At 50.0% G+C, this 68,619-nt stretch overlaps 17 protein-coding genes across 17 annotated transcripts; 8 read left to right on the forward strand and 9 right to left on the reverse strand.

Moving 5' to 3' along the window:
* Positions 1 to 4,388: 4,388 nt before the first annotated feature.
* Positions 4,389 to 5,396, reverse strand: LTR64_008712 (uncharacterized protein; the record flags this gene model as incomplete). Its single annotated transcript, XM_064903021.1, has 1 exon — positions 4,389 to 5,396. The coding sequence occupies one exon, from the start codon at positions 5,394 to 5,396 to the stop codon at positions 4,389 to 4,391; it is 1,008 nt and encodes a 335-aa protein (XP_064750530.1).
* A 72-nt stretch (positions 5,397 to 5,468) lies between these two features.
* On the reverse strand, positions 5,469 to 6,299 carry LTR64_008713 (uncharacterized protein; the record flags this gene model as incomplete). Its single annotated transcript, XM_064903022.1, has 1 exon — positions 5,469 to 6,299. The coding sequence occupies one exon, from the start codon at positions 6,297 to 6,299 to the stop codon at positions 5,469 to 5,471; it is 831 nt and encodes a 276-aa protein (XP_064750531.1).
* A 1,238-nt stretch (positions 6,300 to 7,537) lies between these two features.
* On the forward strand, positions 7,538 to 8,612 carry LTR64_008714 (uncharacterized protein; the record flags this gene model as incomplete). Its single annotated transcript, XM_064903023.1, has 3 exons — positions 7,538 to 8,027; positions 8,071 to 8,274; positions 8,320 to 8,612. The coding sequence occupies 3 exons, from the start codon at positions 7,538 to 7,540 to the stop codon at positions 8,610 to 8,612; spliced, it is 987 nt and encodes a 328-aa protein (XP_064750532.1).
* Positions 8,613 to 9,867: 1,255 nt separating this feature from the next.
* LTR64_008715 (uncharacterized protein) lies at positions 9,868 to 12,691 on the forward strand (the record flags this gene model as incomplete). The annotated part of the gene is made up of 8 exons (XM_064903024.1): positions 9,868 to 10,331; positions 10,392 to 10,492; positions 10,546 to 10,664; positions 10,715 to 11,513; positions 11,570 to 11,759; positions 11,960 to 12,032; positions 12,081 to 12,497; positions 12,548 to 12,691. 8 exons carry the CDS (start codon positions 9,868 to 9,870, stop codon positions 12,689 to 12,691), a joined length of 2,307 nt encoding a protein of 768 aa, XP_064750533.1.
* A 567-nt stretch (positions 12,692 to 13,258) lies between these two features.
* On the forward strand, positions 13,259 to 13,885 carry LTR64_008716 (uncharacterized protein; the record flags this gene model as incomplete). Its single annotated transcript, XM_064903025.1, has 1 exon — positions 13,259 to 13,885. One exon carries the CDS (start codon positions 13,259 to 13,261, stop codon positions 13,883 to 13,885), a length of 627 nt encoding a protein of 208 aa, XP_064750534.1.
* Positions 13,886 to 15,520: 1,635 nt separating this feature from the next.
* On the reverse strand, positions 15,521 to 16,111 carry LTR64_008717 (uncharacterized protein; the record flags this gene model as incomplete). Its single annotated transcript, XM_064903026.1, has 1 exon — positions 15,521 to 16,111. The coding sequence occupies one exon, from the start codon at positions 16,109 to 16,111 to the stop codon at positions 15,521 to 15,523; it is 591 nt and encodes a 196-aa protein (XP_064750535.1).
* A 1,424-nt stretch (positions 16,112 to 17,535) lies between these two features.
* LTR64_008718 (uncharacterized protein) lies at positions 17,536 to 17,901 on the forward strand (the record flags this gene model as incomplete). Its single annotated transcript, XM_064903027.1, has 1 exon — positions 17,536 to 17,901. The coding sequence occupies one exon, from the start codon at positions 17,536 to 17,538 to the stop codon at positions 17,899 to 17,901; it is 366 nt and encodes a 121-aa protein (XP_064750536.1).
* Positions 17,902 to 18,463: 562 nt separating this feature from the next.
* On the forward strand, positions 18,464 to 19,015 carry LTR64_008719 (uncharacterized protein; the record flags this gene model as incomplete). Its single annotated transcript, XM_064903028.1, has 1 exon — positions 18,464 to 19,015. One exon carries the CDS (start codon positions 18,464 to 18,466, stop codon positions 19,013 to 19,015), a length of 552 nt encoding a protein of 183 aa, XP_064750537.1.
* A 3,659-nt stretch (positions 19,016 to 22,674) lies between these two features.
* LTR64_008720 (uncharacterized protein) lies at positions 22,675 to 23,215 on the forward strand (the record flags this gene model as incomplete). The annotated part of the gene is made up of 2 exons (XM_064903029.1): positions 22,675 to 22,776; positions 22,823 to 23,215. The coding sequence occupies 2 exons, from the start codon at positions 22,675 to 22,677 to the stop codon at positions 23,213 to 23,215; spliced, it is 495 nt and encodes a 164-aa protein (XP_064750538.1).
* A 4,253-nt stretch (positions 23,216 to 27,468) lies between these two features.
* On the forward strand, positions 27,469 to 30,181 carry LTR64_008721 (uncharacterized protein; the record flags this gene model as incomplete). Its single annotated transcript, XM_064903030.1, has 2 exons — positions 27,469 to 29,086; positions 29,139 to 30,181. 2 exons carry the CDS (start codon positions 27,469 to 27,471, stop codon positions 30,179 to 30,181), a joined length of 2,661 nt encoding a protein of 886 aa, XP_064750539.1.
* A 3,521-nt stretch (positions 30,182 to 33,702) lies between these two features.
* Positions 33,703 to 35,786, reverse strand: LTR64_008722 (uncharacterized protein; the record flags this gene model as incomplete). The annotated part of the gene is made up of 2 exons (XM_064903031.1): positions 33,703 to 34,298; positions 34,361 to 35,786. 2 exons carry the CDS (start codon positions 35,784 to 35,786, stop codon positions 33,703 to 33,705), a joined length of 2,022 nt encoding a protein of 673 aa, XP_064750540.1.
* Positions 35,787 to 42,245: 6,459 nt separating this feature from the next.
* LTR64_008723 (uncharacterized protein) lies at positions 42,246 to 43,575 on the forward strand (the record flags this gene model as incomplete). Its single annotated transcript, XM_064903032.1, has 2 exons — positions 42,246 to 42,315; positions 42,374 to 43,575. 2 exons carry the CDS (start codon positions 42,246 to 42,248, stop codon positions 43,573 to 43,575), a joined length of 1,272 nt encoding a protein of 423 aa, XP_064750541.1.
* Positions 43,576 to 43,928: 353 nt separating this feature from the next.
* LTR64_008724 (uncharacterized protein) lies at positions 43,929 to 44,858 on the reverse strand (the record flags this gene model as incomplete). Its single annotated transcript, XM_064903033.1, has 1 exon — positions 43,929 to 44,858. One exon carries the CDS (start codon positions 44,856 to 44,858, stop codon positions 43,929 to 43,931), a length of 930 nt encoding a protein of 309 aa, XP_064750542.1.
* Positions 44,859 to 47,267: 2,409 nt separating this feature from the next.
* Positions 47,268 to 47,771, reverse strand: LTR64_008725 (uncharacterized protein; the record flags this gene model as incomplete). Its single annotated transcript, XM_064903034.1, has 1 exon — positions 47,268 to 47,771. One exon carries the CDS (start codon positions 47,769 to 47,771, stop codon positions 47,268 to 47,270), a length of 504 nt encoding a protein of 167 aa, XP_064750543.1.
* Positions 47,772 to 55,635: 7,864 nt separating this feature from the next.
* On the reverse strand, positions 55,636 to 58,029 carry LTR64_008726 (uncharacterized protein; the record flags this gene model as incomplete). Its single annotated transcript, XM_064903035.1, has 6 exons — positions 55,636 to 56,961; positions 57,093 to 57,228; positions 57,276 to 57,366; positions 57,417 to 57,567; positions 57,728 to 57,895; positions 57,946 to 58,029. 6 exons carry the CDS (start codon positions 58,027 to 58,029, stop codon positions 55,636 to 55,638), a joined length of 1,956 nt encoding a protein of 651 aa, XP_064750544.1.
* A 1,265-nt stretch (positions 58,030 to 59,294) lies between these two features.
* LTR64_008727 (uncharacterized protein) lies at positions 59,295 to 60,151 on the reverse strand (the record flags this gene model as incomplete). Its single annotated transcript, XM_064903036.1, has 2 exons — positions 59,295 to 60,089; positions 60,149 to 60,151. The coding sequence occupies 2 exons, from the start codon at positions 60,149 to 60,151 to the stop codon at positions 59,295 to 59,297; spliced, it is 798 nt and encodes a 265-aa protein (XP_064750545.1).
* Positions 60,152 to 66,262: 6,111 nt separating this feature from the next.
* LTR64_008728 (uncharacterized protein) lies at positions 66,263 to 68,274 on the reverse strand (the record flags this gene model as incomplete). The annotated part of the gene is made up of 2 exons (XM_064903037.1): positions 66,263 to 67,779; positions 67,827 to 68,274. 2 exons carry the CDS (start codon positions 68,272 to 68,274, stop codon positions 66,263 to 66,265), a joined length of 1,965 nt encoding a protein of 654 aa, XP_064750546.1.
* Positions 68,275 to 68,619: the final 345 nt, after the last annotated feature.

The following is a 68,619-nucleotide window of genomic DNA, read 5'->3' on the forward strand; positions in this document are numbered from 1 at the left end:
TCCTCTCGAAGCCACAGCTGCAGCCAAAGCAGGGAGCCAAAAGATTGAGAGTCTGATTCCTGTTCATGTTGAAGCTCAGACAACCATATTGCCAGAAGTGACGATGCTAGTCCTTGCGCACAAAGAGAAGGGTTAAGGACAAGACGTGGCAAGGTTGGTTGGTTATACAAGGACCTTGTTCCCTCTGTTTCCCAATCTCACTGCCACGATTGAGCATCTTCTCAAAGTGTGTCCGATAAGGTATCTCCGTAAAGGTCGGATTGCAGGCCTGCCCAATCGATCGATTCGAGCTGTATCTGCATAGCGTCGTCAGTCACATCGTACGAGGACATTGCTGGGTGAGTCGACTCTGGTTGCGATGCTTTCTCGTTCTGCGCAAGTGGTGTCGAAAATGTTGTATTGGTTGCAAACTGCTGGTCTGAAAACCCAACTACTCCCTCGATGAACGTCTTGTGTAGGGTCGGAAGGCTTGAATCAACATTTAAATCAGAACACCAACCCGGTTGTGTCCGAGGCGGATCTCTCAGTGGTGCGTCACGGCTTTTCTCAGCCATCCTCCTCCTTTTAGTCGTCACATTTTCAAAATCATCACCAATTCTGTTGTATCCTTCTTCACAGTCTGACAGTGTCCTGTTCTCTTGCTCCATGAGCGACACGATCCATGCCCGGTTGTTGTGGACGAAAATCTTATGTGCGAACCAGTCGAAACAAATATTCTTCAGCTCTGTCCAAGAAGGATCAAGGTGGTCTTTTACCAGGCTGCACGACGTGTAAGAGTCTTTAGCCTTTTGAAAAGTTTCAGTACCACACGACCGTAACCACCTGAATCGCTCCTTCTGGGCGAAGAAGAGTGTAGCGCCACGCAATGCATCCAAGCGGATGCCGAGTGCGAGTGTGGATCTGAGACTCGTTTCAGTCACATTCAGTGACAGAGCGTAGGCCCGGCGTCCACCAAATGGTCCATGTCTGGCGGCACGTCGATCAGTCACACACCGCTGCTGTTGGAATTGTCGAAAGTCTTGATACACCCATAAAGACGCGAGGAAGACTTTAATATAACGGATAACACGATCCTCCTTGTTTTCCTTGGGCTGTGGCAGGGACTGAGCTTGTATTATTACAGGATGCTCCTCCAAATGCGCTTGAAACCTTTTAAGCAGATTCTGGCGTGACCACTTGAACGGAAGGATTGGTGATGGGACTTGGGGTTTACTGTTTCCGGTTTCTTTTCGACTGGGTCGAGGAGGGTTTGTTCCCGCTGATGCCTGTTCTGTACTCGAACTGATGTCCAGCGAGGTATCAGTCGAGGCGCTTCCAACTTGGGGTTTGTCTATCCCCTGAGCAGTGTCGGGTCGTACACTTCTATCCGCTTCGATAGCCGGAAGCAGGTTCACAAGAGAGGTACGCTGGCCACAGCGAGTAGGACTAAGTGTCGTAGCCCGTCGACGTCGTGGAGCAGAGTATTCTGCTACGGGTGTCGTCGTTTTGATCACTGCTTTGGAAGTATTGACCTGATCTAAGAAGAGAGACAGATCGTTCACACGCTCGCGTATGGAAATTTGCAAATGTAGATGGGAATTGATGTCCGCAGTTTTTAGATTGACAAGTTGATTGACAAGTTTCTGGATTTCCAGATCCATTGCTGCTACGGTGTTGATAGTGAGAGTTGCTAGAGTGACAAGATGACGGGTGAGGATGACCGTTACCACTCTCAAGCATTTCGTCTCCTTCTTTGGGCTTGTGAAGGCTGGACCAATGAGAAGTCAGTTTAGCTGTTTCAAAAGCAGCTAAACTGACTTCTCATTGGCCGATCTAATACGGACTATGAGCGGGCGCCTCGAGCTCAACAACTTGATGTCACCTGTCAAAGAATCATGACATTGTGCATTCGATCAAGACCGAAGGAGATGAGGCCTCGAGGTGATTGAAAACTTCACACGGCTGAAATACGATTGATTTTGAGGAGAGACTCCTGAAGTTTTCGGAAGTGCAGAGCATGGCAAATGTATATCTTCTATTGGTCGCTGTCCCTATGCCTTGGTTTGCCTGTTGCCTTCTGGTTTCTTTCATTTTCCCCTTTCAAACATCCCTGGGCTGGTTTCATCTTCGAGCAGACTATGTTCACACGCCCAGTAGACCCGCTCCTGATCTTTCAAGCTTTCTGTCTGCTCTACTCAACTGTTGTGGCAGCGTTCTTCGTTGTCCGAAACACACACCAATTCTGGTGCCGAAAATATAATTGGAGGGACGATTGGCAGAGACCGTGCTACTCGGCTGCTAAAGTTATCGAGTGGAGCCTCACCATAGCCTCTGTTTCTCTCTATTGTCAGAGAGGAAGTGATCGAGTGTGGGCGACCACGGCCTGCATGGCCATTCAGATGAACTGCATTACTGAGGTAAGGTTATCTGCAAATGAACATGGTCGGTGCTTACACCTCGACGCAGGTACTCTCCTGGTGGCCATCTCTTCAACTCACTCGAGCCCTTCGAGTGAAGTTCGAGGTGCCGATATGGAAGATTACTCAACTCGTTATGTTCTCAATCGCTACCACTACTTTAGCACTAAGAAGTGTCTACACGTCTTGGAATGGGCAAGGGAATTCATTATTCACCTCAGGTTCGCTTTTTGTTGCCAACGTGTTACTCAAGATCATAGTCATCCTTTCTCATTTTTGTGGAGGTCTCACGTTGAAGAGGGACTATCCATACGCTGTTGGTCACTCACCCAAATGGCCAGGGCAAGGGAAGAAGAAGCAAGTCTATATATGGGCTGCCGTTCAAAATGTGTTCTATGTAGCACTTGGCGCCATCTGGACTAGTGATCCATTTCACGGCAGGCGTTCAGGCCTTATCGTTTCGGTGAGAACAACAAATGGCACAACGTTTCTTGCCTAACTTTGTTCAGTTAAGTCTGCTAGTCGTGGAAGCGACCAGCCCGTGTTTAGCAGGAATCTGGTGTGACTGTGCGCAGATTTGGACGGAACGTGGTGTCGGTGCTCTTCCAGAATCGAGGTTGCTAAAGAGTTCTCATCTTGACTATGTGCGGCCAGTGCTCGTGTCCAAGGCGCCAGGCTCAGGAGATAGGGAGGTTTCGTGGATCCAGAAACAACTGGACGAGTTGGACAACGCTTGACTGAGATACTACAGCTACTCAGTGGTGTCCGCAGTATTGTAAGCCGTGGAGAGCTCAGATTACCGTCCTAGATCTGATTCAAGGCTCATACGCAAGGTTCATGGTATTTGAGCGCTAATGGTATATGCTCAAAAGTAATAAGAGTTCGTTTCATAACGTCTGTTCACAACGGTACTCGTGTCAGTCATGCGTGGTGAACCTGGGTATGGATCACGATGTACTGAGGAGTCCCCCTGATGAACAACCCCGCAAACAGGTAGGATTACACCACGAAACAAGGAGGTTACAGTGTCGATGCCATTGTCGTTGGTGATACAGCAGATGCGCGTATCGGCACAAGCATTCGATCACGAACTATAAAGCGACGCCAGTCTCACCAAATCGCCAGACTATGCAAGCACAAACCACACATCAAATGACGAGTCCCAACGCACTGATGGATTTAACCATCAACCCGCCGCAATCAATCCTGGCACTCAATCCTGGCACTCAAAGGTTGTTGGGCGCCTATGACTGACAGCAAAAGGAGTACGGAGCAAGTCGTCGTCCGATTTTTCAGGAAGAAAACATGCTACAATCTCCAAAACAAGAAGAGACCTGTTACGATTGACCTTAGAGAAATGAGGCCCATCACTAGACGTGAAGATGTGAAGGAGGAGCGAGTGCTGGACGTGGATACACAATGGTCTATGGACCTCTTTGCTACAGTTGAATTCGACCGTGTCTGCCTTGGAAAGAATACTTTTGGTTACGAACAGTTGTTCAGAGTTGTCATCAAGGATGGTAATTGTCCTCTCTGCAGTGAGGTGGAGAATAATGATGGAATTTGTACTCATGTACAGCAATTTCAGAACCTTGAGGGGACGGCGAGCGAGACTGCATTGGTCCACGTTCACTCTGTTGCGGCGAATGGCATGCCCTATGGGTTGCGCGTAACAAGGACTACTGAAAGCGATGGCCTGGGTTACTTACATGATGATTAGCCACTGAGTCTCGAGAACACCTTCGCGTGTGATGCAGTGTACTTGATGACATTGTCTTCGCCACGCTCTGGGCGTCGGAACTGGACATTCGACATTGAAATAGACCGCATTTCCTACTCAAACTGCACGCATAGTGACCACACTCAGTCATGTGCCTATTTACCTGGCATCATGTAGTGACATTGGTGCTTGTAGTGGTCATCAAATCACGAACTTTGTTACTGTATTTAGTGGTGTTGTTATATGGGCCCATTTTCTGGGCAACTGTGTTTCTAGCCAATATGCACCGCGAGATCGTAGTCAATCAGCATGCCCGAGCATCCACCATTCTGGTCCGGACTGGTCAAGATGATATTGCCGTGTGACACATCCCGGTGCAGAATCTTCCGATGGTTGAACAGATTCCAATGTGCCCTGATGGCGTCTCGAAATGCTTCCAACACCTCGCAGACGTTCGCAAAGTCCTGTAGGGGGCGTCCAGCGGGGCTAATGGCAAGGCACGTCAATATCCGATTTTGCTGCGGCGAATTGGGTGGTGGCATGGTCGATACCTGGCGCTGTTCAAGTTCGCCAGGCTGGATTTCTTGACACAGGCTGGATGGCTGACTGTTGGAGCGTGATCTCTTGGGAGGACTTCCACCTCGTTGGGTGGCCTTGCGCTTGGTGCCACTGACGCTGAGAGACTCCAACTGCTGAGTGGACTGACTGGTGAAGGACAACTGTGATGCATCGACGGTTCTCTCGTGCACCGCATGTCCGAGATCGCGAAGTTTTCTGATCCTCAGGCCGGCGTGCAACTCGTTGATCGTCGTAACTGTGGATGCCCCTGCCGACGTAGGAATGCCCCTGACGCCTTGAGCTTTTGCCAGGTGATCGACCTCAGATCGCTGCTTGTCAGGTCCCCACGAGAACTTGACTACATGTTTCCCATCAGTAGTGCGATAACATGTTGTCCCTCGACAGGCTATGGCTGATTGCTTGAAGAAGGGAGACAGTTCCAGTTGGAAGCTGCACTCCTTGCCCGTCACAGGATCTGACAGCGTGACCGAAGGATAGAACCCATCGCGCTGCATGAACATATCAAGACCCAGCTCTTCTGCGGTCATCAAAGTGTACCCCGCCAGCACGCGGACGAATTGTTGTGGTTCCTGGCGGATGTTGAATGTTTGAGAGCTGTACGCCCCAGATCGGTCGAAGACCCACAGTTGCATTTGCACGCCAAAGACGATAAAACCGTGGACGAACCGTCGTGTCGGTTGTGCAGAAAACACGTCTCGCATGTAAGTGGCCAACTGGGTAAATTTCTTTTTCCATACTTTCGTATCTGACGTGGTGAGTTCACCCACCACTATTCAATCTGCAAGATGGTGTACTTCGCCAGAAGCAGCAGCTCGGGACTTGAGGAGGACGCCAAGCTGGCGTTCGCCTGTAGCGCCGGTGATGTTGCTCTTGCTCTCCGCCCGGTAGAACACATTAGGTGCATCTCCCAGATGCTGTTCCTGGAAAGACTTCAACCATGTCCAGGAGTCGACCTCTTCCGGCTTCGATGTCTCCGGAAAGCCTTCTAGGGGATCGTCTCGAGGAAGCTGCTTCAAAATCTTTTCTACTTGCTCTGACCATGCCTTGTTTTGAAAGTATTTGGAAATGAATTCTGGCACACCGACGTGAGTCCGCCTGCTCAGTTCGATCTCGATGTCTCTGCGCAGTTCTTCTCGTTTCTGATTCGAATCTCGAAAGGAGGCCGATGATCGTCTGAGAGGTGTCCCTGAAAACGACGGAGGAATGCTGCTTAATGGAGGCGTAACTCGAGAGAGGTCAGCGATAAGTTGGAGGACCACTCGCCAGATCTCAAGGTCGCTGGCTTTGTTGGCCACAAGTTTCGTAAGAGGGGTAAAAGGAGAGAGGTCGAAAGTCAAGGATTGCAATTTCGCGTTGATCGTGGCGAGCTCGACATTAACAGGTCGCTGTAAGAAGCGGAGACGCCTCGCTGCTGGATGTATTTGAAGGGTCGCTAAGAGAGTTGAAACCGTATACCTGCGGTCTGATGGCTCCTGTGATGCATCAGTAGCAGGTGACTCGCGAACCTTAAAGCATCCTGTAGAGGGGCGAGACTGGCTGAGAGTGGCCCTTGTGCTGATATGATATCCGATACCCACACTCTCAGCTCGTGCTCTGAGGGACATATGCTTTCGGAGGTCGTTGTATACACAGATCAGTTAAGCCCCCAATTTCTTCCGCGCAAGCAGAACTATGGTTAGTGCGCTCTGCTTGATGTCTGGAGTATGACGAATTGCGTTGAAAAGGCGACAAATTGCTCACAAGCCAGTGTTTTGCTGATGTCCACAGAGGTACTTTCAAATCCTCACATAGATATAGTAAAGAGTCCTCGATCGATGTTTCTTCGGAAAGTGCTGAGTGCTTCCAGCCAAACATTCTGCACGTCAGTCCTACCGCATCTGATAAATCATCGCAACTGTGTGGTGTTGCTTCTGTCGATAACTCTGCTATAATTGGTGATATTGAGCAACAGCTCCTTCTCGCAGTTACTATTTTCGCCCAGATGACATTTATTCTTCTAAGTCCCGCTACAGACGAACAGATGAACAAATAGCGCTCGCGCCCAAGGAAATGCTCGTGTTCGAGAAGGTTGCTCGGGTCTAGCTCACGGATTTGAACAACCAGTCCATCGCGTCTCGTATATATCAAATGCCCGTCTCCATCACAGATTGTTGGAAGCTGTTTGTGTGAGCTCAAGTCATGCTAAATCGAGGGACTAACTTGTGAAATGAAAGCCTTCTCGGTAGTATCGCAAACGACGACCGACTGGAGCGACATCACGGAGAGCCAAGGTTGCAAAAGGCCAAATCAGGCTTCACGGCTGGTTGCGCCCGACATAAGCTCATACGCAAGGGAAGCATTAGAGCTCGCCATATATACCCCTAAATGATTCCGATCTGTGGTTGTATAGCGTCCAGCGTGTCGTAGTTAGCATCACGAATCCAATCGACATTAGCAGGATTTCTATCCAAACTGACACATTCAGAGACAATCTACTTTACGCCATGCTAGATAGCCTAGCTCGCAGACTGTTAGGTAAGGGACCTCGTAGAACATGTACACACCATGTGTTAGCCTGTCCTGCCTATGTCCAGCAGACTACCCTTGTATCTAAAGTCGCCGGTGGATTATAATGATGAGGGGTCTTGTGCCATCAATATCTAGGGACAACCAATTGACCAGTGATGTGTGGAGTAAGCACCGATAGCGCTGCGACGGAGCAGATGTCAGCACTGTAATCTGGACAGCCGCCAGTCTAGTGACGAGGTCTGTCAACTTCTTCGGCACCTTTGACAGAATACATCAGAGATTTCCATCCCGAATTCGCTTCTGCAGTTCTGGCTAATTGTGCTTCCCTCTCAATATGTCTGTTGACTTCACCTTCGAAGATACTTGGTCACTTTTTGGAGTGAACCAGAATCTTATTGCTCACTTAGAGAGATTGCAAGCTACTGGATTGTTTTACCAAATTCGCAAAGAGATCGAACGAAACAAAACTAGACTTGCATCGCTAACAGCAGTCAATTTCAAAAAAGGCGCCTCCAAGTTTCGCGAGCACATCGAAGAAATTATCACGAACAGCGACATATGCGAGAGGCGGGACCTGGTGTTGCCTTTGATCCAAAACAAGGTTACACGAGAGAATGTACAGCAATTCATTGTTGCCAACCTCTCTTTGTCTAAAGCCCACTGTCGCAATCTAGCAAAGGCAAACATGACCACAATCTTCCCACAGCTTTTTATAGCAGTAGTTGGTGCCGTTGTCATTCCCTCAGAGACTACAGCGGCCATTCTCGCGACAATTAAGGAGATTTGCACCAAAACTGAAAGTGTCTTCAGTACAACTGTGCTTGGTCGGTTTCTGCTCTTTTTATATGCTAGTGCTAACAATAACAGAAGCAGTGACTGAAGGATATGCAAATATCGCTGTGGATTTCGATAAATTAACAGACAAGCACGGAACTAAACGAATGCGTCTTGAGAACGACTCTAATTTTATGCATGCTGTACACGCCAGAAGCTTCAGCCCTTTGAAATTAGCAAATGAAGCGATTGATGACGAAATCGAATCTGACGAGCCTCTGAATATGATTGCACGCCGTAAGTCAGGCGAAAAGTTTTTGTACACAGGTTGACTCTGAACAGAGATCGTGATTCAATTTAGTGCCGCTGAAGCAAACCGCCTGGAAGGAGTCTTTGGACCTTCACCACTGCTGGAGGCTGTTAAGAGAAGCCGCCAGTGGCGCTGGGAGAGAGCGAAGGACGAAATATCATCGAACCTCCGGCAGCAGCAGACCGATTGCATGATTGCGTTGATACCGGACTCAAATGATCAGGACTTCTCTTTCGTAATCAGAGTTGGGTATTCGGTCGGATGGCAGATCGTGAAATATCTCAACTATGGTGAGTCGTCTGAGCAGACACCGACGGCTGTGTAACAGGTCTGCTTCGTTGCAATACAGTCGTCACACGTCAAAGACAACCTCAGCATTGTACACCAAAACTGTATCTCCCTTGTTTACCTCCCATCCACGCTCTCCTGTTGTCTTCGACGTTTTTTCTGCATGAGTTTGCCCAGCCCGCGTAACAGAAACCATCATGCCACTTGCTCGCACACTCTTTTGCGTTGTTACAGTAAAAGTGTGCGGACCATTGATGTATTCTTTCTTCCCGCGGACTGCATCGGCACCCACTTCGGGCATGGCGCTTTGAAACACGGTAATCTCGATCGGACTGGACGACTGATCGCTGTAAGTAGTATTCTGTGTATGTTCTACAGTAAATGACGATTGCGAAGCGGTGGTGTTTTTGTATCAGCCTGCGCAACATCTTGCGCCTAACAGTCTTGTCAATGGCGAAGGCATGATTTTGAGAGGGCCCCGCACGTGGCTCCGAAGTTGAGGCCCAACTTATGACTCGAAATGAGACTGCATGTATGAGCTAGCGAGTTTCGGGAATCACAGGTCACGTCCAGTACAGTCGACTATACAGGTCGCCATGCGGACTTCGGCGCAGATTTCTGTCCGGGCTGCGTTGAAGAAGTTTGGCTGGGATCCAGCCTTACTACCGGTACGAATTTCTCTTCTGATAGACCCATTATGGTGAGGAAAAGTCACTGGGCTGTCAGCTACTGTAGGCCAGATCGTTTCGGTGGACGTTACGCAACACCTCAATCTGCTAATGCTGAACTAGCACTACACAACCTTCGCACGATCGTGGTGTGCTGTCTTTGTGCTACTTTTCTGGCCTAAGGCATGTACGAGGACGTTAGTGTTCATGCTTCAGAAACGACATGCTTTTCTACCCACGCCTCGTGCATTGCATTTGACCATCGCTATCACCTTTGCAAGCAGATTCGTTTGAGCGTCAACACTTGCCTGCCTGATTGGCCTAGCGGGCTCGAAGGAGTGACATGCAGCTTTGCCGTGCATGCGACCAGCGCCGCACAAGTAAATCAAGAAAACACCATCGTTCCATGATGGAAGGTGTAAAGGGACCCTTGATCTCCCTATATGACTTTATGTCGATTTTCCGCGAACCTCGTCTACGTACCTCCCAATTTGTTCACCCAGAGGTATAAAGAAACCAGTAATCTCCTTCTCAAATCTGCTAGATGGTCTTCTCCAAAATGTCTGTTCACCTTTTCCCGGTCAGCAAGCGCGACATCACCGCCTAATTCTTCCAAGCATAGCCATGTCTTCGTCCAAATCACCAAAGAACAGCAAAGCCACTCGGGTTCACTCTACCAAGATTGTGGACTCACCAGTTGCTGCGACGATTGACTCCTCAACCATGCCATCCCAGTTCAACAAAAAAGACAGCGGTGCTCCAGTAACTGCTAAGCCTTTATCAGAAGACAAAAGCACCAAGCCGTCGAAACCTGAATCCGTACCTGCATCTACTCCTGCTCTGGAAGAACAAGTCCCATCTGATGCTGAGAGTGACTCGGGTCAAGATGAGATCTCACCAGCCGGTCCAGATACACAACTCTCGGCTCAGGAGGCAAAACTGGTCAACGTGTTCCGACGCACAGTCAAAAACGTCAGTGGCGAACCTGCTGCAGCCAAGTCAGCAGCAGTAGCAACTGCTGTATCCTCAAAGGAAGCATCGAAGCCAGCTCGTGGATCTCGCCTGGAACTCAAGGAAGTGTACGAAGCGTAGGTGCTGCTGATGATTGTCCATCGCCATCGTGTTGCGCTGACCACGTCTGCTGCTAGCTGGGACACCAAAACCTTCGCTTACAAACTCACTGAGCCCTCGCACTCGTCAAACATTACCGAGCTAGAGACCTACGCCTTTGTATGTCGCGTCCGTATTCGTGAGTATCTTGGACCAGTGTATCCTCAGTGGACATATTTGACAAGTGAATAGTAAAGAAAGATGAACAGCGAGTGTACTACGTGGACATCCATGCTACTGGACTGCGCGACATGCTCTGTGAGGTGCTTAAGGACGTGCATTGGGTCAATCTCAAAGTCGAGAAGTTGGAGGTACGTAAACCACCGGACGCAAGTGCCACCCGCTGAACAAGCATGACTAGCTCGAGCAGAATCTGTTGTACCACTACTTGCCGACCTTGCAGAAGTACCTCGACAAGTGCACTCAGGATAAGACCTGGCCGCAGGTAGATCGCGAAGCCCTTAGATATCTGCTGTGCACCATGAAAACGCGTACAGCCGAGACCACGGCACGACTCCAGTCCTTGCTCGAGACGGGTAGGATTACCTATGAGCTGCTGTGGGCGCTGTTTCCACCCAACACACTCGTGCTCACCATGTGTCCAGGCAGCCACCAAGTCCGGTGTCTGCGCTTTCAGTTCGCCTACGAGGACAAGACCGAGCAAGGCGTGGAACATCTGGCGTTGCAGTGCGAGTACATCGATTATGATGGGAAGATTCTGGGTTGGGTTGCCGAAGACCTGCATCTGGACCGATTTCATGGTACTCTCCCAATCACCTCCCTACCAGTCTACCCCATTCACTATTACCCTGATCCACAAATCGATCAAGTTCTGGCCCATCGAGGTCGACGATTCATCGGGCTAATGGGCAGCCATCACTGCATGTATCGTGGTACCGCCTTTCTGCAGATCAAGGACGGCTACAAACGCCTGACCATTCAGTCCAATATCATGGTCGACGCCAGCGAGTTTAGCAAGACCCATCCCGGCTACACTCGACTAACCACACGACATGTACAAGTGGAGTATCTCTTTCATCAAGTCACACAGTCGCATCGGGTCATCGGTCGCAGTCTCAGCCCTGCAACCTTGAGCGACAACGAGCTTATGATGTGTCCGCCCACGGTGCTCGGATGTGGTCTAGGACTCAAGTTTTGGGGTCAGTAAGCCCTCGTCATGCGGGATCGTAACCAACGCTGACCTTTCGATGTATAGGCGAGTTTGTCGTCGACCATATTCATCGCATTGATTGGCCTTCTGCTCCCTTCGATCGGGTCGCCATTCCACGCAGTATCAAGACCACTTTGATGAGCGTGACGCAACAGTACTTTAGCTCACCTCATGGTGAGCCAGCTGCGATGCAAGAGATAGGCACAGTCCGCCGTGGCATTCGTATCTTGCTGCAGTAAGTTTTCTCTCCTTCATTCTTTTTCCTTTACGCCTCTTGGACTTCAATGGGTCGTTGAGATCCTATCATTTCAACACCCTGTCCGTCCGCAACGTTCCGACCTGTCCACCCAACCAACTCTCCTTGCTGTTATTCTGCTTTGGTTCATCTGCGACCTTCCTTGTCCCACAGCCGATTAAATGACTGATCTTATCTAGCGGCCCTCCAGGAGTGGGCAAAACCCTGACCGCTCAGGCTCTCGCCTGTCACCATCAACGACCCTTGTATCCGGTAAGTGCGATCATCGTCGCCCAAACCACGACCTACTGACGAGAGAAGATTTCCAGCGCCGACCTGAGCTCTGACCCCCACGAGCTGGATACACAACTGCCCCAGTTCTTCCGCGCGGCTCTCGCGTGGAATGCGGTGCTGTTGATGGATGAAGCGGACATTTTCCTCCAGGCACGCACTCCGACTACGCTCGACCGAAATCGACTGGTGGGCATCTTCCTGACGCGCTTGGAACAATTTTCGGGCATCATGGTTCTTACCACCAATCGTTTGGATGACATAGATCTGGCTATCTTGGACCGCGTGCTCCTGAAGATTGTATATCACCCACTGACTCCGGGTGCGAGACGTGACGTGCTCCAGAGTTTGCTCAAGACCATCCCTGACATTACGGAAGAGCAGATGGAAGGCTTTGACGAGGCTTTTCTCCAGCGATTTACGAGGATAAAGGCCAACGGCCGTCAAGTAAGCCTCTGCTGTTCTATCCCTGCTTCTGTGTAACTAACCTGCCACAGATCACCAACGTGTTTGAGGTGGCCACAAGGCTCGCGGAGGCCTCAGGTGACGCCTTCCATCGCCACCATCTGGAAGGTGCACTGGAGGTCAGCGGGTTGGTGTTGCCAGGAGAGGATGCTGAAGAAGACTTGTACGACGACTGAGCATCCCCTTGCGTAGGGATGTCAGTAGAAAAGCACATGCTAGCAAGGACATCGGGACCTCAGAAATATAGAGTGCACCACCGTTAAGGGGGAGCGAACCATCATGAAGCCAACGCCCCTGGTTCGTCCTTCACGCTACTTTTGATATCATGGCGCGATCGTCTAGGTCGTCATGCTCGCATGACGATATCTCTGGAGAGTGATGGGATTTGACTGTAGAAGGGACATCCGTTTGACCCTGAATGTTGGTCTTCACATGTGACCATGCTTGATACAGCAAGAGCATTCGAGCTGTCTTGGTGACGACAAGTCTCGCCCGTGCATAAGCTTGAGACGATGTCTGATCAACTGATAACGCCATTCAGTGGACACTTCTGCAGAGGTGTAGTGGACACGGCTGAGGGGGGTGAGCATAGCGTATATGTCCTGTTCCAGATAGTGTCTTGCATTTCGATGTCCACCAAGACCACCTCGGTCCCACTTCCACAGTGTCGATAGGAGTATAACTGTTGGTCCATCTGGAGTTGCTGCTTGGCCGTTGCTCACCTCTTTAGACCTTAAACAACCATGGGCGATGCTGCTGCTGCTCTGCAAGTACCATCTCCTCATCCAGACGACTCAGACGACTGGTCAGACATCAGCGAAACTGAAAACAAACGAAGAACGGCCCGTGCTCGTAGGCGTCGGCAGCAGGAGCACAACCCTCGCCGTTCGGTCCAGAAGCCTACGGCGCCAACAAGTCCAGAGACCTCCAAGCCGCCACAACTCGAGTTTGGACGTTGCACTGATCGACCACGCTTGACATCTCCAAGATCGCTGATCACTCTAGCCCTCCACAAGCACAACGATCATGCTTCGTCAGACCGGCCGCAGATTAGACAGGCGACAAGCGCAACTGGGAGTATGACGCCTCGAGACGATTCGACAGCACGGCGCAACTCCTTCTCGGGTGCTGATAGGACCACGCACCACGATGGTATTTGTGCCCTATCCTCCTGCCCGATCTCCAACGTTGCCGGCAAAGTGCTGACAAAGTGGGAGGTCCACGACAGCGTGATAGAGCACGAGCAAGGTAGGGGATTGGCGAAGGAGATTCTTTTCGAAAAACACTCTTCTCGTACCCAGAAAGTCACATACAACCGGCACCAGGCGCTGAAGCAGGTACCTTACGATCTTCATCCCAGAGTGTGGTAGTGAAATGGACCAAGATAAGGACTCGTCGATGTTGGTCGTCTACTGTATAGGTCTGATCATGTACCAGTCATCTGTCAATCTGGTCAACGTAGACGTACAAACCGGCATCTAGGATCACGGCCCACAATTCCTTGATATGCTCTCGATTCGCAAAGGAACCAGATGGATTGGGCTGGACACTATCGTAACGTCAGCAATGGAACATATCACTGTACTTGGAACCACGTCTTGGCGCAGACCTTAGCAGGAACGAATAGCTTTCCTCTTCCTCTTCCTCTTCCTCTTCCTCGGTCGAGTATGTTCAAGCCTCAGCAAATCAAGACGTTATTGACAGCGGGTATCCCATCAGAGGCTGGCAGTGGTCGAGAAGTGGTGTTTCCATGTACGTCGCACGTGGCAGACATTGTCTTTGTGCCGAGAGTTCGTTCTGTATATCATTGTTTGCATGGGTATAGCTTCTTTCACGATAGTGTAGTTCCCATGCGGCTCTCATCCACCACACTCAGAGGCATCTCGATTGTAACACTGGTCATATTGGTGACCATCAGCGTGAGCATTCATGATGCATGTGGTCACAGTCAACATAGAAGAAAAGGGGGTGTTTCAATCAGCTTGCCTAAGCAAGACGTCAACCCAAGCTCATTTGGTCACTTGGGTCTAACCATGTTTTGCAGTGCACTGTGACTCTAGACGATGTGATTCCCGACCTGTATCAAGCATTCTCGGGTCGCTTGCAAGCATGCATTGGTAGCAATGATCACCATTGCTGTTGTGTCAGCCCCAGGTCTCGCAACACAATCGTTGATCCTGTCTGGTAAGGCATTGGAGGACAAATCTGTCACATTGTGCTTATGTGTAGCCTTGGTCGTCAGCCTCGTCAGGTGACTGTTTGAGCTACTAACCTTTCAGTCTCGGTCGCTTGTTTCGTGCAGTAGGGCGCTCACACCTCTTCGATTTACACCGGTCTAAACGTCTCACGTCGCTCAAGTCTGCCTCTGTCCATATACGAACGCATTATCCGCCTCAGACCAGCGAGCGAACCTCGACTATGCCACCAAGAACTAACGTCAGAGCACTCGGGTCCAAAGGAAAAGATGGAAAAAGAAACAAAGCGTACAACAGAACTGAGGTGCCATCAGGAAGAGAGCGAAGCCAAAGAGTCTACACGTATCTGTTGACCGTGGTCTCGACAACAACCAAATCAAGTATATGACCACTTCTTGCCGCGGCTCGGATGCCCACGATCTTGTGTGGTGTTTCTGACCGCGTTTGTTGGTATGCATGCTATGGTGGCCCGCCTTCTAGTGGCAGGTACTAGCTGCAACTTCTTGCGGTTTATTCTCTGCCTGCTGCTCGAGCACTCTTCGTCTCTGGCGGCGAAATGTATCAGAAGTCTGATAACATACGATTTTGATTACAAAACACGTTATTAGAAAGGCTAGATGTGGTTGCGCGGGGTTGGGAATAGCGGTCACAGGAGAAGCCAGCTCGCAGTTCAGTATGTGAATACCGTGTGAGTCGACGAAGATGAAGTAGGTCTTGGTCAAGAGAGCTCGTGGAATCAGCAAGTACTGAACATTTTCTGGGAGTCCACGAAAACCCGATTTTGCCCATAACCACGATCTCAAATTACATCTATTTTCCTGCATCGATTTGTTCCCCTTTGCTGATCTGACCCAGTACGAGTAGATATATGCCTGTACAGTAATCGAGTCGCTCGTACACGTTAGGGAACGATCGCCGCATGTCGGTATTCGAGTAGATGCTCTCGGTGGCTTCCTTGTCGTTCTCGTATTGAGCTAGCCGTACGAGCTTCATAGCTTCGAAGTGAGTGTATAGATCCGTTATGTCGTACTGACCGCGTCCAAAACGTTCTTCTGCGCGCTGATTTACCTCAGCCAAGAGCAGCCGGAAGTCCCCTTGCAGCTTCGCTTTCAAGCTCTGCTGGGCTAATGGGAGCATCAGTCTGCCGATCCTTATCACGTTGTCATACGTCGCCTCTAGACGATGGTGTCGTCGAGCACGAAATTCGCAGGCCATGCGAGCTTTACCCCTAGCGAGTGTGGTGTGGTGTGGTGTCGGTGATGGAAGGTGATCCCCAATCTCGGTGGACAATACTGTGGCAGGAGACGCTATCTGTTGTACAAAGACCATTTCAGGATCTTCATCGTCGACGGTAGTGACTGGAGAAGGCGATGCGATTTGGTATGTGGCCTGAGAAGCCATATATGGCGATTCCCGTGCCTTTCGTGGGTTCCAAGACGGTACGGTTGGTTGAGCGGATGAGGGTGAGTCTACGCGACAACGTTGGCCATCTTTCTGTGTTTATGTTCTTTCTTTAGGACGAATGTATCTCGGACTGGCCATGATCTCGATATGCCGCGGTGGAGCAGCGCCTGATATGTTGGACCATGCCTTGAACAGAAAGCAGCCTGGACCATCTCGACCAGATGTTCTCAAATTGCTAATAGTCGTAGGCAAAATATTAATGTTTCAGCCCAATCAGACCGCTTAGCTAGGGAAATCTGCTCAGCCGGTGACGCTTTAGCCTCAGTACTGTCTCTAGTTCCAGTAGGAATTTGTGCTGTTTGCTACAAGGCTAATTGTTCCGGTACTTCTACTAGTCTGTGTGATGTATCCGCTCTCACGAGTTCCTATGGAACGAGCGAGGTTGTGATACATTGTTAGCTATCAGAGACGGTATCGCAGGTGTATAGTATTTTTCATTTTGATATACGGCGATTTCAATTCCTACCGTTCTCGTCCTGTGGAGCACGACGACACAGGAGTAGCTAGCGCAAATTATAGATCCGATATGCTGCGGAAGCTAATGTCTGTGCATGGGTACTTTCGACACCCAAGTTGAACGACCGATAAGTCGTGCACTTCTGGATTATGCGGCATCGTACATCCGCAGTATGTCACGAACCCATGTTACTCCCGACTGCTTTGAGCGAGAAGAGTCCGTCCGGCCTTGTGATTGTTCCATGGCGAATGCCAAGCCATCACCGAGGAAAATAGTGCGTTGATGCTGTGGATGTCCATGCACCCGAAGCTCGATTCGGATTGCTCATCTCTGAACGTACCCTGCTGGTAACGCGAGTCTGTTTGCTGGCCTCCCGTAGCAGATATGACAGATCCCAACCATCTGAGCTGTGCTGGAAATGGTCTACATCATGTCGGCCTGACATTCTTAGATGTTAGATATCAAGTATGGCCACAGTCATTATCTCTAGGCGCAGCTTAGAACAATACCTGGTTAGAGTTCAAAACAAGTCCGGCAAAGACGAGGGCCCAGCAGCGACAGCACAATCAATACAGTGTGGATCGACATCCCTGAGAACACCGCAGCTGACCATTGCGGCACGATTCATAGAAAGTGCACGCCACACAGCTCTTGAAGCGTTACTATGAGGGAAGAGAAGCAGGACGTGACGGTCTCAAAATTTCTCAGTCAGCCAGCAGTATATGTAGGCCGGGTCGTGTGATAAGAAACGACGTCTGCCTCTGTGTACTCAAGCGCGTTTATATAGCACAACTTGGTTAGCTAGTCTGTCTGGTTCCTTTGGTCATCTGACCACCTACCGGGCTTCGCTAACCATATATGTACTCTCTGAACACCGGATTATCATCGATATCTTTCCACAACGATGGTTAATCATCGCCTAACACCGCCTCAAGAGAGCTATATTGGAGCGACAGCAGGAGCACAAGAGGATGACGACCTGGACTTGCTTCGGAAATGGTTTCTGGGTCGAGGTATAAACATTGAAGAGGTCCTCAACAACCACAACCGTGTACAACAAGCTATCGAAGAAGATGCAATATTTCTTAACCGCGCTAAAAATGTGATCGATAATTTGCCAGCGTCTGAAATCAACGAGGCACTTGATCGTTTCCTCAAAGAATTTAAAGAGGAGGCAGAACAGGCTCAGGCTGCATCAGCTGCCATCTTGGAATCGGGAAGCCTATTCTGTAACGGAAGAAGTATAGCTTGCTGCTTTTACGACAGGTAGCTGGTAACATCGCATACACATTGTAAGAGCACTATCCGAGTCGAGCTCAACCTAGTAACTATGAGTTCGCGTTGTAGGATCCGGCCCACGCTCTCTCTTACCGCTGTTTCGCGATAGACTATGGGGAGCGTGACCAAAGAACTTCGATAATTGCTTCTGGTTATGTCAGTCGAGATCAACACGCCACAAGTGTGCCGCTCGCGACGTGTGGCACCACTCCTCATCCATACAACGACCATTTGATGTGGTAATTTCCTTGAAGAATTTATCGCTGGAGAGCTGCCCTGGCTCCGCACGCCTGTCTTAGCATTACAACCTGTACGGGCAAACGATCAAGAAAGCACTGCACATGCTCCAATCTTAGCTTGACTGCTGAGAAAATATGGCTCAGCTGAATCGGGATGTCCATGGTATCTCTTCTAGTTGGTTGGTCTGAACGATGACTCCTTCTTTCTAAGCTAGTGACTCTGAAGCAAGGCAAATACATCAGTATAAGGCCAGTGCACTCCGTGATGCGAGTAGCAAACACTTCCTCCAGTCCACAACCTCCTTCCCCCACAACATGGCTCTTCCTGTAAGGTGGCTTCCATACCCCGACAAGCTGAGATTCAAACTCCAAGACTCGACATGGAATGCTGAACTACGAAGATACCTAGTCAACAATGAGATCGACGAAATACACGCGCAACTACTTGATGAGTACGACGGACAGGTGATGGTAGCTTGGACGGAACACTTGGCAACAATTGAAGCCTTGTTTATTCAGCCGACAATGCTCCAGGTGCTGAAGGAGAGCTTTAAGCAAGCGGTGCAAGAATGGCTAGATGGCGTCACTCAGCCATACTACGTTGTACTTGCCGACAAGCCCCTGTATTGGGACTTCAAATCGATGGTTGGGAAGGAAGTGGAAGCAGCTGTCACGCGGCTCCCATCCGGACGAGCGTGTTTCGGATCCGGTGCTCTTCACTCGGACTACGTCTTGGACGAGTGGAATCTGGAACACGGCCATTGCAAGTTGACGTCCAAAGTCGATGATTCACAATGGCTGATCGAGGATTTAGAGGCGTGGCAGTTTCTTAAGCGTCAGGATATGCTGCAGCTTGTGTTGAACTGAATGGAAACTTATGGTGTCAGTCCTTCCCTCCTCAATCCAGCTGCCGTTTGAGTCGATAAAACAAAGCTAACAGCAAGCACAGTCCCACAGTAATGCTCTCGATGAGCCTACTAGAGAGAGGTGACACCCTGTATAAGACAAATTCAATACGAGGACTCTTAGAGCCAAAGTAGCAGCAAACAATCTCGCTTGTGGAAAGAACCAGTAGGATCATAACCTCAGTGGCTGCACTACGGTCGTGCCAAAAGTCTGGAATCGAGAGCCGGATCAGGCTCGAATAGAAACTGACTTTCTCGACGTGTAGTGTTGTTGCGAGGTCCAGCCCGAACATGACCTGACTGATATCAGCTGACGACCTCATGTAACAGAATTGGTGAATTACCCTGATCAGGCTATACAGCGCAAGTGAGATATGTGCCGGAATTAGTCGCTACTCTATACTGGACTAGTAGGTGCCGAGTGAAATGCTGGAAAGACAGATATAAAGAAGTGAACGTGCAGCAAAGAGGCGTCTGTCGGTCCTAGATGTCCCTTCGAGCTTAGTCGAACGAGCAAGCTGACGGCAGTGGAGGAGTCTAAGAAGTTGTACGAAGATCACCAGACACTGTAGCGTCAATGTAGCTGTGTAGAGAGCTCCGCCCGCCATGTCTGATGTGTCAATGAATGTCGGTGACAGAAGGCAAAGGCTAGCTGGCACAGTCGACACAAGGCGCCTGTCCAATTTATAGTCTGCAAGCCATATCGAGGTTGGATCGGTGTGGGCCAGTATGTCTTCGTGGGTTGATAGTCGACGAACTTAGACGAACGCCACCATCCTAGTATCCAAGAGAGATCGGGCAGCCAAGGTCCAGCCAACCATCTCGAATGGGGTGTTGCTGTTCCTGTCGTGCTTGCGACAATGATTCTAAAAAATCCAAAGATATGTGCTGGCGGCTAAGTCTAGAACTACCACTAAGCATAGTCAGGCAATTATGCGACAATAGTAGAAGCTCGATCGTTCTTAACTTGTGCTATATTGACGGATCAGGAGCCGTAAATTAAGTCCAAAACGCAAGCGCGAGATCGGTGTAAGACCAAAACTCCTCGCAAGATAGTGAGTTGAGGTTTAACCGATTATACTCACATGGTACGAACGTATCTAGATCATTGGACTCGGCTCAGAAGCAACAGAGTGGCTGGTATCGCGAGGGGTTCTGTGACATTCGAAGCATTGACGCGTATTGCAGAACTTGCACACGTACCAAGGTTTTGTGATGCACCATTGAGTACACTCTTTGCAGATTAAACAGAGTCCAAAGTTGGACAGCTTCGTAGACACATTTTGAGACAGCCTCTCTTCGTCGTACACATGACTGTCGCACGCAATATGACGGCGCTGAATAACGCTTTTTGTCATTTTTTGATATTCGGAAAACTGAACCCCGAGGTTTACCTCGTCATAGCAATATTCAGGAGATGCGTAGCATAGGCGATGAATTCTTTTGAGTGGCTTCGTGTTCAATCCGACGACGAGGGATGCTAGAATCGCTCTTGTGTACTTGGAACAATTGGAGAGTTTATCCTCAGCCCAGAGACGTTGTATCCGCAGCCGGACTTCCAAAGGTAGTTTCTGTATACACTTAAGTATACTGTCACCGCGCTCGATCTGGAATGAGGTAGCACTGGGAACCTTGCAAGCGTGCATCGTAATCGCCATATAGGTGTTGATTGACTGAGCCCAGGTTTCGATGTGACTAGGATGCCACCAACGTGCAAATTCGCAATTTGTGATGGTCAGATGAGCTAGTTTCTTTGGGAGTTTGACTGGAAGGTCTGCTCTGGGGAACAAGAGAGTCAGCGGTGCTTCGACACTTCTGGCTGCTGGGATGGTTGTAAGAAGGCTAAGACGGTTGACGTCTTCCGACAGTGTCTTTAAGTTTTCGGGGTTGCAAATCACTTCGACACGATCCATGTGATCAGGTAAATTCACGAGATCGGTGGCCAATCTCTCAGTATATGGTCTCCCTACTGTATCGTAGGAGAGTTGTAGCTGTTTGAGGTCTCGACACTGTCTCAACAGCAGATCTAATGTACCAAGGCAACCTTCGATATGTAGTTCACTGATCCGCAACCTCGTAGAGAGGTCGTAGGGAGATGGTGTTGGGAAGTAACTAATGTATGTTGTAGTTTGAGCGGCACGCGTAATATGCGTATAACACATTGACGGATTCCGACCGTAAAAAAGTGTGTGCAGTTCCGGAAAGGCTTCTTTGGAAAAGACTTCTTTCGTTGTGAAGGATTTGATGTAATTCTTTTGGCAGAGCGGTGTCAGGTAGTCCGCTTCCTGCGCAAGGCTCTGTGTTAGCACAGAACATATTTCAAGTGTAATACTCGGAGACTGCGGTAGATGCCGTAGTAATGCCTCCAAATAGTGGTTATACTGCTTGGCCAGACATCGCCTGTCTTTGGCTGATAGGACGAAGCATTGACAGTCGTGCTGTAGATAAACATTTTCCAGCTCCATATTTCTGTTCTGAAATTCCATAGCTTGCGTACATGCATCAGTAGTCGTTTCTGATAGGGTAATCTTTGAGATGTCAAGCCTTAGAGTCATGGTGCTCTCGTTGTAGGCTACAAAGTAAAATCACACAGAGTGTCTAACTGTTATGAGGTGCCAAAAGGCTAGGATCGTGGACGAAAGGACCCTGCAGACGATGAGTCCTCGTATATATCATAGTAGATATCTGAAGAGGTGTCCGATGCTTGCGAAATTACTGCATATTCTGAGATCGGCCACTGAGCTGTTGCCATACTGAGTCAATGATTCTGATCGAGATGATGGATCGTCCAAGGTTGTGTGGTAGGTGATGCTTGATAGTGGCGCAATAAGCTTTGAAAATAACATACCTACCTCTCGATACTTTCAACCCTACTAAGAGACTAGCCGAAAGGACGGTTTTTTCTATCTTCCAGGCTCTCCACCTTGTGCCACTTGGACAGTCTCCAGTAATTTTGTTCAGCCTGCACCTGTTCTGACATCCTTGCCGGTAGCAGCACAGGTGGCGGTAGAGGAGGTGAATCTGATCTGTTTGGTGCTAGTGGTGATGTGCGTGGCAGGTGTGGCGTAGGTGACGATACTGGCGGAGACATGTTTATGCCAGTGACCTCTGCTGATACGCCATGACTGCGAAGTGGTGGACAAAGGAGGCAATGGGATACCCACGATCGTAGCTTCAGCCAGCTCGTAGCGAGCTTTCGTGTTGTGGTCGATGATTGCTCCATGTCCCACTCCATTCGTGCCTCCTCCAAAATGAAATAACTTTCTTGAGCGTATGCCATACGAGAGAACGGCGGAACATATTTTACTATGTTCTTGGCTATCTCTAGAGGTATGGATGTGGACGCCATCTCTAATCGTCAACATCAACACAATCACGATCGAAAGGGAGAGGGAACCATTGCGCAGCGTCTGAGCAGAATGAGCCGTGCAATATGTGATGCGTGACCAGTTTCTATCAACCTGGCACTAGTGGCGTCGGGCTAAGAAGACCCATCAGCGATGATCGATGATCGATGATCGGCTATTATCTCACGTGACAGTACACACCATACGTACAGTACTTGCCGTTCGAACGCCACCTCCCCTGTTCCCTTGTGGAGCGCATCGCCAATCACTAGTGATGGCCGAAAGTGACGGTCAGATAGACGAAACGAAAATCAGCCACGTCAGCACGCTAGTCACTGAGCTGCAGTGGACTTGGAAAAAATGGAAGCATTTTACCGTGAGAAAGTCCTCGATGATTAAGCTTCCACTCCTGACATATACAGAATGTCGCCAAAGAGGTACACGCGAAGATGACGGTCTCACGCCCGTCGACATGGGGCAATATTGAGAAGGAGTGGACCGCCGTTCCCCCATCCCATGTGGAAGAGGCAATCAATTCCCTCAGAGAACGCACGAGTGATTTATTTGACAAGGATCTTCCCGCCAGCAAGGTCGACTTTGCACTAGACGACAGAATGCGTCGGACACGGCGATCGTGGCGCAACCACCAGCGCGAGACCAAAAAGTGGTCACAGGCTAGCCTAGGAGGGGGAGCTGCGATGCAAGTCGACCAACTGGAAGGGACGCCGCCAGGACCCCAGACGAGCCAAGCTGTACTACCTAGACCAGTCCGAACGATGGACATTGCGTACTTGCTGCGGCCAGATGAAGAGTAGATTTCCAGCGCGTTCTTGATTAATTGCACCTGCCTCTCTGTCCTTCCTTGGTCTTGCTGTCTTAGATCTGTGTTCCGTGATATGTCAGGTCCACTTCTAGAACTCGCGACTGAGTCGAAGCCATGCTTGGAGTACGAAGTGGTAGTCTACGAGGGAATACGGGTAGCGAAGTTTCAGCCGCAGTCTGGTCGCTCCAAGACCTTCATTCTCTGGATTGCAGGCAGTACGAGTGTCTGAGCAAAGGACGCTTTTTTCCATTGACACATTTCAGGCTGTTTTCAGACAATCAGACTTGGCAGCGATCGCAGTCTTTGTTCACGAATGGCTATAGGTAGGTGTGGGGTCTTTAGTCCAGTCTTGCTAATATCTGTAGACACGGGTTGCGATGTCTTCGCTTTGAGCCTGACTTCACGCGAGACCACCATACTCTCATGCGAATCGATGTTACATCAGGTCGCTACTGTCGTCGACGTTCTCGGCAGACTTTACGACCAGTATAGAATAGGTGGTGTTTCAAGGTTGGTTGTAGAAGTGACTCAGTTTCGAGCATTAGCTGACCACGCATAGTGGCGGAACGATTGTCCTGCTCTTTCTCCAGAGGCTCGGTCTTCGACCACCACCGACGAAAGTCGTCGTGGTGGCGCCTGTAGTGCGACTAGATGAGAAGGCTCTGTGGCGTACAAGTGAGACGCCTGACAATGCACACATGGCTTTGTTGGGCAGACTGTGCAAAGCCACAGAGTCGTTGAACGAGGACCAGGCCAAGTTTGTCAGTCCATACCATCAAATGATATCTTCACAGGATACATCATTTAGGATAGTTCTGTTCAGGGAGGACATCTTGTATGCCGACGCGTTTGCATACTTCCAGAAAACACAGTGTATGAATTTGACAACATATGAAGGTCCCCATGATTTACTTAGGTGGGACATGGTCAAAGAACAAGCACGGGAAGCTAGGGAACACGTCTGCCGTTCTTTGTCTTGAGAGAGCACTACGAATATAGAGCAACAGGTAGCGACACGTTCGTGAAGTACAAGAAACCTTTTGACCTCGCTCATGCTATCTCTATTTTCTAGGTCCTAGACCTCCGAAACGTCTCACAAAACCGTCCATAAGTGCAACGAACATTATCAATATCCTCTTCTCGTCAGTATTCCTGTCCACCTCGTTCATGGAAGTCGAGTCCGGGCATGGATGCACAGATTGTCTTGTGGTATGGCGCCAGGAAAGTCTGTACAGGCATGAAACCCTCGCGCCAACTGATTCAGGGCCACATTGAGGTCAGACAGACTGTAATTTGCTTGTCTCATGAAGAGGCTCTCGAACTTTTCAAGCTATAGCATGCTGTTCCACGAGTTAATGCCCTCTAGGTAAACTCGAAAGAATACCGGTGTGTGACGATAAGGCACCTGTATGTGCAGCGTTCGAGACCTGACCAATTGGTATGTGTTGTTTTGTAGCAAGGTCTTTCCACCGTCGTCTGATTCTCCCATTGATCCTTCGATGCTGGAACAAAACACCTGCTTGATTGAGTAAGAGAGGTTCAATCTCATCTGTCCAGAAGCAAAATTCGGCTGGTTGGCAGACGCTCACTGACCCGAGAACATTTCCACCCTCGCCAATAGGAGTGCCAAATTACCATAATTCTAAGACGTAGCTGGTGAGCTTGGTGGAAAGAAAACAGCTGCTCGAAAAGCACAGGATTCACTACGTAGCTGATTTTGCACTAGTAGGGAAATCTCTGAACTCGGCTGATTTGTCGAGAGCGACATCTACTAGTGTAGCTCTAAACAAATGTGATGAAGAATCTTGCCTAATTTATCGAGTCGTCCTGAACTGCATCGATAAACATTTCCTCTGTCTAGTCACGATTCTTTTTGCTTTGTTTGTCTATAATCCAACGGGTGGCCATAGTGTCTTGTGATATTTCTGAAGTACCTCTTTCCTCTATATCTGCACACTGAATTAACCTTGTATTAAGTCTAACGTAGTTATTTGAGCCACTACACCCTTGGTCACTACAGAGTAGTCCATTCCTAGGATCAACCAAATAAAGAGGTTGTTGTGTCAGTATGGCTTGTAGAGGTAAAATAGCTACCGTCATGTTGTTCAGGTGGTTAGAGTCTTCTCATGGAAGCCCTCTGTAAATTATTGCTTGCCTAGCATACATTCCACACAGCGCTCATGCCCGCATTGAGTCGTACCTTCACGCCCTTGACACACTAGCTTCTTATTAGAAAACTGAGACTTAGAGCAAGAACAGCACCACGATCGTGGTTCTCGTCTCTGTTGTATCGGTTTTTTGACCTGACCCGCCTGATTTCCCTTCCTTCTCACCAACCTGGCCCTTGCTATATCGCGCCAATCTTCTCGGATGTCCTCCCTGACCTCGTCACTGTCGTCGCCCTTGATCAGCTCGGTCTGGCTTTTTCGTTTTTTCTGAGACGATGAGTCTTCTGTCTTCTTCAGATGAGGAGGGACCTACCAGGTCCCTGGTAGGGATTGACAGTGTAGGCTGCGATGAAGCGGCCATGTCGGTAGAGACTATATCGCTTGATCGCGAAAGTGTTGAGCGAAGGGAGACTTGGGTCCTACGGTCGTTGAGCTTTTGAGCATGGCCATCTTGTTAGACCCTAGACTCGCTATCGACTGTGCGCAGAAACTACCGCCCCGCTAAGCGTCAAGCACATGAGAGACCGCTTGAACAGGCGGCTCGTTGAATTAAACGAGAACACCAGCGGCATGACTTTCTTCTTACACGTACCACATGCTCTCCTTCAGTCGAAGAAGCTCTATTCTGACCCGCCCGACTCCGGATGAACCAATAGCTTGATCGCTGATTCTGAACCCCTGCAGAGCCTGAAGATGTTGGAACTTATGTCTAAGACTTCATCCCCAGCCAATAGCTTACAGTGACCCAATCCTGTTACGCTCACGTTCCAGCCGTGCAGGAGATATTTCGTCCATGGTAACCGACTGTCAAAACCGCCCGCAGGATCAAGTTTTGCTGCAACATGATACTGCAACTTCGTGTCTTGAGTAGCCATCATATAAGACCAGTACACGGGTCTGCTCCTTACTCGTTCCACCACTCTATCGACCCCCAATGACATCGTGCTTGCCTGGATGGTCATGGTGATAGCTCTTTGTAGGCTGTCACACGGTTTTCTTGCAAGCTCTCATGACTTGAGTTGCTGGAGAGGATAGACTGGCAGAGAAGTAAAATAACAATAAGTGGAACCTCAAATCTCGTAGTTCAAAGGCATTATAGAGCTTCAGGTCATTGTGATCCCTCCGGACAGGCGATGATTGGCACAAGCGTTCAAAGGCTAGGGAATGTTTTCAATCTTTGAAGGTACTACTAGTCGCCAAAGTGCAGGACTGCGATGACTTAGCTAGTTCACCTAGGACAATTTCTGCTACCAGCGAGGCCTTATTTTCGTCCCCGCTGCACATTTTGGCAACGATCCCATCTACGCACAGCTAATCTCCGTCGACATTTAACACTTTGATCAGAAGCACATATTGCGGAGCTTCGGAAGGCATGGAACATAGCCTCTTGGCACGAGCTGCCAAACAGTGATAGGTTGCGAAAGCCATATTCTCAGCGTGCTGCAGGCAACAAAAGCCTCTGGTCAGCCTCTGGTCGCATACTAGCGTCTGACTTTGAGTGAACAAGGACGAGTAGTGACTAATGCCTAAAGTAGGCAGGAATTGTATCCACTTAATCCGGATTTGGGGAAATCCGGATTAAGTGGATATCTTCCACATCCGATCATGCGTGAACCGCGAAGCTGAGGACCCCACAGATGGGGCATCTGATCGAGGCTTGTCAGCGCACTAATGCGGTTGCTCAGCTCCCGCGGTGCACGAGTTATGCTATCCATGATGTACTTGTGCTGTGAAATATGCCAGAACAGTCACGTTGGCCCACTCTCCAGCCGACATTTATCCCATGATGCAAGCTATCATAGAGCTAGTGACAGGCTCACCACTAAGAATACTTGTTGTTCTAAATTCTTACAGGGAAGCGTCACTAAAGTAATGAGCCCTCAACTCTGAAAAGTGGGCGGGCGCTACGGTTCTGGTATAGATTGTAGTAACAGCAATCGCGGTTTAATGGCCAAGTCGTTGTTTCTTGAGGCTCAGCAGATTTGAACCTTTCGGAAGAGACTGGTCGCTGTCCTGGAAGGTATCTAAAAAAGTCGGTGAGATGAGTTCGTACATGCTGGTCAGCAGTCCGTGCTTCATGGCTATTCTCGGGGCCCAGGTTCACCACGAGGTCTGTACATCGGTCTGCGGGAAACGAGGAACAAGAAAGAATGCGCTTTTCGGCAATGATCAAAGAGTTGAGGTGTGCGGCACTCTTGTGGAATGCGTCGCCAAACACAAATTAGGCTTCGACAACCTCAATTCCAGCATTGATTTCGGCAAAGACCTTACACAAATAGCGGAGCATATCACAGGTGCTGTCATGGCGGCCTTTGGTACGCGTCGCAAGCGCAGAAGCAAGCAACCAACCAGGAACAAAGCAGAAAAGCTGTCTAAGGGCGCCGAAGAGCTCAGCACGATTGAAGCAGGCAACGATCTGCTTAACTCCCGAGATGTAGCAGTTGCAAATACACACGATGAACTCGTCGAAGCAGAACAGCGAAGTTCTGCAAGAGATGACATTTCTAACTGGACCACGATCAGACACGTTGTCGCTGAAGAAGACGAGGAGGAGGGAGAGGAGAGTATGAATCAGGTAGAATCACAAACTGACGACGGAAATAGTCAAATGCAAGGACAGCAATCACCAGCAATAGACACAAATAACGGGTCAGATCAGACATGGCTATCTGCTCAAACAGGCGGAACAGAAAATCAAAGAAATCACTCTTGCGTCAGTGGAGCAGTGACAGAGGCAGGAACAACTGAAGATCAGATAGAACAGCAGAGTAAGTCGAGGAAAACCATTGAGAACCCCTTGGGAGAAAAGCAAGACGAGTTCGGTCTAAACCATATTGACCACAGGACACACCAGTCAATAGATATGGGACTAGTGCGAAATCGTCAAACCGTCACTGAATGTGTTGGCAGTATAGGAGTATCTACTTCTGGCGCAGGAATGGCATCCATTCCCGACCAGGCCTCCACCAGCGAAGCGTCAAGCGCAACCATGCAGCAAAACACAATAGTCCCTTCTGCAAGGAGGCCGTCCGAGGAGGATGAGAGCCCAGTTGAAGGACTTGGACACATGCCAGAACAGTCTGATGAGGTGGATGCTATCGGAGAGGCTAACCTTCCAGAAGGGGTGATCGAAATACTGGAAAAGTTGCACGGAAAATTGGAGGCTGCGAAATCGCTCATTGCAATGCCTCCACGGCAAGCTCTTGGAACACCTGCAACGTTGAAAGACTATCGTGTCGCGGACCTGCAGAGAGAAACAAAGAAGATAAGCCGTCGAGTTCGACTTCGCAAAGGCCTTAGTGAAAGGTCACTCGCGGCGGGATATCGCCGATTCAGCGGCACGTCAACGAATATATATATGTCCGACAAGCGTCCGCGGAAGGATGATCTGAGGCGTTATTTAAAGCAATTTGAGGTTGAAGACAGCAAGAAAGTCAGGCAGGCGGTCGACGATGGCGACCATCATATTCAGGTCGGACTTCTAGCGCCACAGCTCACACGTTTGCAGCTGCTTAGCTGTTTGAGCTCCTGGGAGAACTCGAAGGAGTCTTTCAAAAGATTGACAGAAGCAGTCAAGGTACTCGTCGAGGCCTCTGTCCATCACCAGGAGCAGCAGTGTTCCGTGTTGAAGGAGTTACTCGACTTCATCTGCACTAAGGATGATTGGATGACACATACTATTTGCTGCTACGAGGGTACGTAACACATCACAGTAGTTGTGAAGTACTATCTTACTGACAAGTGTAGACGAGTCCAAGTTGTCCCGCAGTGCTGTCCAGTTCCTGTCTCAAACATACCCAGAACCTTGCGCTCTTATGTACACGAGGAAGAGGGTGTCCGTGGCGGACGAGGTTGTCGATAACGTCCAAACTGAATCCAAAAAGTCACGAACAAGTCTCCAGAATGCTTCAAGCACTGCCGACGAATCTACCGTTCCAACCCAACCAGCTGTGGTGTCTACCTATACGCTGAGTGGGACTGAAAAGGTTACAAGTCAATCATCTGAGCGATTTGCTTCAGCTGGCCATGGATCAGACCACGTTTCGGTCAGCACTGGCATTTCTACTGCCACTTTCGAATCAGAAGCTCCCGCTAGTAATGGTTCCTCCCCTCGTGATGGCTTAACAGAAGATATTGCGGTGTTCGATGTTTGCTTGCCTGCTATAGATTCGGTGAACGCTTCTGATCCTATCTGGCACAATAACGCGTACGAGGACATGAGTTGGGAATGGGATCACGCCACCCTTTCCAGTGGACAAACCAACGATACTTCAGCACGACCGACTTCCGAATGGAACTACGCTATGTTCTCGAAACCGACCTTCTTGAATTGGTGTCCAACAGATTTCTCAGAATGGGATGTAGCTGTTTGGTCTTACGAAGACATCAACAACAGGTCTACTTTAGCTGGCCGCTCGGATTGGGGACAAAGCTCTTTAACCCGGAGCGACTCTGTGGCTTGTGCGCTGCTACCTATATCCCCAAGACAAGACCCTATTCATCAGACCGCAGCCGCTCGCAATCTAACCAACAGCAATGCGACTACGGCATCAGGTCTATACGTACAATCATTTGAACATTGTGGCATCGACATCGATTATGCAGGAAACGTACAGGCAGGCCCAAATGTTCCTGTGAGCGCCACGAACACCCAACTGCAGCAAGTGCTTGTCAATGACACATCACAAAGTGTTGTGCAGGTACCGTACTTCAAAGTACCTGCGCAACAACCAGGTTGCGGTCAGCATGTTCCTCATCAGATGGTCTCAATAAGAGACACAACAGAGTAGTTGTCGGACTTATTTTTGTTCCTTTCTTGAGCTTGTATGCCTTTCCTACCTCTAAGACCACATCATCTGCTTTGCTTGTTTCTGATACGACGAGTGGTATCGCTACAACGAGGGATCCAGTGTGATAGCTCTTGAGTGCTGCTGACGTGAAGAGGTAACCAGGCGCTTGATACTATTGTACAATTAAACCGTGTTCCTCTCAACACCAGGGCACATTACCTCCTTATAGACTTGAAGATTTGTGACATCGTCGTACTTTTCTTTCATCGCATCTTGACTACTCAATAGCTGTGGGCCCTTTGGCAAGTCTTTCCAGCTCTGACCAGCTAGCCAGTCTGCAAAGCCAGCACACTTGGACCTGTCGATGTCTGACAGACTCTTAATCGTCTCTGCCATCTCACTCCTGCCTGCGCACAAGTACCGTGCTGAAAAAAGTTCTGATGCTGTTGGAGGGGCAATCGCCGAAATAGGCTGCAGGAGGAGAAATATGGTCAGCTGGACCGATGACGCAGTCTCAACCGGCGAAAGCCGAGTTGAACACGACCAAGAGACCTCGATGGGGACAACGTCAAGCCTGAAGACGATACTACAAATTCCTTGATGGGCGAGCGAATGGCATATACGACTATGCGGCGATGAGACAGCGTCTACGTTTGCAACTACGTGCACTTCGCCAATTGAGCATACCAGCTCGCACCACTCGATCAACGTCGCCGCACCCAGCTAGCCTTAACCACAATCTTACAAGCCCCTAACGCCTGGAAGCCACTATTACTTGGGTATCATTCGTCCCTAAAGCAAATACAAGAGAACGACAAGCTTGGTCGATTGAGCCGAGGCCAAATAGCCCCAAACACCTATCGAGGGAACTTTATCATGTCGCTCTGTACAGCTGATTGCGGCATGACCACAATGAAGCACGGTGCTGTTGCTCTTGTCTTCGTGAACTTTCAAGGTCACACCGCAACAACTCCTGATGTTTTCGGCCAGCTTGCGTGAATTGGCGATCTTTCGCTTCAACCGTTTTGCACTTTCCTTCCATATGCTCCACATTGCGAATCACACCTCAAGATTAAAAGAGCCAACCTGTCATAAATTGACGAGGATAAATCGAGACGCAAGCAATAGTCTATGCTTCTTCCGGGTTATAGCTAACACGGCAGGCAGTACTATCTCGTTAGAGGCTGCTGGCTGGACCCTGGCTACCCAGTCTCTCCTGGGTAGAAGTATGGTCGTGACGTTCAATGAGTTTGTTGAGTACTTGAAATGCAAACACGGCCCAGACTGATCTGAACTCGGTATGGCTCGCAGATTATAAAATTGGACGGGCGCCCTGCATTGACTGCATCAGTTAGCCTTCGCCTTCGCCTTCTCTCACCGACCTTGCCTTACACACAAGACATGACGGGCGATGCTTCCCGCACAGCTACATTGACGCTGCAGTGTCTAGTAATCGTTGTTTACCTGCTTATCCTCCTTATTCGCAGCTGCGGTTAGCTTAGTCGATCTCCTAAGCTTGAAGGACCACCTAAGGCTAATGGCCGCGTTGCGCTGATTGGGGCTACACTTTCACTTATCTGTGTCTTTCTTTCCAGTACTTCGCTTGTCATGTACTGGTCTGACGTGGAGTGGTGGCTAGTTCCAGCGTATATCTTACTTACGCTGCAACTTTGCGCTTAGTTCGAAGATCTGAGTCATTGAGTAGTAACCTGGAGACTGCAATGAATTGCGGCCTCGAATACATGAAGAACAAAACATCAAGCATGCTTGTCAACTATATCTGCAGAGTGGGGCAGTGTTCGTCACAGGTTTTGCCTTTTTGCTACCTAATATTTGTACATGACTCCAATATGCTTCTCATCCCCCATTCCATACCATTTCATTCCATTTCAGTGTTTTATAGCAAACACAACGTTACGAATTCTTAGCGTGAGACCTTTAACAACGGAAGACCGTCCTTTCCGCTGCTTTTGTCTGACAACGTATGAACCACATACATAAAGCTTTCTATATTTCAGGTAAGCACCAAGTTGGCACCTGCTGTCATCTGCGTTCCGTGAATCTGTATAGCATTGGATGGCAAATTCAAGTTGTGATTTCTCTGTTCGCCGTTCTAAGAGGCCCACGAAAACCCCTAGTCTGCCTAATCAGCCATCTTTCAGCTACAACGAAGTATGTATCTGCGGTCAAAAGATGGATCTGGGTGACGCATTGTGGATTGACGAACAAGTGTTCTGTCATCGAACTTGTGTGCCTAAACAGCGATATTGCACAGAATGCAGACAAATCACAGAGTGTGCTTCTCAACCTTCCTCGGAAGAACTTTCTTGGTAAGTGTCGATATCTTTTGTGACGACTTCGTGCTGATCTTGGTTACGAACAGTTTGTATTGTGCAAGATGCGAGGCGGCATACAAGAGCTTCAAGCTGGAAGCCTCGAAGGGTGTTGTCCTACCAGAGAAATGGAAATGAATGAGAAAGCTGCATACGAACAAGAGGAGATTCATAGGTCTAGTCATGCAGAAAGGATTGAGCTGTGTCATGTGTTCTGCTTTAGTTCTGCTTTATCAACAGTGAGCCTTTCTTGAGTGCAGCTGCTCCGTACTTTTTCTTTGTTGTCCGACCTGTTACTGTAGGCATCTTCGAATCCCCAAGCCTGACATTGTAGCTTGCATCGATGTGGATTGCGTCGGGTCTCAGTTTCGCACCGTATGTGCTTGTGTATTCTCGCAAACTTTGGCCATGTGTTTGGTATGAATGACGATTCATTGCCTTGCTCGCTATAGTGTCTGTCCGCAACGCACAGGAGAAGCCTGCGAGCAAGACCTTGGGAGGAGTACTCAATGGCTTGCAAATATTACCAGTTCTGTATAAGCTTGTTGACATGCGTTCTAGTCTATCTCTTTCGCTCCTCAATAAGAGATTTGGCCTGACACTCCCCACAAGCGATCTAGCCACTTGTTCAAGCGCCCTGGAGGAAGTGGTGTCTTAAGTCCGCGAATTCTACTCTATGGTCAATCTACATTGAAGGGAGGTTCCGTTTCGTCTCGTGAATCTGGTCCGCCTTAAACGACTCGACTTCAGTATCGAGGCTCATGATCTGTGGTGTCTTCTGACTCATACGAATGCTATCCGACTGGAAGAAGAACAGATGTGAGGTTCTGCTTGCACGATATCAGCTTCTGTGGAGAGACTGGGTTCTCGTGTTGACCTAGGTCGTGGTCGGCCCAGTCGAAAGCATGTGCGTTCTGAACCGTAGAGCTAGCTAGGGACCTGTTGAAAACAAGCCATAATCCGTCACACAGTGTCCGCCAATAGATCCACAAAACACTTCATCCTTCTGTTGGGTCACGACACTTAGCTGCAGAAGAGATCCTCGTCTGCTAGCATGGATCTGAACAACCTGTCCGCTCAGACCACCGTAGATCGCTGGTCCACAATGACCGTTTGCCACAAAGAAATATGGTTGTGCGTAATGGAAACTGGCACGGTAAGACAGATTGGCATAGTTGCATAGTTACATTACTCGTGAGCAGTCGTCCAATAATCCAGGGCCACATCACTTTCTAGATTGGTCACACGGATTTCTGAGCCACGTACTGTCAAGCAACAATCCTGAATTGCATTTATCATAGCGTCCCCAATACCAAATTCGTCTCCAGGCAGCCACACTACCCGATGGCGGGCATCGATACATGTCAAAGAGTTGGGGCCTAGCTTGGCAGGGGAACCTCTCCACTCGGAAGCTGATTCGACAGTGCCGACTGGTACTTCTGGATTCAAACATGCGCTCCATTTGACAGGCGTGTACATGTGGAGGAGATACAGATGAACTTGTGTGCAGCAGATGAGGGTCAGGAGAAGTACCAACAATTGCCCTGTGTTCTGCCACTTGCTACCACTGCCTGACTTGAGAACGAACAGACCGATAAAGGTGGCTTGATATGTGTAGAGCCCGATGAACATCTTGAACATCGCATTCCGGTATAGCTGACCTTCAGTATCGACCACGATGTTAGCAGTGTACAGGAGGCTGTATCGAGAGCAGATGTCAGCAATGCCAAATGTGAGGGCCGCGATCGGCAGAATCATCGGCGTCAAGATCGAATACACCAGCACTAGAGACTATCGTTAGTCACGTTTGACTGTGGAGGAAGTGTCGTCGAGCCAGCGGACTGACCTAGTACAGCAAGGATGCTGTAAAACGCGTACAGGTCACCCCAATGTAGCTGACTTGCCACTGAACCGGCAGCATCCTGTCGCTGACGCGGTGTCTTCGCGGTGGCACGAGACCATAGTCGACCTACGATATGCTTCCAGGGCAGCAGTGTCGACGCGGCCAGGGAGAAACCCTGAATCAGAATATAGGACATATAATAATTGCCCGCTAGTGGGAGATTGCGAGCTAGTATGCGAGGCAACTCGACCACTCCAGCGTTCAACAGCTCAAATAAGGTGGGTAGCAGAGCCGAACCGATTGATGCGACTAGAAACAGCTGGATGAACAAAAACATGAAGTGATACTTCAGAATCGTCAATTCCCGCGCTGTTGTCGTTGCATGATGAGCTTTGTCCACAATATATCGTAGCAGAGTCGGAAATATAGAAAGCAGCATGGAGGTGGCGATCGATGGAAGGACTCCTTGCAGAACACCGAGCAGAGACTTAGGCATACGAAAATTTCCAATAATTTGCAAGAAGCTTGCAAGCTGTGACAGACCACCCGTAGCTGCCATCGGCAATGTCCAAAGCGCGATCAAGGCCACCAGCACGAGTCGCACACCGACCTTGGACCATTCGGCACGTGACCATGACTGCGCGAGATTGTGCAGAAGGAGGTGATCAGCTTGCGAGCCCAAAAATGTGGTCTGGTATGTAGGTGCAGCCATGTAACGCGTATGGTCTGCGACAATGCGGGCTGCACACGCGTCCGTGAATGTCAGAACTGCAGCTCGTGGAGTGTCGTCTGTCGCTTGCTGCGATGCACCCTCTGCAACCTGCACCATTTTCTGAAGCGATGCGTACAGGGCCGGCATGCTCGTTGACCAAGAAAGCCTTTGGGTATGTCCAGAGCTCGAATACCGCTCAGCAATGCGCTTCACTAGGTAGCCCTGAAATTCTGTACCGCCCATACGCCGAGCGATACGTGTCATTTTGTGAAGGAATGACGCCTCCTCACTTTCGATTTGTGTTAACAGAGCCTCAAGACGTTGAGCGCTCGGATGACACGGTGCCAAAAAGACAACATCAGAGATATAGTGTTTCCAGCGGGAGAAATAGTCCGAGACGGGTTGAAGGTTTCGATGCACGGGCCATCCTTGCACCGCGACGAAGAACCGTGCGCTGTACTTGGCACCTCTACCTCCTCTTTGTTGGTCCGTGAACAGCGTATATAGCGCCATGCCAGTGGACAGTTGTCGCGAAATGGCATACAATGTGGCGCTCACCATTGATGGGACAAGCGCACTGTAGAGCCAGTACGTTTTGGCGTCTGACGGAGAGAGGTTTGACCAGCTAAGAGAATTCAGGAAGTCAGTCTGGCTGTGTGGATGACCGACCAGACGTGTAAAGGATGCTATGCTCGGAAGCAAGATCAGCGTCGACATAACACTCAGGATAAACAGGAAGCGAAGGAAGCGAAGGAAGAAGATGGCCTCGAGACCGCAGTGGTGCAATACAAGAACTTCTGTTTGTGTCCACCACTGGTACATTTGCCGCAAACGTCGGAGCTTTGGCACGAGGGACGGCAAGTCGTGCCCGGTATGGTCTCGTGATCTGGACAATAGAGTGAGCAAAGAATACATAACACAGGTAAGAGTTTCCAGTATGATCACACCTACACCAGTGATCTGGAGGCAGGCCACAGACGGAGAAGGACGTGACCTAGTGTTGCAATGCCTAAGAAGACAATGGCTGATATTGCGGAGCTCACGAGGGCTCTCCAGGACTCTGGCTTCAACTCCTGGGCCCGTCCGCCCCGCAATGAACCAAGCTCAAAGACCATTCTGACAATGGCAATGACGATGGCGATGATTGTGGTGACGGCAATGACGGTCCAGCGCATCTGCAGAGGTCGGGACGTTGAGGGTGCGAGACTTTCGTGATCTGGGTTCTTCTTTAGGCCACGACAGACACACCGCATTCGGTGGGTATGTTTGTCGTGACTCGAGACTTCTGAAACAGGAACCTCAGCAGCTGAGCCCTTGCAATCGCGTGGCTGAAGACGAGGCTGAGCCAGAGTATAAAGACGCAAATGCCCTTCTGAACGAAGGCACCATGGAATGAAGGCTGATGCAGCAAACAAAGGCACTTTCGGCCATCAATACACCACTATCATGTCTAAGCGCTCGGTCCAGTTCTCGTCATCCATTTTGCGAAGTCCTCGTCGTCTGTCCAGCGACGAAGTGTTCGTGATCAACACCTTCAACCGACATGTCCATAATTGTAGAGCTTGTGCGATATCTGAGTCCAGTCACGAGTACCGGTGTCGTCTGTGCCCCAGGGGTCATGACTACGGACGCGACGTAATGGACTACGTTCGCTACGACAGTGGACGTTTTGTCTCCGAACATGATGCGAAATCTGGTCTAGGTCGGACAGAGTTGGTAGTGCCGGAAGATTGTGGTGCTGCGCGGGTGTTTCTTCAGATCAGGGATGCTCAACTGCGTCACAAGCAAGCTGAGCCCAGGACTCCGAAGCACACAAGGCCGAGGCTCAGCACGGGGCTCCCTTCTTACTCGTCAAAGCCGGTCCTCGTTGAGCCCATCCTCTCAGGTCAACACCAAGGGCATCGGGCTGGTGCGTCCTTCATCTATGTCACCATACCGAGTTTTACCATTCCGGTACGTCTCTCCGAGTTGGCACAGCACCATAGCTAGAAGACAATCCAGCATGCATCGACGGTAGTCTCGCAGACGCTGCCTGTGCCGGTGGCTGTCAACCCTTTGTTGTTAAGTGTTTAGCTCAGCAAAAAGTCAGGACGATAGCCTTCTCATGAATCGTTCACATATCACCGATCCCGAAAAGGGGGAACAAACTTTCCACAACCATGCCAACGACCTGACGTGGTCGTGTGCTTCGTTTATAGCTCTTCGTATATGCAAGTGTTCGTTGGTCGATAAAATCATGACGGGCGGGCAAGCACTCGGTAGTATGTAATCGCCGTAATGACAATATGCCAAGCCGTATTAGTCACCAGCTTCTTTCTTCTTCCCTGCAGCCACCTAAAGGGTGTATTTGAAATGCGACGACCTAATGACGGCGTTATACTTTGTTTGGCAACTTTGCTGTCGATTTCATCTCTAGCATCATCACCGAACAACCAAGTTAACTATCGACCACAACAACACCACCGAAAAGACATGCGGTCGAACCAACCTCATCGGCCTTGTTGTTGTAATAGCTGAGATCCGTGTTCACCGCAAAAACGAGCAAAATCAGAGAAGAACTGACTACTCTACGGCAAGAGCAGGTTTGAAAGGTCATGCGTCGCAAAAGCACTGAATAAAACCGCCAAAATCATTAAGTTCACTACCTCCCTCAAATGTCTTCTCTCCTAAAGGCCATAGCGATGGCAAACGACGCTCAAGAGGAGGAAGCATCTTCAGACCCAGTACCAATCCAACCGGCACAGTAACGGTCACAGTATGAGTTCGGGTGTACTGGTTGCTACCAAATACACTGCTGGCGTACTGTGTCCCACTCCAAATGGTGCGTACGATGATCTTTCATCGCACCTGCTGTGGCTGCTGCACGTAGGAGCGCCTCTGTTGACTGCTGGGACATACCTGGTCGGCACGAGGATGACCAGGCCCGGAAGGGCAGCATTGTGAACTGGAGTGTATACACTCGCAACAGCTGGCAAAAGACCAAGTCAAAACGACTTCGCACCATCACCTGGACTCTCCCCCCTTCAGTACGTCAACAGCAGCCATATCATCGTCACCGTTCTTTCAATTTCACTCAGATGAGGGTCCGGAGGTTGGACCCGCCTCCACATCAATATCTCCTGGCCTCAACGGTGGTGGAGGTATCACTGTTCAGGGTGACACTCAAAACGTCGACACGATATCTGTGTTTGGGCCGGCCTTCGACAAGCACGCTATCAACGAGCCAGACGAGAATATGGTTAATGATAGATCACGAATGAGTCGTGACACGTATCCTGTTGTTCGCTCGATGCTCCAAACTAGCGACGCCGACTTCCAAGCATGGCCAGAAGATCAGAAGAGCACCCATATCTACAACATACGCACAAAGTCACGAGATTTTAGAGGGCGAAGTGCTCGGGTCTACTGCAGAGCTAAGTACGACAGTGAACGCAATCTCACCCAAGAAGCCCGACAAGTGAAGAATGAAGTACTGCATCTCGCTCCAAAATGGAGCAGCACCAGAACCGACACCCACCATGGCGTCTATGGGTTCTCCCTCGCCCACCAGCGCGGCTGAGTCGCCAACAGGACTGGGCATGTTTGCTGCCAATCGGCCACTGTCCTAATCCTACTCCACTGAACTCCAGCCGTGATCAACACCACGGATAAGCATTGAAGTCTTTCTACACCATTTCCGGTGGTTCTGCAGGATCCACTCATGCTCCGAGTACTTTATACGATTGTTGTCGCTAGATTGTTCATGGACCGATGTTCCCAGTGGTGACATGGCGAGCCAAGGAGATACTGTGAACACACAGTGTCTGTTACACGGTTTCTATGTTTTGACCTACTTCCTTTTGGCGACGCCAGAACCCGAGCTCCACGTGACAGGTCTTCCGACTGAACCTGCTCCTGATGATATCCGCCTTCACGATTTTGGACTGAGGTATCAATTTAACCTCACATGCCTGAGCCAGATCTTCCGGACCGTGTTCGCAGCACAGCACGTCGCTCACCACTACAATGCCTGGACGCGTGAACATAGGACGGACAGCATGGAATTGTTTGCCCGGCACGCCTTCCATTGTCGAGCTGACGTGCGGGAGGTGGCTCGTATGGTCCGTGACGGGGCACGTTTACTACAAATCGAAGAGGCCACGGGCAGCCCGTTCGTCTCTGCGATTGTGGCGTTGAACTGGCGGCAGTTCGAAGCCAGTACAGACGCTCAAGTGCGAAGTGCTTTCGATGCCATGCTGTCGAGGCCATCGGTGAGCGCGATCATGACGATCTTATCGCCTCAGTGGATGTACCGTCTCTTTGATGAATATCATAGCAAGACTTGCCCTACCAACGTTGATTGCTGTTTCACTGACTCAGACAGATTTTGTCCTGCATTATCGCAAGTGCACGGACCCGGAACGGACCGATTTTATGCAGAGTGTTCGACTACAATGCAGCAGTTGTCAACTGTTTATGCAGCCATCGACCTTCGATGCTGCATCGTGTTTTGCCTGTCGACGTGGAGGATATCGCTGCCCGAAGCAGGCCCCAGAAAGGGAGCCATTCCTACAGTCAAGCACGGGTCAAAGGCTGTACAATATCTTGAGCTTGTGTCGATTGAAGGGAAACGACTGCTTGCAGCGCATCAACGCCTTACCACACCATGATGACGATACACTGCTTCCAAAAGACGGTGTGGATGTCGCAGCTATCCCCGAGACGAAATTGCTCGACATGGCTCGAGAAATCGAGACCCAGCTAGAGATGCTGGCACATCTCTACGTGACAGCGTGTGCATCATGTCGTCAACGCAAAATCAAGTGTTCGTTACGTACCATCAACCGTCGACCAGCGGCTGGAAGAGGTGGCAGCAGATCATGTCGACCACTATTACCGATCATGGAAGTGCCTGAAATCGTTGCCGCCGGGAATGAAACGTGAAAATGTACAGTCGCAAACACTACCGTTCAGGTGCGCTCCTGGAAGCTCAGCTATTAGTCCATTGGCAGTGCAGGGTCAAAGGAACAGACTTTGCACAATTCCGAAGGCATCCACGCGTTGCCATGGTCGTGTGTGGGGTGGTCTTGGTACGTTGTCCTACATTGCTCTAGATATCCATGCAACCTCGGGCGAATTTAAAGTTGTTGCATGCCCGGAGCATTGCGCCGCGAGGCTATTACCAGGTTGCGTCATGGCCTGCGCGCCAGATGAAACATGGAGAACACCTAGTGCTCACACTGTGCCTCACGACCTGCATGCACTTGTGCAGTGCCGCGATTTGGCCTAAAGTAGTGACGCGAGCTTAAAATCGTCGAATCACGATAGAGCATCTGGCGCTTCCAGACTTAGTCCATTTAGTAGATAAGAACATCTTTACCATTCGTTTCTGTAGCACCACGAGTTCGCAGGACAGGACCAAGGCCTATTCCAGACATTGACAACCACAGCTCTCTGAATTTCCGACTTCGTTGTACGTTAACTCGACAGACTGTTTGTGATGGTGGATGAACGAACCCAGGCACTGGTGACAGCAGCATTGATCGTCTTCGCAGTCCTCACCGGCCTTTACATCCTGGTCTCGCAAGCATATAGATTTTATGCATTATGGCTCCGGCGAAACCATCAAATTGATAGCGAACTAGCACTTTCAAATTCTCACTACCCAACGTCGGTCAAAGAGGTGTCTATATCGTCACCTGTGACTACAGATGTACGGGGGAAAAGGTCACTGGCTTCGATTTCTAGACCACAAGTACCAACACCACCACCTCCTCCACCACCAAAACCACAACCAACTTTCTCGTCGGACTTGCTTAGAACGCGGCAGGAACCTTATGGAACCACTCCACCTCTACCTGCCGTGCGTGCATCACCTGCTCGTACATACCCAGGGCGACCGAGAGCAATGGTCAACTTTGCCTCGAACCACATGGCGCCTACAGGACACTCGAGGTACGATGAACTCAGGACATTCGACCCGACTAGAGGATCAGAGGCATCACCTGAAGGAACAGAAAGTGTTCCACTGACCATGCACGGTGACATTGCCGGACCTTCGACTCAGACTAGACACATGATTTCACCCACCTTTACCGTGGGTCAGCTCCACACGCCGACAACCGCAAAGCGAGCGGCAGCTGTCCAACACTCTAGACAGACAACACCGAACCTGTATCAGAGCGCGACCGCTTCCCTTGTATCTGAAGCCGACAGTCCTTCACCGGACCCTTTCTGAATGGCACCGCGCTACTGGCGATACACTGGTCAATTGACGCTCGAGTATCTGATACGACCATTGCACTCCACGTACATGATCGACGACTGAATAATGTTTATCTATTTGTATATACTATTGACCTTCTACCTAATGCACAATCGTTTTGATTTGCATCGCAATCTTCCTTCAACAACGTGCATGTGACCAATTACTCTCGATGCCGCAGGCATCTGACCAAGCATAATATGCACACAAGAGCGGACAGGATGTGACCCCAATCAGCACCGCGAGACCTGGCGGCTCCGGATACATAGCTGGCGATCGGAGTGAGTGTTGGCGATGCCCATGGCAGGGTATTGTTGCGGGTCGTGTTTGCGCCAGTGTCTATGGTCGATACCAGTGAAGACAAGTTAATAGTTCGAGTTGAGGTCCATGTCGTAACGCTGGCACCGTGGCAGTTGCATCTTCCTGTCCCCACCCAAGATTCGTTGTCGAGACGTGGAGGCTCGACGATGATGGTTGAACTTACCACAGAAGATAATGCTGAGGTGGTATTGAACGCTGTACTGGGGCTGAAGGATGCTGGGCTGTAAGTGAATGACGTGAGGCTCTGGTGAGTGTGGTTGTGATAACCGCAAGCCATGTTCGCAGCCGTCAAATGCAGGTCATCTCCTCAACCGCTTCTGCTGAGATATACTTCCTGCAACGAGCAGATCTAGGAAAAACAGGCAGCATAGAACCCAAATAGTATGAGCGTAGACGCCGTGTTGTTGTCTTAACCACCAATTGAGGTCCAGCGTTCGACTCCCAACACTAGCAGACTTGACCCACACAATTTGATGGCCACCATCTCTGGTGGCCATAACTTTCTGCTGCCGCAAGTCTAGTTCAAGGCGAGAGAAGCTAGAAATACCTTGAATGGCTGCGTATCGAGATGATCTTGACCGTATCGTCCATTCTGCCATTCCAAGTCCACGATGTCTGATAGTGGCTCCACCATGGAATATTCCCAGGCGAGCAGGACAGGAGCGAAGAGAAGTCGAGACGGTAAGTTAATGAAGGCTCAAACGTTGGATCGTTACAAGCACTGACGGTATCGTGGCAGAATCGGACGATGAGGAGAGAAAACCGAGTGCGTCAGATGACCAGCCTGGATCTGTGCCAGAGACGCACCAGGCGACAACCTCGGACGCAAGCAAAGACCAGAAAGGTAATCCTGCGAAGACAAAGTCCGGGCCACCAGACGATGGAAGTGAACCGGAGTTGCTGGACGACAGCAGTGGCGCAAATGACCCGTTTCCAGGTGCTGGATGTCAGACCATTGCCAAAATCAGCACGGCCCGTCGCACTCTGTATGTCAATCGCTACGGACCACGACGGTACCCCTGGTTCGTCATGAGTAGCAACTTACGACTGAAAGATGGTACCAAGGAAGAAGAGCTACCCAACATCGCGAACGCATATGCGCGAACATTGGACCAACCCATCGACATGGCAGACAAGGTCAAGGCCGGCAAGAAGTTTGGGAAGAAAGACATCCAAGGTGTTCTGGGTGTGCTCTGGGACTTCGACGAGAGACAGAATCCCTTGCGCGCCGTGGAATCCCTGAACCCCAAAATGGTCAAGAAGGGACTTGATAGTGCTCGTGAGCGACGTGAGTACCTGAACAAGGGCAGACGACTTCCAGCATACCCAACTACCTACGTCTGGGTGAAGTTCACGAGACCCATCAACGAGGTGGTAGGAAGGGAACAGTCATCGGGTGTGGTCAGCAGCTGGGAGTTGGGCAGTAAGTATCGCAGTGCCTTCGGCAAGAATCACATTGCCCGTGAGCAGGACCTCTACCGAGATGCCAGGCGCCAGGCAGATCGTTTCATCTCATGGTACGAAGAGAATGTCGTGCAAGATCAGCGAGAAGGCTCCGTCTTGTATGAAGAGTTCGACCGCGAACCCACGGTGGTACCACGGCGAGCGACGAGCGAGTCTCCGTCGGTGCTCAGTGAGCAGGCCAACGACCCGGACCGACCGCTGCCGACGATCGAGGGTAAGCAAGCTGCTGATCGCGTGGGATCGACGAGCTTGAAGCAGACGAGCGGGCCAAGAAAACGTGTCCAAACCGTTCTGCCTACACCCGAAAACGACAGCGGGACTGAGAGTGTTGGTGGGGACGAGGGTGAGCTGACCGAGTTGGAGAAGCGAGAGATGTTTCTCATGGGCTTCAAGCAGCAGCGCAAAATTCAGGGGGATTTGAGTCCAAAGGAAAAGAAGATGTTCGATGTTGCCTTCGCAGCGTTCAACATGGGCTGAAGACCACCAAGAAGACTACAAGATCGTAGAGTAGGATCATGTAACACTCGTGTGTGATGGAGTGTCAAAAGGTCTAGACACGTGTCAATGGCATACCCGCTGGTCGGGAAGTGATTGCCAACCCAACCAGATAGATGCATGTAGATTGAAGTCCTTCTGAGCACCACCATTTGTTCCATCCTGACGTGATGTTGGCCAACGGAAGGATGGAATCGCAGGGCGCCGGCAATACGAGAATGGCCAGTGGTAAAGAGGAGGGTCGTCTTATTGCTCGCGAAAGGGCCTGTAGTAGTCTTCGAGCACTATGAGCAGTGGAGATAGGTCCATTTGCAACGTGGTAGGTCGACAAATTTCTAGGAAGTTGCTACGTGTAATGGTTGCTCCCGTGCTTGCCACTTCTGGAGGTCTGCCGGTTTCGACAACAGCTTGCCCGAGCTACAAACGTCATAGATGACGTGGGACCGAAGGGCAATCTTGTCAGGACGAAGAACAGCATCGACGGTGTCCCACAACAAGATTTGCAAATGATTGCTCTCGTAATAGTAGTCGTTCTTGAAGTACAACCATGCGAGCAGAAGCAGCCAGCGTTTCGGTGCAAGGACACGGATGTCTTTGACTTTGGCATATGCTGCTTCTTCACCGGATGCTTGCATTCGAATGTCCACATAGGCACCGGTACGGATCTGCTGCTTCTTCAACGTACACATCGAGACAGATGCCAGATCTTGCCACCGAGGATACTCTTCAGTCTTCGACACCATCACGTATTTTCTTGTGTGCGGGGCGTATGTCAGGTCGAAATAATCTCTGACTGCCTCTGTCTCTTCTTCTTCTTCTGTCTCTACCTCTGGCTCTTCTTCTGTCTCTTCTTCTGTCTCTTCTTCTGTCTCTCCTTCTGTCTCTCCTTCTGTCTCTTCTTCTGTCTCTTCCTCTGCCTCTGCCTCTGCCGCTGTCTCTTCCTCTACCTGCTGCTGCTTCTCACCATGAGCAGTCCCTTCTTCTTCACCGCTCTCAAGCTTATCGAGCGTAACGCGGGTCGTGGTCGAAGAGGGCTGGTCCAAAGAATTCGGTGAATGCACTTCGGAAGGCACACTATCAGCACTCATGTGAGTACGCGGCTGAACATTTGTCGACGCCTTGGCTTGGTTTGTCCGGTTGGCATCTGGACGCCGCTTCCCTTTAGAACCATTGGAGCGGTCACCTCTTACAGGAGATGCAGTGCCATGGTGCGAAGCCGACCTTGGTTTTGATTTTCTTGCATTGATGTGCCTGAAATGACCCATTCTACCACCAATGTGCAATGAGGCTCTTGTTTATGGCCCTGTGTGGTGAAAATAATGTTGGTCGGAAATGGGCACCTGCAACTCCGTAACATGAATTTACAGTAAGTGAAATTGGCCAAGAACAATGTAATGAAGCTAACAAAGAATATGAGAGAGCACGACATGCCTAGTAGAGGGCGCCTAAGCTAGCCTGTAGCGCCCGTAGTATCACAGTCACTGCAGCTTCTCCAATGACGTTAAATGTCACCGTGACTGTATGTCAGACGTCTGTGGCCCACCTAAGTTTGGCGCCTAAGCCACTGTGCCTGACGGTGGACGGCTTACACGTGATCGCGTTTGTCTTGCAGTTTACCTCCGTGGTCGTTCACCCTTCTCGCATGCCACACTCATTTTTCAAGTCGATGACTCAACCACGCTGTTTGTCTCAAGTGCTGCTACACTTCCTGAATCAGACTCGTATTCGAGATGGTCAACGAAAGAACCTGGATCACGCCCTGACCGAGCTCAGTCACATCTCGTCATGTAGCAAAACACCCCCACGAATACAAAAAGCCTGGAAACAATGCCTCCTGATATCTCGCGAGGCTTTCTTGCTTTTCAGCGCCGCATTTGCACGGGACCTCTTGTGCCACACGCTCAAGAAAGAGATGTGTCAGATCATTGAGACCATCAAGTCACAGAATCAGGAGCTGCAAAAGCATGGTCTCTTGATCGCGTTGAGCCAGGAGTATGGGTCACGGATCGATGCATGTCAGTACTCTTCCGTATATTGAGCTTATGTTAACACGAACCAGGCCTGGCAAGCAATCATGCGGTTCCGATCCTGCAGCCTGTTTTACATGTGAGAGACTCGAGTCCAAACACTTCAAGATCTTCTGCTCGCAGCACAGTCGGAAAAATCCTTCACACATTGCAGTCGGAGCCAACCTTTGTTCACGCGCTGCCGGCAAACCTCGATCGAATGCAGTTGGAACATCTTCACCACCTCAAAGCGACCACACAGTCTCTCTGGAAAGCGAGTACTTGCACAGTTCCGGTGCTGGTTCCGGCAGAAGATTGTTGGGGAGGTCCCCCTCCTGGCTTTCACGAAGTCTTCGAAGCGGTCTGGAAAAGCAAGAGTAAGTCCTGTCCTCAGTGGCGTCTCCTGTCACACTAAGATGTTCAAGATCCACGTGTTTTTCAACGCGGGGCGCAAGTGGACAGATCACAAGCAGCCGCTGCGTTCAGTCAACTCGCCGAACCGAATCCTCACAACGCCACAACGATCATCGGCTCCGATGCGAGTCATCTCCGACAGACTTTCACGTCTTGCTCTGCGCTCGAGAAACACATTCCTGTTCACAACGAAGCCCGAATGGTAATCAACGTTACACCCACCTACTCCGTGGTGGATCTTCACATTGGTAAGACCACCTCCACCTGGAAGTTGATCCCTAACGGCGGTCTGTAGACTACGGTATGGACGCACTGTCAGCCACCATGCACCGGTGCCGCAAGATCTGGCTCATGTTTCCACCGACATGTCACAACCTCCAGTTGCTCGAAGCCGAGTTGAGCCAATCCACGCGGTTAGCACGCATTGGTTGTGATCTTGAAGGTGGCATTATTGTAGAGACTGACTCAACACAAGCCGTGTTCATCCCCTCGGGCTGCCTCCATGCCTGTCTTACAACCGCAGGTGGATTTCTCGTGTCTATCGATTGTTCAACGCGCACCTCGGCTCGGCCATTCTCCCACTATCTGCAACGGCACTTGTACCGCGAGCTCGACGCCGAGGGCCAGCGCGATATTTTCTACAAGTTCGTTGACACGCTCGAGGTTGCAATTGCAAACGGAGTGTCGGCTGTGGCTGTGGAAGCATGGATCCACTGCGAATCCACGTTACGCAGTTTCTCCAAGTGGGATGGCGCGTGGATGATGAAGGCTAGACAGACCTTGCGACGCGTCGACTCGTTCGCTGAGCTGTGTCCATGTGGTTCGTCCTATAGTAGCTCATGGTATGATCATTGGCTTGGTCACCACCTGGCATTCTTGTGTGACGCTCAAAGTTCAGCTACATCACAGCAAAGTAGTCGCACGTGCCGAAATACCTTGAAACGTAAAAGAACGCATACATACGTGAATTCTGTGCTGAAGCCCTGCGACGGGGGTTTAGTGGAAAGAAGTGCTTGCAGGCTCAACTAGGAACGTACTACAGGACGTAGGAAAGTACATACCGGAAACCACACCCAAAACCACATCCAAAACCACATCCAAAACCACACCCTAAACCACACCCAAAATCACACTCAAAATCACACTCAAAAAGACATCAAGCATCGCACGGCAAAAAACACTTACAACAACACTTCAGGTACATGGAAACACAACTCGTATCCTTGATGCTGCATCGAATTCTTTTTGACCCCATTACAAATTCTTTGATGTGTCTATATCGTTTGCGTCGCTATCGCTGGTGATCGCCAGAGACTTTAGGGCTTTTGTGAGTCTGGGGCGAGATTGTCTACGAGCAAACTGTATATCTTGCTCATCGGACGCGGCAGCAACAATCGGTAGGCCAAGATCAATCTCACTGTCGGTCGACCAGCCACTAGATTCACTTTGAGATGACGAAGCCAGCTCATACGTTGAAGAGGCTTCATCCGAGCGTCCATCTTCTTCATCATCATCACCATCGTCATCGTCATCGTCATCGTCATCGTCAATGAAGTCGATATCGCTCTCATGTACAGATGTCTCGTTAGAAGACCCGTCGTAGATTTCGTCCTCCCCTTCTTCTTCTTCGCACCCAGCATTGTAGATGTGGTTGGTAGCGCGCTCGACCTTCTCAGTACAGTCCTCGACGAAGTCCACACTGAGGCTGTGACACTGTATCTGACGCCATCGCACAGGTCTGGGAAATTCTCCCCCCATGCTGACGAGAATGAGAGAGAGATGGTACTTGTGCTTGACGTCGTACAGGAAGACAATAAGACAGTATATGTGGTGGTGAATACTGCCAGCTGGAAGTGGGAAGCAAAGTGCTGGCCTTCATTTGTCACAACGTCCTCTATTTTCAGTGGTCACGCTTTTGACAGATGCAGTTTCTACGGACATGAATGACCGTTCTACTTCGTTGCATACGTGAAAGGTGTCCAGATGGACGAAGCAAAGCTCCTCCATAGAAGTGACGAGGTGGTAGCCGGTGATTCGAAGATGAACCAACCGAGTCAGAACGTTGAAACTCTTGGGTATGCAGTGAGCGAGGTGCGAGATTGGGTGAATCGCCCCATTGCAGTGCGCCGTCAGAGAATGTCAGAGACGAACACGCCGCCTCGACCCCTGAACGCGTTTATGCTATATCGCAAAGCATACGCCATCCATCTCAAAAATCGGACGACCAAGCCTGATCAAAAATTGGTGTCCAAAAGTGCTGGACGGCGATGGCAGCAAGAATCATTAGAGGTCAAAAACTTCTATCGTGATCTCGCGAGACTGGAACGGGAACGGCATGCTGTCGCATTTCCCAACTATCGCTTTGCGCCCCGGAAAGAGGATTCGTATGGACGTGGCTGGAAGGTTGCAACCACAGTAGCAAGCTATTCTGATGCAGTTCCCTCAGCGGGACAGACCTGTGCTGTTGGGGATGCTCGCTGTCAATATTCTCCCACTAATGACGGCGATGATGAAGATCAGGCGCTGTACCTAGAAGTGTTACAGTGGTTGGCTGACGAAGTAACACATGAGACACCCGAAGAACTTACAGACCTCTAAACAAAATACAGGCTTGGCAATTGTCTCAGGTCAACGATGTGTGAAGCGAAAGAGGGATCTCTATAACGACTGATTACTCGGTATGAACAGTACATCGATACGACAAGAACTTTCGACCTCGAATTTGGTCTGCATACTATGGGGGTGCGGCTATGTGAAGCGCTGTCGCCGTTCGAACGTGGCGGTGGAAGTGGAGGTGAAAACGGAGTTGTGTTACCAAAAATGCCTGGAACGGGATGAGTCAAGCGCCCAACTATGAAAAGCACTGTCATGCTCCTTGCTTTGCAGGACTCGCTGACAGCATGGTTAATGCTGCATCTCCCAGACCCGCGACTGGTTGTCGGGCATGTAATGCTGATTCTGGCAAAACAGCTGACACCGAAAAGATGATGAGTATCTGAGTATGCTGATAGTGTGAGACATTGATCAGGTAGTTGCTCGGCTATGAAGTGCCAGTCGACCCGCAAAAACCGATAGTGCTTTCGTCAGTCCCTCTTTGTCTTTTTCTATGTGAGTTGAGATACTGTAAGCCTAGGTTTGCGTTTCATGACATCCGAAGACCTGTCGAACGGATGAATTGCTCGTCAAGGTCGCAGCGCGTGATGTCAGGACCATGTCCAGGAGGTCGCCATGTTTACTGCTTTAGGCAATGTAGCCATCACATGACAACATGCGGACGAGACAACGATATTTCGTGGCCACGTTTCTATGCCTCTGGCAAGCTTGACACCACCACCACCAATTCTTGTGAAAAGGAGTCAATGTCAATTTCAAAATCATCACGACCAATTGAGCAGGGGTGGAGCAAAAGCATGCCGCCAACAGCACCAAAAGACGTGGTTATGCGTTACCAGCTACATGGTTAGGATACATGACTATATGTATTACCAGCACTTGGTTCGGATTCAGAACAAGCACGAAGACCGACCAGCGATGAGTCACCCACTTGATGAGACCGCGTCACACGTCCTGGCTCGGCTTCTAGAGAATGAAGATCGTTACGCCCAGCGCGTGGCACAAGCGGATGTCTTGAACTCTGAGATAAACCATTTGCACACTGAAGGCGATGCTTTGATGCAAACACTCCGCCAGCTCTGGACTCAGCGCAATTACAACTCGGTAGACACGCGCCAGCACGCAAAAGTGGTCCATGTACGAGATCGACTTCAGACTCTATGCACCCAAGCTCGAGCTTCATGCGAAAAGGCGCAATTGGATCCATCTGCGCGCGGCGTGCTGGACGGGATCGTTCAGCAGCTTCTAGATCTTCATCGTGTCACATCTTCAATGTCGGCTGATCTTCCACCTCGAGACGCTGCCGTGGATGCGACTGGCCGGCCCACGTGCCTTCAGAGCTCTTCCCAATCCATAGCAACTGCTCAAAGTTCCAGTGGTCGATTTCCACACCAGCACTCAGGAGTCATGAAGCCGACCCACTATCGACAAGCATCTCAAGTCTTGGCGCGTGGTTTCTCTACGAAGACAATTGATCTAGCTCAGCCTGGTTGGAACGAAGCATGTTCGGAGCCCAGTACCACCGTTGACGGACCAAGACCGTACGCAACGTCCGGCCCATCACGTTGCGGGAGAGTGAAGATCGAGGCAGTGGAGCCAGAACAGGCTGCTCCTACACCACTCGAGGCACGCATGATCGAACGCAGAAGTCACGACGATCTATATTCGGACAACGGTAGTCTGTGGTGGTCTGGATCCTCGAGCTCATCCATTGAGTCTGTATAACTGATGCTCGTTATCGACGACCTAAGTTCTAGCGGACCCATAGAAGCGTGGATGAGATCTGCAAGGTGGACGGACCCCGAGGAGAATGTTAAGGAGGGTGATAGATTATGCAATTTCATGCGCATGGCCATTCGTAGTGCATACAAGTGAGTGTTTCTGTGTTTATCACCCTAGATTTGCATCGCCTAAGGGGACAGGCTTGATGTCGTTTTTCCTGTCTGGTTTGTTTTCAATTCGATTTTGATCATTTGCTACCCTATATTTGTCCTTGTTGCCTCAGACGTACCGAACCACGTTCATTCTCAGGTAAGTTCCCTCATGAATGTGGTATCATATCAAAACATGATCGCTGTAAAGATGGTAGGTGGTACAATATGGAAAGCATGGCTGATGCATTTGAAACATCTTCCGAAGTTGAGTCTTATAGGATAAGTCATTCCTTTGGCGGAAAAATCTAGTAGATCTGTCGACAAATTTCTGACGTTAGTGCCTGAGATTTGGTATGGTAGTCGACACCTGTTCCTAATTGGCTCCATGTTCCAGTGTATCTGCAGTCTTGTCTGCCGACGAACTTTGTGCAAGTGCCTCCAGAAATAGATGTTAGCAAATATTCAGGCGCAGGAGAAACCCTTCAGCACACTTTCTTATCATACCACGAATTGACTTCTTCGTCCGCAACGAAGACTCACTGTTCAACGATTTTCTGTACTTATTATCTCTATGTCTATCTCTTCTATACTTGAATGTAAAACAACATCCTTCGACAAATCTTTCATAATCGTCAGCTCAAGAGCGCGTGGAGAGGACAAAAGTTTTAACAGCTTCTCGGTGGGATCTCTGATTCAGCCACTCTCGCTTCGTGGCAACATGCAACATCGAGCCAGGCTATGGACGGCGGCACCTCCTCGGTGATCACTTTCAAAAAGTACGTCTTCATGGTCGCTCGCATTGGTAGAGATGATCGCTTGAGAGCCATACAGTTGAAGATGCCCGACCAAGTGGCTATGCATGGCACATCATGACAGAAATAGTCTACACAAGCTCAATGAGCCTCGCAAAACCATCCAAGTCCACCAGTTCACGCCCTATCCTCCTTCGCCAGCCACCTTGAATGACGTTGCACAATTCTGTGGACGTAGTCGTGCCTTAGCAGGCCTCGTAAGCAATCTGTGAGGTTCATACTCCTCTGCATTCGCTTCCAAGTCGGTGTATCTTTCGGTGCTTCGGAAGCCGGAGACTTTGCGCACGACCCACCTGTAGCAAGAGTACACTACTCGAACACCCTTTTGAGCGTATCTGCTTGCTCGTCCCAGGACGGTTCGATTGGTCTGATTCCCCAAGCGATCATCGATTGTCGCTACCAGATCGGCCCGCATGCTGTCCAGGGCAATCATCTGATAATCCTTCAGTGTTGCAAACAGAAATCTCACTAGTGCTAACTCATGGGAAGAGAGCTCTACTATCTTCGACCCATTGTAAAGCATCAAGTCATGAATCGTGACCCGCCTTCGAGATGGATCCATGTCGCAAGACGACAAATGACAATGGATTCGCGAAGACGATATGGTCTCAGTAGTGAACTGAGTATCTGTTGAGGCTGTGAGAGCGAACTTAATCGATAACGATGGCTTTTGTATCGTCCAAGACGTATCATTAGTGCATGTGCCAAAGCCCAGTACTTGTATCTACCTTGAATGAACACTGATCATTGCTGGCTGCCTGTATTAGAAGCCTAAGATTTACTCGCTATGGTTCATTAGTCTGACCAGCAGACACTGCCTAGCTGAAGATATTCAGAACGTCGATCGAACTGTGCACGGGAACGTGTGGTGCTAGACCTTGGCGGATTAGGTTTCCGTTCTTGCTTTATCGATAGCCAAGATCGTACGATCCATTCGTCACCTCCCCTCAGGAATCTGTATTGTGCCATCAGCCTGCGCAATATCGCGTTGCTTTGCAGCAGTTGACGAAAGACAAAGTTTACTCCCTGAGCAACAACTCAAGTTGTGTAGGCATCAATCTTCCGCTTGGAGAAGACAGGAAATTTCATAGCTCTCCAATCAGCTTGACCATCACCTCAGCCACTATCTTTGACTTGTTTATCCACACGAGTACATGAAGACGTGAAAGGGAGTCCTTCCTGGATTTTCTAGCCCTCATGTGCATCTGGCAACAGCGCTTACCTAGCGACGACCAGTACGTGACGAACGAACGCGACTGATGACATGCAATACGGGCTCCGATCAGACTGCACTGGCAGCCCCACCATCAGTATAGGAAGGGCAAGCTCTATCTCTTGCATAGTCCGACATCCTGGCTTGCGGAGGAAATGCGACAAGGACGAAGGTCGCTGCCACGGACAGGTGTAGAAGTACCACGGTCGGGTGTGGCGACGCCCAACCATTCCAACAAAAGGCATCCACGCTATAATGCAAATCATAGTAGGGTCAGATTTCTGAAAACACTCGATCCTACACCATAGCTGAGAAGCATCGTTTTCTGGCGTCCTCCCCTGGTCGGCGTCGCGCTCAGCGCTTGGCTAGGCACCATTGCATTGACCCGCGAGGCTAATGTGATGGGTGACCGTCCATCAAAGGATATCACATGGGGTCCCGTGAGCTTCTCTCAACTTCGTATGTGCAATCTTAGAAATAGGCTCATAATGGCGCGGTTGTCAAGGTGTCAGATAAGGTGCCTGGCGCCATAGTCCGCTAGCTTGTGTTACTAAGATCCGCTTGCGCTTTGCAGATACACCTTTTGCTACGAACACTATATGCTACGTACGACTGCTTCGAGAATCTCTACTGTTGTGAGCAACTATTGTCGGTACGTATTGGTCTTCTGCAAGGTGCAGGAAACAGGGAGGTTCTCAATTGCGCCACACTTCTTTTGTGCCAACGTCTTCGTCATTTGATAGGAGTGCCTGATACCATCAGTCCACACTACATCTGCACACATACGTGCCTTTACATCGCCGGCAGTCGTACTTGTCTTTTGCCAACGTACAAGGCTGCCGAGCAACGAGCGACAGCCAAGAGCCATGCGATCACGGCGCTAATAGTAACGATGACCTGCTGTTCTATGAGTATTCTGCCTTCGGGATATATTTCAGTGACATACGACCACACGACAGTCGCGGAGTCTTCCTTCCTGGTGGCCACTGAAGCACATTCTATTGTCTGGCGTCGTATACAGCAAGGCCGCGAGGGTTGACAATGCTGCTATCTCGAGCACGCTGCAGAAGAGGTCCATATGCCGACTTCGTCTTGATGGAACGTCCACACCGGGTTCGAGGTGACCGACTAGAAGTCGGGTCATGGAAGATGCAGTAGCTACAGCGGCGCATGCAAGCAAATGCACATCATGTGTCAAGACAACACCGCTGATCTGCCAACCTACGCACAAAGTCGTCAGTGTTGCACTGTCGCAAAGAAAAGAGACAGTTCCTAGCCACACGCCCTTTGGCGGCATCTTGATTCTTGATGGTTGTGAGAGGATGCCCAATGTCAGGACCAAAGGATGGCAGGCGAAAAGATCTAGAAGCGTTATTTTCGTGATACTCATCGTACTCACACAGGCTATGTTGAACTCTTGGTATTCTCTGTCGTCCTCGCATCATTGTGGAAAGTAGGAGGTGCCACGACTCAGGTCAAGTGGATTGACCGCCAGTCTCTGCTGACCATAGTGAATGTGGCGAACCATGGTTACCCGAGGATAGCTTGTGGATTCATCGCGAGCACGGTTTGAGGTGGTCGTTGTAGCACTATCCGTACGACTGAAGAGGTGAGTTGACAGCACTACTCAACGAGAGCTTCAGCACGTCGACACCGCAGTACAAACGTCTGCTGAAAAAAACTACTACCAGAGATGTTGATCCACGATTTACTTACCATTGCTCTCTTAATCTGCGGTGTAGCATCAGTGACCAATACGACCGGGAGCTGCGTCGTCGATGGCGCGAATTGGTCTCTGAGCTCGGACTGCTGCTCTGGATGTTGCAACTTCAACGCCCCACCTGGACCACTTCGACGTTGTCTAAACACGGCAGTCGGAGGTATACAGTGCATATGATTCATGGAGGACGAGCCTGGCATTCTACGAATTGTGTCGACGTCGAGCATTTTGAAATCATTAGTCGCCACCATCACGGGAAGGACCTGGAATGTTCACACGATTAGAATCGAAACTCGGAATTTTGAGCAGGAGAACGGAAGAATCGCAAGAGGGTGGTGTTCGGGCTGGATTGGAAGCTGTGTGATTAGCAAGGGTGCGAGACATAGTAGCTGTGCGAATGAGTCATAGGGCTTCACACTAGCCACAACTACGAATCAAAGAAAGCGTCTTCACAAACTGCAACGTGCCATTTTGTAACACAGACCAAGTCTCCAGGCCTGGAAATTGCACTTAGCTGCAGTTCTGCTCATGCTCGTACAGCTCTCTTTTACGTGGACCACCCCAGAACACTGTCCGTAACTCACTTCCAGCTGTGGACATGGGTATATGCACATATCGGTGCCTTGATTTCCTGAAGCTGTGGCCCTCAGACACAGTGGGGAACATCCGATGCCGCCGCAATGTAGACGTGTACATTTACTGGGCAGCTGTAGTCCCGACAAATGTCATCAATGGCTTCAGTGATGAGGCTGCCGATCAATGATTTTGACAGCTTCGCTGGAGAGAAGGTCATTTAAGGTCTGTTGGATCTCCTCCGCTACGTCGGAAGCTTGCAGGCTCGAATCGAACAACATAACACATCGATATAACCGCATCAAGACGGCGCAATCGAACGTTCTAGAGTACAAACACAAGCAAGAGGAAGTGGATGAAACGAATGCGAGCATTATTAGTGAAGAAGACGATGAGCGGACAGTGCTCGAGCAGGTGCTTCAAGAGCTAGGCGAAGCCAAAATGTTGATCCGGGATTTGCAAGAACATAACAAGCTCCTTCACGATCAGACCGGAGGTCATTCCTAGCTATGGTTGTCGCTATCGGTAATCACGACCTCAACGCAAGATACAACAGGTGTCGCATATGATATTCCTCCGAGGAATAGAATGCTGGACGCCCTGCGATTGGCAAAACTTGGTGGGAGTGTTGGAAAGTTGATGCAGAAAAGAAGACCGCAGGTGTCAATTAATCAGAAATGCGTCCCAAACAATTATAGTTCTCATGCATGATCATAAACAGTGTAGGTCTTTGGAGCTGTGTTTTAGCAGGGATAAGTTGCTATATTAACCGAGATTGTAGGCCGCAGACAGCGGTGATTTGACAGTTCTGCAACAACTAGAGCAAGATTGCGCAGCCCTGTTGTAGGATCTCTGCTTCAGCTTGAAGCTGCTTCCGCTGGTCAGCAACGCCAACATCTTCGCTTGCAAGTTTCTGTAAGTCCCCCTCTCCCAACTTTCCCACAAATTCGGGTGAGAATACATGGAGCGGGCCTTCTTCAGAGCATATCAACATATAGTCAACGACCTGCTTGGCGACTGCATCAGCGAACCGTTTCCGAGCCACCTTGTGATACGATCGTAAGACATCTCCTATTTCCTCAGTGTGCTGTTCCTCGTTGCTAGTGAAACTGTTGAGAATATCGTCAAGCTTCAGAAGTGGCTGTCGTGCATCGTCCTTAGTGTGCCAGGCTTGCATATTTTTCAAAGTCCTTTCAATCCGTTGTCGGCGGCGTTTAATCATGGTCTGTGCAAAGTAATGGTTGAGCGTGACAGGATATCCTTGGCGTTCTACTTTGACAAGAAACCTAGTGTGATCAAGTGCGACACCGTAGGCTTTCGCCAATCGTGGTTGCAAATGCTTCCACAACCGCTGGCGCACATGCTCATCAGGGCATACATACACCAAGATGTCGTGAATGCAACGATGAATTCTTTCTATGACGCGACGCACATAGCTGGAAGCGTGGTAGTGCCAGCTATTTGTCTGCTCGTAGATTAGTGCCGTGATCAGAGATGGATTCGTGCTACCGATCTCAAAGCCACGAAATTCTTTGTGTTTACGAGCAATCCAAGCGTCGATCGGTTCATCATTCTGTGCCGGTGCTTCGCTATCTGGCTGTAATATCGTGCGAAGCTCAGGGAAGTCGCGAGTAGAATTTGACTGATCACCTTCTCCGTCTTCAGACTCTGGCATCGTGGCTTCGTCCTCAGACTGTGAACCGTTACCGGAATCACGTGATGCGAACGCTCGATGTGCGCCGCGCTTCGCCAGCGTGACGGAAAAGTTATCACTTTCCTCCATAACCACCGTTGCAAGACGCATGTTTGGGTTCCGATGAAAACATTCATCCCGTCCGTAATGCGCATCGGTCGCTTTGTTGATCAGAGATTGATACTGTGACGCCAATTGTAAAAGGAAGACACGTTGTGATTCTGTTGATCCTCTCGGCTGGCCAAGCACTTGTAACTTCGTCTTTGTGACAGACAGCTTTCTCTGGATCTCGGCCCGGACTTCGTCAAAGCTCTGTCGAGATGCTTCTACGCTCAGAGTGTTCAGACGCGTCTTGAGTGATTGTATGCCGGCCCGATCACTCGCAACCGCTTTCCATGGAGATTGTGCGAAAAACAATCCCTCGTTCGTGTTGCGTTCATGGAGTGGAGTCTGTAGGTCCCGTTGAGAGCGGTTGCAGACGACAACATATCCAAGCCCAGAAGACGAATGTACTTGGTTGACTAAATCGATCACCTCGCGGGCGTGAGCATATGTACACACTGGCAGCAGGGCAAACATACATGTGCCTCGGCACCTTTGTCCACGAGATCCGGCTTTGTCAGGACCGCCAGTGTTCGGTCCCGACCAGGATCGGCATCTTCGGCCATCTGGATGATTTCTTGCGTAGCTATGTCCACATTAGCAGGGACGACAGCTCTGACTCTGTTAGTGACAGTGGCTGCACAGAATCCAGGGACACCAACAGGATAATGCTACGCTCGTTCTGAAGGTGCATCGACACCATGTCCCTGACCAACAGCATATCCTCCTTTGTCGTCAGGCCTTCTGTCGGCTCTGCCGTACGTCAGCGGTATCTTTTTGGTACGAAACATTCTGTCACGTACTTCGAAACAGACCCGGTAGATCAACGACGCTGAAATGATCATGGTCCGGGCCAGACACTTCGATCTTGAGAAGGTCGTTGGAAAACGATCGCTGGACGTCACGGTCCCCCTCACACCCGTTCAGGGGGCTCAGCCCAAGCAGTTGAGTAGTCTAAGAGAGCATGTTAGCATCATAGCGCCGCTGGCCTCAAGTCAGGGGTGAAACCAGCCTCTTCCAGTATGCTAAGCAGGTCGGGATGTGCTAGCGAGGCATTCTGCTGGCTCCATCGTTGGGTGAAAGCTTGCAAAGGTTCTCCATTGAACTGACTGACACCCGCAGCAGGGTTGATGCTGACGTTCACGCTACGCTCTTGCTGTCTTTTGAAGACGATTTGAGTGGGAAATCTGGTACACAAAGTAGAGTCCCGAGGAAATGGCAGTCCGGTCAAAGCTTCCAGCACCGAGCTTTTGCCACTGGACTGGTCCCCGACCACGGCAAGCTTCATCTTTGTCAGTACTTGGAGCGACCATCGATGAAGTACAAACATACGACTGGCAATGACACTAATTGGTCAAGGCGAAGACCGTACAGTTGATCTATCTTCTCCAGTCGTTCTGCATCCTCGATGAGCATGACTGCGACAGCTCCCTACAGCAAAACTGCGACTGTTGTGTCAATGGATTGATTGCTGTTCGAAACGGCTTGACGTCAGGATTTCTCTGAAGACAGCATGACGGAGTCCTACCTGGCTTCGGACATATATATAGCTGTTGCGCACTTCTGATAGTGTGCGCTTCACAGATTCACGTTGGACGGCGACCGAAATGACATCAACAACGCTAGGGGAACTGCAAATATTGCAACGATCTGCCATCTGGTTCAAAATTGATGGCAGTGACGATATTTTCCGTACGCGGGCAGACAAAGTGCGCAACAAGAAGGAATGACATGAGCTCCGGATTTTCCGACATTTGCTGACCACAGACGCAGGACATAGAGGACTTTGTAGAATCAGTGCTTGAACAAGTTCGGGACAGCGCACACCCGGATTTTCTGCCTACTTCAGGGCACTGGTGTTTGCGACACGATGGTGCCGAGCTCCCCTTGACCAAGTTGCCGATGAAAGACGGAACGGTCTTAGAGGTTGTTCGCAGCTACGATCCTGAAGAAGAGGAGGAGAATAACACCGCCGACGGAGCTCCGACAGAGCGGCAACCGAAGAAAGCGATGAAGTGGACATGCTCACATCCAGAACACCTAATCGAGCACTCGGAGCAGCAGACGAGCGTGATCGTCCTGCCGTCGCACGACATGATATTCTTGCATCTACAGTGGTTTGTGCGGTGGATCTCCAAAAAGAAGAATGTCAGCTTGCAACGCCTGTTCGACCAGGAATGCATAGTTGAAAGGGCAGCCACACCGGATCAGCTGTTTGCAATAGTGGGTGCAAAAAAAGAAAGGCTCTGGTCGATCGAAGTGTCGGATCTGAATGATCTACATTCCGAAGCCGGAAAAGCTTCAATAGGACCTCGGAAGCTCAAGGTCCCTATAACGACGTTACACAAGTCGAGGCAGCTTAAGATAGTTATCACTACAACTTGGTAACAAGTTGATAGATGGAACAGTGCTAGGATAGCTCTAGTGTGCTTCGGGAATTCGATAGTGGTTTGTTCGACGCTGCGGGCCTAGGCACTCCAGGCTAACCAGTGTACTCCGTAGCTTCTCTTCAACCGATTACATTTCCCGCTGCCCTCATGCGGCCAAGGTTAGAGGTTCTGCCGTCGACTACATCGCCTAAGGCCATGAAAGCTGTTGTCACTACTCACAGTGTAGTAGTGTGTGGGCACTACAACCATGGTCCCAACGTTCTGCCAACCGTTTGGTCAACGCCAAGTCCCTTACAGATTCCAAGATGCAACTTCAGCCTCGGGTGCCATCTCAGCTTCTGGTACAGGACAAGTTTCCACTATCGACTCCAGCGTTTGACCCGACTCCATTGTTTCTAGTGAAGCCACATTGGCCTTTTTCAATCTCTTTTTCTCTTTCTTGGACAGTTTGGTTGTTGTAGTAGCTGTTGCATCCACATTGTGGAGATCTCTAGGCATGATGTGTTTATGCCAGTCAACGAAACTAGCCCCAGACGCCAATGGGCAGACGACATCGCCCGCTTGATGCAGATCTTTGTGATCAGGATCTCGGTGCCAATGGAATCGGCACGGGCCTCCGTTCGACACTTGGCTCGGGACATAGCCTTCGCACGATGCCAGGTAGAAGTCCCTGCCGACCTCTGGCAAGCTTCCGAATACTGGGGCCCACAGATCCATCTCTCCACGCTGTGAAGGGTTGTGCTTGACATCTCTTGTTGCTCTATTTAGCAAAACACGAAACATTTTTCGAAGTGGCGTGTTCGAATGCATTGCACTGTACACTCGCTCGACGATACCTGGTTGGAGCCTCCACTCTTCCTTCGCCAGCTTCTCACGAAGCATATCCAAGGCCTGGTTGTGTAATGCTTCGAAGCAATATATCTCTGCGAAGATCGCCAATTCGACGACGTCTTCGGGACAGCTGGCTTTGTTTAGCGCAGGCTCTGCTGCATATGACCAAATGACAAAGTGCTCGAGTATACGGGTGGGAGTGGTAGTAAAATCGATAGACGCCTTGCTTCCGTTTTCCACTGACCACTGGACAGTCTTTCGGACAAAATCAGAGCGTTTGTAGATGAAGTCGCAGGGCACGAGAAACACGCTACCATCTGGTCCTCTGATCTCGACAAGGTCACTTTGCAGTGCACTTCGTTCTCCTCGTTAGTTGGGAAGTCTTTCTGTGTTCGGACTCACTCAAGATATAAAGATCGCAGATCCGTGTCCATTGCCATGACAATGTTCATCACCTATTGAGGCGAACGTCTTGAGTGCTATGTGTCTCTGATCACCACTGCAGAATATCGCCCGGTGACATTCATCAAGTCTCTCATGCAAGCACCGGGCCTACAGACAGAATTTATTGCTGGTCTATTATTAAGCGCTTTACTAGCCGCGAATATTGGACAGCATGGACACTTCAATGATTTAACTACAAGGAGTCAAGAATATGCAGGCCACTGAACCTGGTGACACCAACGTCTGCATTGCATGTTCTCGCCGCCTAATCTGTGGCTGCATGAACGATTGATCTCCAGGCGCCAGCACTGCATATGGGACAAAGCGGAAGGTGGGCCCGATAGTTGTTCTTTCTGTATCCTATTGTGACTTGACCAGCTTGACCCACACAGCAACCGATTACTGCACCGGACATGCATCGTACATGGATTGCATGCTTTCAGCGCATTGTCCTAACAGAAACAGGAATGACAGGTGACCTTTCGAGTTCCCCAAAGAACAATAATCGGTGGTGGTGATGTAGTCGCCGCTGCTGCTCAGAGTGCTGCAGATCGGACGTTCAAGAAAATACTCAGCATGTAGAGCCAGAGGAAGGCCCACGATCATCCGTCTTTCCATCTTTTGAGCTGTCATGAGTCTTGCATCTGGACTAAGACTCAGAGTCTCAGCAGGTAGGATGTGCCGATTGGCATGGCCAAGCCTACGACTTCCTGAATTGAGCAAAGCACATGCGGCCACGAGCTTTGCCCATCGTCCGCGGTTGTCTGTATCAACACAAAGACGACTGGATATGCGCTCAACTTTGAGCATCACTTATTGCGGTTGTGTCGATGACCTGCCAATGTTGTTTATGAACATGTATCTACACTGTACTACTTTAACCCAATTGTTTATGAGCAGGGAACGAATTCGTCTGTTGAATATCCTTTCACGGGAACGCTGGTCACGACCGAAGTGTTGGCCTGCCTTAAGTCACGGATGCTGATAATCTTGGCGACCAGAAAAGCATCCTGGGCTGCATGCATGAAATGGAGCAAGCTGCACAAGGTGCTGCGGCATCGATGGCAGCACAAGCATCTATCATGTTCTATGCTCCATCGAGTACGCTTACGGCCAACAGCAAGGAAACCACTGATATATGCATGATAGGCTGGAAAGTGAGGCGCAATGCATGCGAAACTTCTGGAAAGTGAGGCGCAATGCATGCGAAACTTCTGCATAATGACACGCCATGATTGGCCATGTAACTCCATTAGCAGCATCGTGTGGTAAATCAGATCCCAGGCTTCGTGGGCTGCTTTCACGAAGCAATTATAGTGTGCTGGAACAAACGCATGATCGGAAGGAAAAGCCCGTCACAGCCGTACCTGCCTCGATGTCAATGGATGACTCTCTCACTGCGATACGGGTCAATGTGAAGTGATGCTTGCCCGTGAAATATCGTCTGTACTTAAAACACTTCACCTTGGGTGACAGTACTTCCAGTTCTATGTGCTTTGCCGACACAGTACCTGCTTCACGCTCCCAGTACATACAATATTCAGTGAGCATGCCCAGAAGGAGAGGTTCCCAAGCAAGCACGAAAACATCGTTTATATATCCGCACCTTCATGCGGACGTGGTCGAAGAGGTCTCAGACGAAATTCCCTCTATCTGGTATTGCAGAAGCAGTCAACAAACCCCAAGTCACAAGTATCCAACTCATGTCATGGGCAAGTTCAGATGTGGCAACACAGCCTGTTTGGCGAGCGGTTGAAGCAGCAAAAAGATGGCGATACAAATTCGAGGATACCCAGGCAATGGGTACAATGCGGTAGTTTTCAACCAGCGGTGTCAAGCGTGCAATCAGTTGGGGCATTCTCAATTTAGATAAGGAATCATATATAGACCGAATCGTCTACCGTGTCAAGAAATGGGCAGGTGTCTCAGTGGAACGACAGGACTATGCGCGGAGACAAGGGGAACCTCACAAGAGAGACCTTTGTGAAGGGTGTAAGAAAGGTGTGTGCCGACAAGCGTATGACGGGAACTTCAGTTAACGGCTGTGACAACGAGCTTCTGATCACACGAGATTACTGTGCAGAGAATAAACAGGATCGACTAGCGTTCAGGGCAAACTTTCGGCTTCATTTCAAGATATTCGTTATACATTCTTCTGATGCGTCTAATCGAAGCACTTGCACCTGCACTTGTCCCGCGTCTTCAATCGTTGGGGTAGAGAAACACCGCACAGTGTGAGATATTGCCGTGGTTAGATCGGGTAGTGTCGATTTTAGAATGCACCAAAAGAGCAAAACATACGTTGTGCCTCACTTGAAAGGTGTCATTTTGTGCGCACAGGGCATAGCGACCATCAAATCTTGTGCATCGTGCAATGACCAGTCTGGGTCTACTGTCAGGGGAATCAGTCTCAGCTGACACACTCATTTCTATCACATCTTCGCAGTTGGGTGATTGTCATTAAGGCTATACATGCAAAGATGGATCTACCACTGGCAGTCCAAAACTGGGTACAGACTAATCTGTGGCCAGATGTACCCTGATCGAAGATACAGCGGGTAACGATTCACCGGTAGTATTTGGGATGGCCAGCGTAGGTGGCTGTAGAGAATTTGCCTCAAGACATGGGAAGTCTATACACCGATTGCTGCTCAAACACCAGACAGTTGCACTCTGGCTCCTCTGATACCTGTATGTGTCCGTCCATACACGATATTTGCCGAATGCCAGCATAGACTGCTGAACGCTGGATACTCAGGGTCTCACGGCATGGAAAAGATTCAATGGCGCTCAACGTGAGCCAACACAAACTCTTGATAGCTGCCGCTCCTTCCAGCGCGAGAAATGAGGGCAAGTTATCTGGACAAGGGGAGTACAGCTGTGAGTAGTCACGACAGTCATGCTCAACGAGAGTGAACAACGTTACTTAAGCCTTATTTTCCACCCTCTTCTGATCTTGGTGCACAACTGGGGGGACGATACGGCAGAAACCAGAGGTAAATGGTAAGGACACACGGTATAGATCTACAGCAAGCTATTCGAAGACAAACACCATCTTGGCGTCACTAGTCAACAATGATAAGAGATCTGGCGAGCTGCGTAAATATTTGAATACGTCCACATCATGGACGGCCTCTTCGTGACAACAGCGACAAATGAGCACCAGGATTAATGACGTGGCTTCGCTATCCAACGATGCACAGGGAAGAAAGCTCGAGCTTGAGCAATTATCATGGCAGGCCTCTGGAACGCCTTGCTTAAGGGTGGGAGTTTCGGGGTCAGCTTTAACCGTCTGACCGCTGAATTCGTCTCCTATCACGAACGTGTAGCTGTCATCTTGACTGCGAATTGCTCCTTCCACTGTCGACGATATATTGTAGCGCCTGTGTGAGGTCTGAAGATCACCGAAAAAATCGCAATGCCAGGCTGATTAAGACAGTCGGCCGTTGAAGAAGATCTCAGGCTCACAGCATGCGACATAGTAGATGCTAGTTCAGCTCTATCCCATCGTTTCCTGATGAACCGACACTCTTCGCCTCTTCTTCCGCGAGAGCTTTTCTCTGCTCTTGACCCTTCCTGATGGGATCAGACTCAGGAATCTCAAGTGCATGCGGTGAGCAGGTTCTTCAGTGTCTCGAAGAGTCTGCACAGATAGCCATCGTCAGGTATGGCTCGGTCCTGATGACCAATCCAGAAAAACTCATCAGCTATGATATCGTCAAATGCATGATAATGGCTTTCCTGACCCAGCTTTACCCTTTCTGGTGACGCAAGCAGACGGCGAACCTGTTGTAGCATTTTCCCCAGACGCTCGTTGAATATCGGAGGCTGCTCCACCGAGGTTTGTACTACCGCCATCCACAACAGCCGGGTCGTCGAGCGGCCTGACCTTCTAAGGACCCAGAAGAAATACTGCGGAGCAACAAAGACGCGCATGAGAAAGTCGTCGATATGATAGCCCTTCCTGACGATCCTTTCCACATGGGAAGATGTGCACGCTTGCCTGGAGCGATCGACGAGCAGCCACGGGAGCACAATACCGACCACGATATCATCTATATCGCATTAGCCCTAATACAATCACACATCATGCACGTATACTGCCTTGACATTGTTGTTGTGTCTCCGCTGCTCTCGAGAGATCGGCAGTCTCAGTCATGACAAACTGTGACTGATCCGATCTTTTGTCGACTGGGAGAGTGCCACATGCATCTAGGTTAGTGACTAGTACTCGACACGTATGGCTGGTGGATGGCTGAAGTCCAGTTTCCGTGCTCTCGACGTTGAAGCTGAATAGCATAGATTCACTCGCCTAAACTGCATCCAATGTGGTTCCGTCAGTGTTGCTCAACGTCATTTTTTTGTTTGAGAGTTGATCTTCTGAAATCGGACCGTTCGTTGGCCTGCTTTTGGCTGTTCTTGGCGGGAGCCATAATATGTCATTCCACGCAAAAGGGTGGTCTGTTGCGACGATGCGATGAATTCCATGGTACCATTACCCATGGAGCATGGGCGTGCCCAGGCATCGATGTACGTCTGAGTGAGAGTGTGTCAGAATTTGGGCTTCTTTGTTTGTTGTGAGATAGAAAGATCTCCGTACCATTATTGACTATCGTTTTCGTGGGTACTCCGGAGTTTTCCGAATTTGTAAAATTACCTTCGATCTGCACAGCAGAATAAGTTCAGGCGCGACTACCGGCTGTCTACAGGAAAGAGCCAGCGACATCTGGTTGAAGTTGCATTAATTAGCTCACAGCTCTTGGTATGGACGTGTCGACGGACGAGTAATCCGGCACTTAGTCCATGGCTGTTTGCGAAAGCTATGTGTATACAAGTATCTACTACAGCTGATGAAGCGGTTCCAGAGACGTCTCACCTTTCATGCAGCACATTGTTAAAACAAAGAACTTTTCGAAAGACGGCTGAGGTCAAGCTAGCACTGGTACCAGCTCTTCTTCCAAGTCATGATGACGGACAAGTCAGTAGATGACTGACTGGACTTGCTCAAAGGAGCCTGACAGCTGGAACGTAGGCTCGGCTTCCCTGATGTATTTGCAGAACACATGTTCGATTGTGAAACTTAGACATTGGTCAAGCGTCATTCTCCCAACACATGCCGTTGAAGTCGCCGTGGTCCCAAGTAACTCGTCTTATCACAGGCCAGCATTCAGTACCAGCTTTCTGAATGAGCACCTGCTTCACAGTTAGGACTCGCTCAGCGTCGTTGATGCCTGAGGGGCCACTGTGTGCCAAATAGGCTAAGGCACAAGTACCTTTTTGCACGTGGTGTACTCCAGTGCCATCGTAGTCTGAACCATCGAGCAAGTGGTTCAGCCCACCAACCCGTTTCGGTACACCATTTTTGGTTTGGTGTAAACCACTCCAATGGCTCACACCACCCAGAAGCGATACACCATCCCTCCAGTGGTCCACACCATTTTTCTCATGGTCTGCACCAGCTATCCAATGGTTTGAACTTGCTTTAAATTGGGCTACACCATGCGAGATATGGTTCAATGTAGTATGAGCTATTTTCGATGGTTGTTAACACGAAACCTCGAAATCCTGTCACTGCCGACAAAGATCTTACGTCGCGAGTGAGGCAAGTCGTCGTCAGCTTTACGTTTTGGCAATATCGACGTTGAGGTTAAGAACGCATTGGACTCGTCGACGGGCACCACAACAATCACTCTATCTTCGCTTTCCACGGCAGCAGCAAAACATTCAGACGGATGCATTGAGCGTCCGTGTTCATCAAATAGCAGGCAACCTTGACGACGGAATCGTGAGGCGATTCCTTTGACTTTCTCAGCAGCTTCTTCTCGATTGTGGACCGCGATTTCAGCTACGACCCTTCTGTTTGCGATTGGCCACCACAAAAAAGATATGTCGGAAGTGGGTATTTCGGATGGCAAAGAGACAGTACTCTCCTCGTCATAAAGAGGTGTGATATCCTGTACCCTGTCAGTGACTACCTTTTCGAGTCAGGGACTCGTCGAAATTACCGTGTAATGACTCTGTTCCTGCGAGTAATGACTGGCGGAGTAAGTTACTTGCAGCTGAGGCTCGACGGGCTCTGCTCGTTCTTCTGGTCCTGTTGTCGCCGAACTTGCAGGCGAGTACAAGCGCCGTCTCTCGCTACGCAACATTAGAGCTGTGCTTTCGTTCACGTGGTCAGGCGCGGCGGGAGATGAATTCGCTATGGCACCATGGTCCGAGGACATATCACAATCCGACGGCGCTCTCTCTCCCGTTTGACCGTCACTGCATCCAAACAGCGACAGATACACATCTCGCCGGATGTAGAAAGCTGAAAGACCTCCGGTATGTGAAGAGTCGGCCATGTGCATATTGTGCATGGACAAATATGGCGCACTTTGTTCGAAAGCCCGCTGGTAGGGCCGTCCGCGTCTACGCTCGATGTCGCATTCACCCGGCCCCTCGATAATCAGCTGTGGTGTCTGTGTAGGTATATTCGCTGGCTGAGCCTGGTTGAATATGTGTATGATGCGGTCGACCAAGTTTTCAAATTGTTCGGGCAGGTACGTGAAATGGCTGGACGGTCGAGCGCGCAGCAACGTCTCCCGTGCCTCTCTACGATCAGGAGCCTCCTCCAATTTCTCGGCGATCTTGGCCGACCAAAAACCTAAATGACGCACCTCCCGAGCGAAATCATGTTCGATATAAAAGTTTTTGCGTCGACGTTCGATGCGGTCGCAGCCTTCGCGCAGAAGAGAGCCTGGACGCAGGTCATCGAGATAGTGCATGGCAAGCAGCCAGAACTCTCGGTACGCGTGATCGAAATCCACGGGACCTGGGGTCTGCGAAGTGTGTTCTGATGTCAGAAAAGATTGTCTACATGCTTCTCGTATGGTCTGTCGCTGTGTGGGCTGGATCAGCATCGTCACGCAGGAAGCGATGTCCTTCAAGTACTTCAGGTCGTGGAAGAACGTCTCCAACGATGGCACCAGTCTTCGAAGCGTTAACAGCCGCTGCCAGATCTCCCGACGAGAAGCTGGATCGAACGCTCGGAAGACGGATCCATCCTCGAACATCGGCTGCAGCCAATCCCGGTCCTGGCGACAATTGGCAGGACAGCGTGACTGTAAGCGTTCGACCGTACGATGATCTACCATGGCCAGAGCGGCTTGGTTGTCGTCGAGAAGAAACATCCACGTGCGGTAGATATGGGATAGGGAGTGGAGTATCTCTTCGTCGCATTTGATTCCCATCAGTGCACGAATGTTGCCCACCTGCATGGATGCACCCAGTGCTGGCATGCCTGCCAGCGGACGAAACGACTCATTCAGCTTCTTCCGTGCGAGCAGTAGTTGCACTTCCTTCCGACCATTTTCGGTTTGAATGAGTGCTAGCCACCGGTTGATCTCTTCGACATCATCAGGGTCGCAGCGGAGGATGTGAAAGTAGATTTCCCCAGCAGTCAGTGGCATCTCGTTGGCTGTTTGTTCAATCAGATGCGCACGCAGCTCGGGTGTTAGGGCTGAGCAGAGTTAGTCTAGCAACGTTGTGGTGTCCCCAGCCCCCTACCTGACGAATATAGGTCTACGACCCACCACTGGTCTGAATTCGACAGATATTTTCGTGCAGCCACGATACGATGCTGACCGTGGAGGCATTCGATATGCACACCAGCCGCCAAGGTCAACACTGGCCATCGAGTTGGGTCATCACTCTGAAGGTCATCAGCAGATGCCCCCGCCTCCCTGAGTGCGGCACGTAGAAGTCTCAGATCTAGCACCGCAGGAACGTGGTGTTGGGCATCGATGCGCTGACACCCCGTCAGTTCAAAGCTTGTCAGGAGGCGCTTAATGTTGGCTTCGTTGAGGTCTCGCGCAGAGGAATGAGTGAAGTCGAGATCTCGAAGTGGTATCTTGGCACAGCCCTGGAAATACTCCCTCTTCGCTCGAGCGAGCTGAGTCTCGGCAAGCGCGGCCGCCCGTTGAGCTCCGCGAATCACCTTCGGTCGTGTAGGCATAGGCAGGGTGCGATGAAGCATAAGTCATACCACATTAGAACTCAAAGAGCAGAAAACACTGTCGAAAATCCCAACCGACCTAGCACAGGCATGGGAGCATGAAGCACTTGCGCCAGTACCACGACCACGTGCAAGCAGTAACACTGGGAAACCTCACCACGATAACATGTGGGAATCAATTTTGTGCGTCACGAACCTCCCTACGTGGTCCCGTATTCTTGCCGTTAGCCCTCAAGTCCGAAGGACACAACGACTAACGCGTTTGTGGTGATGAAACGCTCATAAGTCGAAGCTGTGGTATTGTGTTTCGATTGATCTCGACAGTTGAGTATGGTCTACAGATAC

This window comes from Lithohypha guttulata (genome assembly GCF_036872675.1).
Source record: "Lithohypha guttulata strain CCFEE 5908 chromosome Unknown scaffold_12, whole genome shotgun sequence".
Taxonomy (NCBI): domain Eukaryota; kingdom Fungi; phylum Ascomycota; class Eurotiomycetes; order Chaetothyriales; family Trichomeriaceae; genus Lithohypha; species Lithohypha guttulata.